Below are 72089 nucleotides of genomic sequence, written 5' to 3'. Positions count from 1 at the left end.
ATAACCAAAATAATTTTGTATTTAATATTCTTGTATATGTTCTATATGTGTACTTTTTTCATATTCTTTTTTATGTATAGAATTCTCTAATAATTATATTCTATATATTACACACCGCGGACAAGTTTTTTTGTCATTTTTCTTTGACATTCATAATAGCATCAACTAATTATAAATTTTTACATATCGCCTACGCACGGAAAACAAGTAATTAATTATTTTTCAATTGGTCTATATAAATTATGGTCGAATTAACTGATTACTATGTTAATTAATTCATATCCATAGTTAACATTCAAATATCAACTAAGTTGTTTTTTATACCATTATCTATATAACATGTCCAATTAAATTATTTAAAATAATTTTTAATCTACAATTTAATTTTATCGAGTGTGAATAACCGATACATATTTTAGTTTCTTTTTGTCTAAATTTTTGTTAGAATATTCTGAATTATTACTCTACTTGCGAGTTATTTATATTAATATTTTTTAGTCATAAAATAGATGAAGAAGAATACGGAGTTCTGGACATTAATAGGGCTAACAAGCGGTTATAAGCATGTTTCAAGTATTTTTTGTTTTATACTAAATACATGTATGATATTGTATAATACTCATCAAAATGCATTTTTGTTTTCTGTTTTATTATAAATATATGAAATTGAATATGACGAACCGATTTATATATATATATATATATATATATATATATATATATATATATATATATATATATATATATATATATATATATATATATATATATATATATATATATATATATATATATATATATATATATATATATATATATATATTAATTATAATTTTTAATGTAATAACAAAAAAAACACATATTTAGGTGTAAAAAATCTAATAAATATGCAGTTGAATGCTTCCCATAAAAATTGTAATGTATGTTTAAATTATCATCTTCACATTTACTATAAAGCAAAAAAAAATCTAATAAAAATTATAAAAAAAAAATTAAATATAAATATAAATATATATATATATATATATATATATATATATATATATATATATATATATATATATATATATATATATATATATATATATATATATATATATATATATATATATATAAAGGGTCCGCCAAATAACATTTTTTTTTTGAAAATGGGGCGCAAAACATCGAGTGTAGCTTCGGCTGTGTGGCACGTAGCGCCGTCCTGTTGAAATCAAATGTTGCCAATATCCTCTTCTTCAATTTTTGTGAACAAAAATCCGTTCAACATGGCCCGATAACGATCGCCATTGACTAACGGCCACTCCTTGCTCATTTTCAAAGAAAAATGGCCCAATTATGCCTCTGGACCAAAATCCGCACCAAACAGTGACTTGTTTTGGGTGTACCGGCTTTTCAATGTATGCGTGCGGGTTTTCTGTGCCCCAAATACGACAATTTTGCTTGTTTACATACCCGCCAAGATCAAAATGAGCTTCATCCGAAAAGATGATTTTTTTGGCAAAATCGGCATCTTCTGTAAGTCGAATGTCGCAATATTTCCCAGCGTTGTTCAAGCGTATACACAACCATATTCGCTCAGCGGAAAGATAAAACTAATTATCTGTCAAATCAGACATGAGCTAAGTGTTACCATTCACGAAATAAGCACTAGTTGAAAAAAAAACTTTAGATGGCGGACCCTATATATATATATATTTATTTTTTTATAATTTTTTTATTAGAATTTTTTTTTGCTTTATCGTAAATGTGAAGATGATAATTTAAACATACATTATAATTTTTATGGGAAGCATTCAACTGCATATTTATTAGTTTTTTTACACCCAAATATGTGTTTTTTTTTGTGATGACTAAGTACTAAAAAATGTCAGCGCATATTTTTACAGCGTTTATTTTTGAATCTCAAACTTGAATGTTACTCTAAAAGTCATATAATAAAAAATATTTTATTATTCAGAATATAACATATTCAAACAAAACCAAATCGACCAGTTTTTCAACAATGAATGTGAAATAGCAATTATTGCATTGGGAAACTTTGCGGCGCTGGGCTGCAAAGAAAACAGAGCTAAGTCAACATTTAAAAAATATAACTGTTTATGACATGCAGTCAAATACATAAAAGTATACGTATTTGACTGCATGTCAAAAGCAATTTTCATTTTATATAGTTTTATAGTGGCATAGAAAAGTCAGTGAAGGCGCATTATCGCAATTTTTGATAATGCGTATGGTAAAAATGAGAGGAAGACCGCGGAAAATATAGCATTATCAAGTTTTTCAAATACTTGAAAGTTGTCAAGTTAAGAGTCGGAATGATCTGCAGGTTTGCGTGAGGAGATGCATAAATGTACAAGAATCGATGTTTGTTTGCAAACACAGATTGGTGTGGCATTCTATTCTCTCTGCCTAGCCCTGCGGAGAGGAGGCATAATAAAAAGTTTACGTTTTAAAGTTTAAAAAAATATATAAGTAAACAGTACGTCCAATATCAGAGCATCCACATCAGGACCATGTGTAGATGAACATGACCCAAGGGCTACACTAACGGGACATAATACTGAAGACCTGTCTGAGATAGGTCGGTGGTAAATAGAGAAAGCTCTGAAACTTATGAAGAATCGGAAGGCACCCAGTGAAGACTAAATTCTGGTTGAGTACTTAAAATATGGGAGAAAACCAGTACTGCAGGCACTACAGATGCTATTTAACAAAGCTCTGTTTGAAGGAACGATACCGGAGTCATGGGAAAAAACGGAAGTTATACTGCTGCATAAAAAAGGAGACAAAACGCTCTTTTGCAAATATCGGCCTATTTAACTCCTTAACATGATGTATAAACTATTTACCAAGGTTATCACTCTGCGGCTTGCGTCCAATATAACCTTTAAAATTAAAGCAGAAATGCACAAAATATGACTTTGCCCGGTTTTCTGTGCAGCCATCCGATACAACATACACGCCTCTCTGCCAAGAATTCATCAGATTGCAATACAATACGGTACGAGCTCTAAAAAAATAATTGCATACACCCAGGGTAATTAATTTTTCATATTTTATTCGCTTTCTATGGGGCGGATTTAGTAGAATAACGTTTTAATTTGATTATTGTTTTTATTTTTTAATGTTGCATTGTTTGGGTGCATGAATGCCAGAGAATCGTGTGATTTATGTGTACATATATATGTTTTTTTTCTTATGTATACAAAGTTTATATGCAAAAGAGAGATTATAACATATTTTCTACAGTGTTACATATTCAAAACATATCGTCTAGGAAATGAATAAAAATGCATACCTGAAAGATATGAATGTAGATCTGTATGTAAAAAGTAGTAATTGGGGCAATTCGGGAATAGGTATATGTTTTGTATATTTGGTAAGTATGTTTTTTGGGGATGGAAAGATTGAAAGTCATATTGAACGGATATTGCATGCTGGGAACAGAGTAAGTGGTGCACTGAAATCTGTTATATCAAATATAAGCCTTTCAGCGAAAGCCAAATTGGCATAGCACAATGGATTTCTGGTTCCGACCCTTATGTATGGAAGTGAAGCGTGAAGTTAGCAAAAGAAGGATGAAAGTAGACTGAATGCAGTCGAAATGCGATCTCTCAGAGCGGCAAAACCATGTATGATAGATGTTCCAATGGTGATTTAAGGAAATAAGCAAGGCTGAGAAAAGGATTACTGATACAATTTTTAAAAAAAGGTGTGTTGAGATGGTTTGGGATGTCAAGTGAATATGTGATGAAAGAATGATTAAATAAATTTATGAGGCGAATATGGTTGGTTAGAAGCAGAGGAAGACCGTAAAAAAGCATGTCATGAACAATAAAACAAGTTTGTGAGGCGAATGTAGTTAGAAACAGTAACAGAGAATACCGAGAGAAACTTGGCATGATGAAGTACCTATTTTAAATGTTCGAAAGTGGTCAAGTCAGGAGTCGGAATAATCGGTGGGTATGTATGAGGAGATGCATGAATGTGGAAGAGGCTGAGATTGTTTGAAAAAAAAATAGAATGGTTTCGTGTTCTATTCTCTCTGCCTACCTCTGCTAGAAAGTGGCATAATGGTAAGTTAGTTAGCTGAAGCGACACCGAAATATTTACAGTATTTTTTACAAGTGACGTACGAGTATCTTCCATGTAAATGGGGGTTTGGTGCATTATATATATATTTAATATTTTAAGTATGTCAAAATACTTGTTCGCAAATCTTGATTATCTCCAATTATAGGAGTTATTTTTCTGATTCTGTTTAATACAAATATTTTTTCATCTCACCAACCAATGTCTCTAGTGGAATTCTAGTGATTCAAGCACAATGTTTCCAAATTTAACCATATATTGTATATTAAAGTTCTAAGAATTTGAGTAGTGTGGTTGTCAATCATGGATAGAATTGGTGAATGTTACGATTAAAGTGATTACTTAAACCAGCCTATAACGGTCGTAAGCCCCGTAAATGCCCAGACTTCCATATTTTTCTTTATCTATGTTATTATTATTTATATATAAATTGGTCGTATGTTTTGGTCCGCTATTGTACATATTAACTTTCTAGCTTATAGATGCTCTTTTATGGAGAACTACTCGTAGATTTGATTGTAACCGCATTCATAATGTAATTACGAATTATACCATTTCTTGTGCACTTGCTCAGATTAAAAGCATACTGTATTATGAATTCATTACTTGGAGAAATTTCATTGACTTGGAATAATTGTTAATTAGTTTTTGTATTATTTCGGCCTCTGCAGTGGTTAGCGCGTTTGGCTACCGTGCTAAGAGTTCAGGGTTTATTTTTTTCCAGGGGTTCCAGCGCTATCTATTGACCGTAACATTTTAACCGGGATATTCTTACAAAAAATATGGGCCAATGATTCCACCTGCCTATAAAGCACACCAAACAGTGATTTTTAATGGATGTAAGGGCGTCTCAACAAAGGCTTCTGGGTTTTTTTCCACTCCTAATTCAGCAAAACTGCTTATTTACATAGCCATTTAACCAAAAATGTGCCTCATTGGTGAACAAAATTTTATATTTTTATTTTATTTTGCTTTACATTTAAAAAGTGTATTATAAAAATAGTTACATAACAATTATAAACATTACATTACTAATATATTATTAGATTAAAACCAATATTTTTAGCTTTTCCACTTTATTTTTATTTGACCAGCGACCGGGTTTCGTCGTTACAGACATCATCAGACTGGTGACCAGTCTGATGATGTCTGTAACGACGAAACCCGGTCGCTGGTCAAATAAAAATAAAGTGGAAAAGCTAAAAATATTGGTTTTAATCTAATAATATATTAAAAATGCAATTCCATCACGAAGTGTCGGTGGATAATATAAATCTATTAAAAACATTACATTACATTAACAAAAATAGTTACATTAATAAAAATAAAGCCAATTAAACAATTCCACATCAATGTTATAATAACTGTTAAAACATTAAGAGATAAAAAAAGAAAAAAGAGAAGGAGTGTGTGTGTGAGGAAGGGAGTAAAAGGGTAGGGATATGGTATAAAAAATAGAATTTGCAGGAAGGAAAAGGAAAGGAGAGGAATTCATGAGAGTGGTTAAAGGATTTGTTGAAAAAGAAGATCAAGCTGAATATTATTTTCGGCCCATTCGCCGATCCTACGACGCGCATAATGGTCGTCCAGTCTATTCACGATGAAACGGCAAAACGTACTGACTTCAAATCAACTGTCGATTGTCAAATTGACAGTCTGTAGAAACAATGTTACCAGTTTAAAAACCATACCTCTAAAAAAATGACCCTATGTTAAAATATTAATAATTGTTGATAGATTATGATTGATATGAATTAATGACATTTACGATGTAACACTCTTGCATATATAACAAATTAACCTCGCGTCTAACACGACTGCTGTACTTACATACATATATGTAACTGTAAGTAGGTACCTAGGTAAATGCTAAATATCAAGGTGTCGGACAAGAAAATTAGACAACATACCCCGGAATAAATCAGTTGCTCTGTACGTACCAACCAACCAACCAGCGTCTAGCTAGTACTTAACAGTTATTACACTTATTAATAATAATAACAAGTTTACCTTTTAGCGAGTGCATATCGGAATGGTTCAAGGTCCTTCGGTGTGCCTATTAATTTGTTCTATTATACGCGAGTTATTATATTATATTATAATTCGTCCGCCCCCGTAGTGTGATGGTCAGCACGCTCGGCTACCGCACTGGAGGTCCCGGGTTCCATTCCCAGGAGGGGATAATATTTTTGTGTTGTAGTGACATCTATCCGCTACACAGCAACAAAAGACAATAAATTAGACGTTTTATGTATATTTTATGTACATGAAGTTGAAGTTAACCGAAACGGATAAAAATGTTCACACCGCCGCAACATAAGGTTTTTTAAAATGCATAAATATTTGCACACCGACATAACATAAGGTTTCTGTAACGCAGAAATACTATATGTACACCACCCCAACATAAGGCTTCTGAAACGCCAAAATATGTGCACACCACCGCAACATAAAGTCTTTGAAACGCCCCAATATATATATATACACCTTCGCAACATAAGATTTCTGAAACGCATAATAATGTTGACACCGCCGCAACGCAAGGTTTCTAAAATGCACAAATTTGTGCACGCTATAAACAATGTGTAAATACCGCTCAAGCAAAGTAGAATTCATCATGTGTGATCTTTGGAGAAGTTCCTTGTTGGCCCACACTAGATTATCCCTTATGTTTCTCAACACACATTCAAATTAAACATTTTTGAGTAAGAAGACAAAAAAAAATATTAAACAGTACGTTTAATTTATTTTTTTAAATTCAAACCCTTATCCACACCCCAATGGTGCATAGGGCACCGCATTAAATAAACGCAGTGGGATCTTGATCGTTAACACACGAAAGAAAGGTGATCAGCCCTCCTCCTCAGGTACCAGTCCAGGGTAATATTTAATAAATATTGGAGTGAAAAAAATCACTTATATTTATTTGACCCCCCCCTGGGAATCGAACCCGGGACCTCCAGAACGGCAGCCGAGCGTGCTGACCATCACACTACGGAGGCGGAGAAGATACAGTTTATAAGCAAGGTAAAAAATAAATGCGATTTCCATCTTTAAAAAAAATGGAGTTACTTCGAATTTTGCGAGCATCGACCCAATCTTGGTTCTGAATGCGTTAAAGTCTGCATCTACCTTTGTAATTGTTGAATGTTGACTTAATGCCTTTTGGCTCGAGGCTGTAATTAAATCAGACGTGAGCATGCGTAGTGCTAACTCTTACATGTGCAAACATTCCCGTACAACATGTCATTAGGTTCAGATTTTCAATTTAACCTCAGAGAATCCGACCGGCCGGACGATTTCACCATCACATCGCGTCGTTAATTAACAATGCGAGGAATACGTGTAATGGACTTCCAGGCTTCCATATTCTCTTGATATTTTACATTAGTTTGACTTGCGCGTCTCGCGCAGGGTTTAGTCGGTGGATGCTGCGATCGAATCGAATTTAAAAAAATACAAGTCAAAGACGATTCTAATGGTGGGGACTGACCGGAGTCATTTTGTCGTAATGTAACACGTTACGATGCGAGCACTTGCATAGACAGTACAGCGCTCGCCGCGAGCGACGTTACGACGTTAAGCTACGACGAAATGCTCGGGTCAGTCCCCACTTTTAGGGCATTTGTGCACTACACGGAATCACACTGAATTTTACCGTCCGGCACGTCAGTTAGCATATAAAACGGATGATTGGATTGGCTTATGCTTTTGTCCATCTTTCTTCGGATCGGTGCTCTTGATCGGTGCGTGAAAACGTTGCGCATAAATTCGATCACGTCAAATTGTCGTAGTCGTTTTCATTTTTCAAAACCGGACTGCCGAACTGTAAAATTCCGTGTAGTGCACAAATGCCCTTAGAGTCTACATTACATTACAAGAAAAAAAAATACAGCCAAAAACAACCATTAAATACGATATTAACATATAAAACTATAATTATTGGCCATTTATAGATTTATAATATATTTACTTCATAAAATAAAAGGAAACCGTTGTTTTTAACCACTTTTATTTTTGGTACTTTTTCTTAACGGTTTAGACAAGCACCTTGTCGTCTTCGGGGATGGATATGTACTAAAGTTAGGTAAGTAGGCTGGATAATGGAGTGGGTAATAAAGTGTGGTTTGAAATAATAGCGAAGCAGAATCATTGAATTTATTAAGAACACACGTATGTTTACGAGTGCTAGTTTCAAGATGTGGGTTTCGTTCTTCTCCGGCCGTTGATGTCCCTTAGGCCATTTATCCAGAATTCTCCAGTAACATTGTGAACAAGGATTGCAAGTGTTTTCGCTTACAATTTTCCACTCATTAATGAAATGAAATTAAAGTGACTTTAATTATTAAGAGTAAATCCACTCACCAGAAGGTATTGGTTATAAAATGTAAAGTTGAAGCCTAAGTAGGGCCATGAAAAGCGGTGTTGCATACATAAATTGTAATTTTATATATATATATATATATATATATATATATATATATATATATATATATTTATATATATATATATATATATATATATATATATATATATATATATATATATATAAATATATATATACATATATATATATATAAATATATATATATATATATATATATATATATATATATATATATATATATATATATATATATATATATATATATATATATATATATATATATATATATATATATATATATATATATATATATATATATATATATATATATATATATATATATATATATATATATATATATATATATATATATATATATATATATATATATAATACGTGGCGGTACTTCCCTAGAAGCCCAAAAGCCCGGCTTGCCTAACAACTCCAAATAATAATGACTAAATCCAGACCAAATGATTAAAAACACATAATTAATGTATGACTATTTTTTAAATTATCGCGCGCATACATGATTATTAAACACTATGCATGCCATTATATGGTGATGGTACTTATTGGTTATGGTTTATATCTGAGGAAGATATTTTATTATAGTGAACATTTTCTTTATTTCAAGGTGATGGCTATACCTTACAAAAGTTACATGTTAGCATATTTTTACAATGATTACAATACATTGTTTATATTTATAATACTTTCTGGGTGCTTACTATACTGGGATTGATATGAGGTAAAGAAATTAAAGGTACATCGTGTATTCACGAATGTGAAAAATAATGGGCTTGCCTTACTGGTAAACCCTAGGCACGCCACTGATATATATATATATCTAGCGTAATTTAACAATAAAAATGTTAAGATTTAATTGCCAATTTGTATGCATATTTTGCATAGGAATGAATCACGCTAAAATGTTTAATTTTACGACACCTCCTTATGAGCCTGTAAATATACATAAATTATCCAATAAAATATGAAATTATCATTGAAAATGTGGTTTTTAATTTAAATATGAGGAAATTTGTGGGTTTATTGGTCATAATGATAGAAAATTGGAAATAGGATATGCTTTGAGCGTATGCAAATGGCATTGCACTGGACTGCCTATTTACAAACGTATAAAAACATTTTGAATTTAAATTTTACTTGGTAAATATCACCGTTTCTTAAAATCTATTGTGATTCGTGTTTCGGTGCTTTCCACATAGTTTTCAAACACAAGTGTTTTATTTGAAGAAAAAGTGATATTTACCAGGTAAAACGGAATTCAAATAGGATAGATATTTACCACAAAGTGACTGCCGAATCTATTAATGAATTTATAAAAAGCAATTACAGTATACTAAAATAATTTCAAATAAATATGTGGGATGGGTTTCTTTGTTTTGAAAAATTAATTCAGTATATAAAATATTGTTATTTTGACATCTCAACATAGATGAAGAAGGATTTGGAAGTCTGGGTATTTACAGGGATGATGACCTATCATGGGCTGATTTAAGTGATAATTATGCTATGCATATTTTCAAAATGCCCAGAAAATGTACTATATCCCAACAAAAGCGGCATATTTTTTACTTAATATTTACCCGCTACAGGGCAGAAAGTGTTGTTTTTGCATTATGAAGAAAAGGTGTTGTTTAATTTTTTTTTTAAAAAATAAATTAAATATTATTCAAATGGAGAAAAAACATTCAGGCTTTACCAAAAAGATCTATCGCACAGTAAAAAGTTCAATAAATGGCTTTATATATATTTTTAATACATTTCATTAGATTTTTTAACTATAAACGTTCTCCTGAAAAATCAAGTTTTTTGTATTTATGACATCGTTAAGGAGTAAGCAATATGTAGAAGTTACGAAAATTTCAGTTGTGTGGTTGTCAATTACGGGTAGAATTGTGAATGTTTTATAAAGTGATCACTTGAACCGGCCTATGAGAATTGGTTTTTATACGTGATCCAAGAATCCAAACCAAGAACGTTAAAATTGCAGTTATCATAAAGTACTTATCCCATCACAGAAGGCTCCAAAAGGCCTTTAAAAAATCATTCAATACAAATTTACATACAAACATGTTAAGTTCGTGTGAAAAACTCGTAAATCCCCGAAATATCATACTGAGATATTACAATAAGAAATAAACAAGAATACAGCGAGATGTGTTCTCAAAATATGTGTTTTCCATAAATTTGTAGTGAATTTAGAGGACTGACTATGCGAAGTATTGAGGGCGTTTTTTAGCATATTTATTTTCTTGAGAACCGTACAACAAGGTCGAGTGGCTCGGTTTTTCAACATTCGTTGTTTAAATAATGTCTGTATTTTATATATTTAGTCTTCTTCTTTTTCTTCTTTGCGTGCTGTGTCAGGTCCTCCCGTTCGATTGATTCTTCTAAAATTAAATTTTAGACTTTTCGTCTTGTTCCTTACTCCATTCCAATTTATCGTCTTTGAGGGCTATTGGAATCAGCTGTCCTCGTCTTTAGGTTGTATGTCGTTCTATCCAACAACGTTACATAGGCCATGCAATTTTGGAGCCTTTTCATGTACGAACTCGTTTCCTCTGCTTCACTTTGCTTGTCCCTGGAATCCCGTAAGCTGGCCTTGACACATTGCCAGTCTCTGGATCACCGGGAGAAGAATCAACCTCACTGCCTGACAGGATAGTTTATTTTAGCGTGTGTTTTACATGAAGCTTTGGTTTGTTTGACTTTTATCCTTGAGTCGTCAGACGTGGAAGCAGGAAGGCCCAGCTAACTAGGGCTGTATCTTCATTAATTGATTCGGCAGTCACTTTGTGGTAAAATCTATCCATTTTTGATTAATGTTTTGCTTAGTAAATAACACTATTTCTTTAAATCTACTGTGACACGTGTATCAATGCATTCCGCATCGTTTTTAAACACCGTATGTCACATTCGGTATTTGAAAATGATGCAGAATGCATCGAAACACGTGTCACAGTAGATTTTAAGAAATAGTGGTATTTACTAAGTAAAACATTAATTAAACATAGGGCTTATCCGCTGTGATTGGACAAACGATGACTTATTATCGGATTAAACATGAGCCAAAAGTAGATTGTAACTGCATAAGTTGATAAATTTAAGGGTCGATTCCCACTGTGTATTTCTTGCACAACAATATTTTTAAACAATTTTCTTAGTTTTATCGATTATGCTTATCTCAGCCTTACATTATTTCTATATATCGCCATTCAAATATCTATTGTTCATCGTTTTGCCGAGTATAATTGTCTGAGTGATTCCTTAAACAAAAAATAAATTGAAAAACCGCGCCATATTCTCAATTTACCTCCACGTTTTTGTAGTAATTACATACTTGTGTGCATTAGTACGGCTATACATATTCAACAGAAAGCAAACGTCAGATCAAACTCGCGATTAAAGACGTGGCCACGAAAATGCGAATAAATCTCGCGTTTAACCGTCGTCGTTCAGATTTTGGTATAAATTTGAATGGCGTCATCCGCCGTTTAGAGTTAACCGGAAAGCCGACGAGCGGACACGAGAAACACGAATTGAACCTTTTGTATCGGCGCACGGGTTCAGTTTGAGGTTAGCAGTAATTAAAAAATGATTTCGCCCAGAAATGCCAGGGACATAGGTAATAGATTTTTTTGCCAAATGATGTGCTAACGACTTGATTTTTAAAATCGCGCATCATACTTGCATATGTGTCGGAAAATAATATATATATATATATATATATATATATATATATATATATATATATATATATATATATATATATATAAATATATATATATAAATAAATTAATATATATATATATATAAATATATATATATACATATATATATATATATATATATATATATATATATATATATATATATATATATATATATATATATATATATATATATATATATATATATATATATATATATATATATATATATATATATATATATATATATATTTAAATATATATACATATATATTTACATATATATATAAATATATTTATATATATATATATATATATATATATATATATATATATATGTATATATATATATATATATACATATATATATATATAAATATAAATGTATATATATATATATATATATATATTTATATATATATATGTATATATATATATATATATATATATATATATATATATATATATATATATATATATATATATATATATATATATATATATATATATATATATATATATATATATATATATATATATATATATATATATATATATATATATATATATATATATATATATATATATGTATATATATATATATATATATATATATATATATATATATATATATATATATATATATATATATATATATATATATATGTATATATATATATATATATATATATATATATATATATATATATATATATATATATATATATATATATATATATATATATATATATGTATATATATGTATATATATTATATATACAACATTTAAAGTGTGTCCAAATACTTGTTCATAAAATCTGGATTATCTCCAATTACAGGACTTTATTCATATTATTTTTTGACATCTCATCAAAGGTGAAGAAGAATATGGAAGTCTGGGCATTTACGGGGCTGACGACCGTCATAGGCTGGTTTAAGTGGTCACGTCACATACTAATATAAGAGTTTCTGCTTTATAAAAAGCTTTTTTACATCTCACCAATAGATGTGTCTAGTGAAGTTCTAGTGATTCAAGAACAAGGTTTCTAAATTGGTTCATAAATATATAGATTCCAAGAATTTGAGTAGTGTGGTTGTCAATAATGGGTAGAATTGGTAAATGTTACACGTGTGTAAAATGATCACTTAAACCAGCCTATGACGCTCGTCAGGCCCGTAAATGCCCAGACTTCCATATTCTTCTTCATCTTTGATGAGATGTCAAAAAATAATATAAATATATATCTCATAAAGTACACACTTATTTGTAAACTATTTTAATTTTCATCTTTTTGATTTTTGGTTTTCTGTTAAAATCAAATACATATTTGTATTTTATATTAACACTTTTTATCAGTTTAGATCCATTTCCAATGCCCTTTATTATAATCTAAAATAAAATGTATACCCTCTACCCACAGGCCATGCCTTCGTGAGATATTTTTTTACTAATATTTTTTTTTGACTTATGAAATGCAAAAAAAATCAATAAAAAATATTGGTAGCTTAAATTGAGATAGAAGATCCATATCTGAAAACCATCTACGAGTATAACACCTTCTTTGGGCAACTAGATACTCCTGAAATGCGAATGCTTAAATGGTTAACTGATATGGAGTGAAGACGTTTTGCAAAGGCAGATTTGTATGGCTTTCTAATCTCTCTGCCTACCCCTGCAGTAAAGAAGAAGATGGTAAATTAGTCAGTTAATCGCCTGAAAAGTGGTATTTTATTTTTAAATGATATTTTAATTATCATGTTATTCCATCAAGTTTATTTCAAATCATTAAATAAAACATAATATTGTAAATATATCACCATAAATCATGGTATCCTTGTTTTTGTCAACAAATATTACGCATGGGAACGTTGTTGTAAATCAAGAAAGCAATAAGCCTTTTGTTATTCCGCCGTTTCCATGTTAAAATATAAATTAATTCTTACATTAATTGATTCGGCAGTCACTTTGTGGTAAAATCTATCCATTTTTTCTATTTAAAGTTTGTTGAATTAATTCGCATACTAAATTAATTCGACTATTAAATGCCAAACCGATTCTTGGTTAATTTATGGTGAACTAGATATTTTTATGGTTTTATTGAACTGTTTGCATGAGTTTTTGATTCGTACTTTTATGCATAAACGTCAATAGTTTAATGTTGATCATTTCATTATGGGGTATAGGTGCTTATTTTATTTAAAACTTAATGGGAATATCTGTAGAAATGGCAATTAAAATACCATAAAAATACATACGTACATTAATTCCCTCATCTGCGTCTGTCAAACGTGATTTCGCAAATTGAAAATAATTAATGTATGATGGGTGTCTCGACAGTGATGATATCGTTTTTATACAAATCTATTATAAGCATTTCAGGGTTTAGGACCTAGCACACGGCTGGTTTGAGTGATCACTTAAACACGTTTTTTTTTTTTTTAATTACCTAACGTCCAAGTGACTCTGAAATCTAGCTGCGGCTTATGCAACACCGTTTATCATGTCCCTACTCAGGCTTCAACTTTAAAAGTTTCATGGCCTATGCCTACTTGTGAGTGGATTTACTCTTTATGTTTAAAGTTACTATAATTTCATGTAATTCATGAGTGAAAATTCTAGGCAAAAACACTCGCTCGTCACTTAAACACGATTGACAACCACACTATTTAAATTATTGGAATTTCTAGATGTATTGATTAAACTCAATACCCAGTTCTTGAACTCGATAAACTTCACTAGAGACATCTATGATGGGACGAGGCAAGCTTTTTATTTATAACTTAATTTTTGCATCATCAGCCCAGAAAAGATAACATGTGAACGAGAGCAAATGTTCATTAACATAATGTTAACATGATATAAATTTTGTTGCTTCTAAAACTAAAATTTAGCTTGTTAGATCATTTAAATTTAAATTTATGGCTGTTTCATTCGGAATCCCAATTAAATTTCTTTTTTTAAGCTACAATGCGTCATTACAGAATGTGTGGGTAATAATATAACGTTATTAATAGAGAAATTTCAAATTAATTAATTAATCTAAATGCATACGATTTCGATATTTTATTGAAAATACTTAAAAGCAGATTCAAACTGCATAAGTAAATCTGTTTCAGGATCTATTCCCAGTGTGTATTAATGTAATACTTTAGTAAAATGTCCGCCTCCGTAGTGTAATGGTCAGCATGCTCGGCTACCGTTCTGGAGGTCCCGGGTTCGATTCCCAGGGAAGGTCAAATAAATCAAAGTGATTTTTTCACTCTAATATTTATTCAATATTACCCTGGACTGGTACATGAAGCGGAGGGGTAATCACCTTTCCTTCATGTCTAAACGATCAAGATAACACTGCGTTCATATGAAGCAGTGCCCTATGCACCATTGGGGTGCAGACAAGGGTTTTGTTTATTATTATTAGTATAATTTATCGCTGTTCGGCTTTCAACGCGCTTTTCTGTTATCACCATTCGAACATTTATCATACATCGTTTTGCCGCACATTTCGTATTTCAACTGCAACTTGCAACTGATGTCGATCTTTCAACTAAATATTGATCTTCGAATACACTAGGGTTACTTAAGCTCCTAGCGCATTAAACGGAGGGTTGGAAGGAGAGAACAATATTTTATTCCTCTCCTCTTCTCTAAAAAGCAACGTTCCGCCAATTTTGGCAGGGAGGCGCCAGACTGAAAAGGATTGAGAAGCTGTGATATAGAGCCTGCGGTTTATATGTATATTACTGCTGATAAATCGTACGTAAGGATGAGAGCACCATTTGCAATGTTGTGTTGTGCGGTTGGGTGTCTAATAGGTGTTAGTTTGGACATAATTTAACCGGAACCACATTAATACAAGGATTATAAACAGGCCCAACCAGTTAATTGGGTAGGAAATAATCCCTTTAGAGTTGTATACATATATAATTAACATTTTAAGTCAGGGCCGGTATAACAGTATTATTTTAGTCATAATAATAATAAAAATAATAAAACCCTAATCCGCACCCCAATGGTGCATAGGGCACTGCTTCATATAAATGCAGTGTTATCTTGATCGTTTATACATGAAGGAAAGGTGATCAGCCTTCCGCTTCAGGTACCAGTCCAGGGTAATATTGAATAAATATTACAGTGAAAAAATCACTTATATTTATTTGACCCCCCTGGGAATCGAACCCGGGACCTCCAGAACGGTAGCCGAGCGTGCTGTCCATTGCACTACGGATGCGGACAATTAAACTAGTCATAAGAAATCAAAAATCATGTTTTCAGGCCATGTTTCTCAGCATGTAAAATAATTCAGGAAGGATCTTGCGTACATTTAAAAGGGTCTCTGCTAAATAAAAAGCTTACATGAATGTGAATGATCAAGAGTTAATTTTATGAAAATTGTAAAATGTTTGTATTCTTAATTTTTCTCTCTTTTTTGCGTGTACATTAGGTTAAAATCTGGTCAAATTATAAGCTTAATAATAAAAATGAAAATGGTATTTTCTGGCGTTTCTCAAGTGTGTGATTATAATCCGGGATTCGGATCTCACATACTAATATAAGAGTTTCTGCTTAATAAAAAGCTTCTTTACATCTCACCAATAGATGTCTCTAGTGAAGTTTTAGTGATTCATGAACAAGGTTTTCTAAATTGGTTCATATATATAGAACTTCCAAGAATTTGAGTAGTGTGGTTGTCAATAATGGGTAGAATTGGTGAATGTTACACGTGTGTAAAGTGATCACTCAAACCAGCCCATGACGGTCGTAAGCCCCGTAAATGCCCAGACTTCCATATTCTTCTTCATCTTTGATGAGATGTCAAAAATGATAGGTTAAAATCGTTAAAAACAATATAAATGTATTAAAAAGAACTCCACCGACAAGACCCACAAGGTGGCTTGGTGGGTCTCAGCAAAAAATTGTTCTTAAAATGTTAAATTGTGATTTATTTAAATATATACAATTTATGTAAATAAAAAAAAAATCTTTCTATAGACACTGAAGATCGGCACTACAAACATAGATAATTGATTCAGCAGTTAATTAGCGAAAATTCCTATCCATTTTCAATTTATATTTAACTTTGTAACAGATTAAGAAGAATATGGAAAACTGGGTATTTATAAGGCTTATAACCTGTCTTAGGCTAATTTAAATGAACACTTTATATACGTGTAATATTCACCATTCTACCCATGGTATGTACCATCTTTGGTGAATGTGTCATATTGTATGTGAATTATAAAAGATTATTATAGAATAAACTTTTACTGTCGTTTCTAATTACAAAGAAAAATTATATATATATATATATATATATATATATATATATATATATATATATATATATATATATATATATATATATATATATATATATATATATATATATATATATATATATATATATATATATATATATATATATATATATATATATATATATATATACCATCTGTATGTAGAGCTCGCTCCATTTGCTTACAATGACAATGACACCGCGCCGGATTACCCTAGCGTTCCCCTGCCAATAACTGGTCCGCTGCCAATAATCGGACGCGTCACCCATTCTTTGCGAATCGGCTTATCATAGGCGATAAACAAATATTTTTTTCTGCACACGAGTAATGAGTTAATCCTTGATAATTTGAAGTATGTGTGTCAGTTTCGGCGGCGCGTCGGATCGCGCCGGGTTTAATCCGAAATTGGTATTTTTTCCAAGGAATTTCCTCGGCGTAATCGGTCGGTTAATTTAACCGCAATTTAACGAACCGGGCAGAGCATGTAGGTCAGGCTGAAACTGGTTAGACCACTTCCATTTTGATAAATAATTACTCGCATAGCTACCATTATTGTACGAATGTTCCTGATGCTGCCGTCTCGTTCGCTCTTACGCTCTTCTTGGGAGCCCGAATGAGACGGGGATATTTACGTATTATCACGAGTTGCACGGATTTCAATTGGAAATATCTTTGGAAATATAATCGCGGTAATTATGTCCTTACGTTTCAAAAGCGGACACGTCCACATTGTAAAATAAACCGGAGAAAAATAGAAAAAAATATCTAGAAATGTTTTAAAAATTGGGACCGATTTACTGTTGTATATAACAATAAAAAAACATTAATTGATTCGGCAGTCACTTTGTGGTAAAATCTATCCATTTTTAATTAATGTATTACTTGGTAAATACTACTTTTTCTTAAAATACGGTGTTTGAAAATGATACAGATAGCATTGAAACACGTGTCACAGTAGATTTTAAGAAAATTTGGTATTTACTAAGTAATACATTAATTTAAAAAAAAAAACAGTCAATTAATTTATTTTTATATTTTTATCTTTCGCATATTTACAATAATGTGTCTTCTTTGGGTTTTCCCGTGCCGAGGGCATATTTTAGAAGAAAAAAAAAAAAAACAACAAACAAACAAAAGTATGAGGCTTATGTGGCTGGTAATAAAAACAGCGGAAAAGACCTAGGAAAACTAGGTATGATCAAGTATTTTAAATACTTGAAATTGGTCAGGTGTATGAGGAAATACAGAAATGCGGAAGATGTGAAGACTGTTTGAAAAGACACATTGGTGTGGCGTTCTTTTTTCTCTGCCTACTTCTGCGGCGAAGCGGCGTGATGATTATTTTTACCATAAATCTAAAAAATATATGTAAATATAGAAAAAATCTAAGCATCATGATTTGCTTTTTTTCTTCTTCTTACCCTCACCCGCAGTCAATGGTGCATAGGGCACTACACCGGACTGATGTAATGTTGAATTAATCTTTAATTATATGAAGGCAAGAATAACAGTTTTACGGCAAGAAAAAAAAACTGGTATTTACTTTGACCCCCCTGGGATTTGAATCTAGGATCTCTGGCATCATTGCCAAACGCGGTAACCACAACACTATGAAAGGGGTGAATATAAGATTTATGCGTATCTTTATATTTGTATTTAAATTGAATCAATATTTAAGTTTGTTATTAAACTATTTGACTACGTTATTTGACTACACAGCGAGAATAAAATCTATTCTAAGAACTTCAGAAATGAGGACATTGAGGTGCATAACCGGAAACACGTTAAGAGACCGAATAAGGAACACGGAAATTGGGAAAATGTGCAGTACGGAGGATATAGTCAGATGGGGAAGACGGGGAAGACGGCGAAGACGATTCTGGAATGCCCACGTCAATGGCCCATGTCAATGCACATGTCAATATAATTAAAATATTTTACTTAGTAAATACCACTATTTCTTATAATCTACTGTGACACGTCGGCTGTCCAAACTCAAAACACAGTAAGAGACATTTTTTTGTAGTACGTTTTTCTGCATTTTTTAGACTAAGTAGGTCAATGCACATGTCAATAGAATTGAAATATTTTACTTGGTAAATACCACTATTTCTTAAAATCTACTGTGACACGTCGGCTGTCCAAACTCAAAACACATTAAGAGACATTTTTTTGTAGTACGTTTTTCTGCATTTTTTAGACTAAGTAGATTCTTAGTCCAAAAATGCAAAAAAAACGTACCACAAAAAAATGTCTCTTACTGTGTTTTAAGTTTGGACAGCCGACGTGTTTCGATGCATTCCGCATCATTTTCAAACACCGTATGTGAAGCTAATCCTAAATTTTAGAGTTGGGTTTTTGGGACGTTGAAGGTTGAAGAGGGGGTAAGAGCTGTTTCTTATTTTTATTATTTTTATTTCTTATCAGTGGGAACATAGACAATAGGGGGGAAGCTTTAGTCCTTGTCATATTGTTGATTATGGGTTTATTGTTATTTATATTTTTATGAATTTCTGTTGTTTCAAAATTTTGCAGTTTATGTAGTAGATTTTAAAAAATAGTGGTATGTACTAAGTAAAACATTAATTAAAAATGGATAGATTTTACCACAAAGTGACTGCCGAATCAATTGATGAAGAAATAAAATAGACTGGCCCGAATTGCTCTTCAAGAGAATCCATACGGAAGAAGACCACCGGAAGACCTTTAGAGCGATGGCGACAGCTGCCAGTCCACGTCACAAGAGACTTATAACGGAACAGACAGATCCAAGAATCTGTAAGAAAGAAGAAGAAGAATTTACAACATTTTGAGTGTGTCCAAATACTTGTTTATAAGATCTGGATTATCTCCAATTACAGGAGTTATTGTCATATCCTTTTTAAAAAAAATAATATGGAAATAACTCGTGTAATTGGAGATAATCCAGATTTTGTGAACAAGGATTTGGACACACTCAAAATGTTGTAAATAAATTATCTGGTCAAATTATAAGCTTAAATAATAAAAATAAAAATTGAATTTTCTGGCGTTTCTCATGTGTGTTATTATAATCCAGGATTCGGACCTCACAAACTAATATAAGAGTTTCTGCTCAATAAAAAGCTTCTTTTCATCTCACCAATAGATGTGTCTAGTGAAGTTCTAGTGATTCAAGAACTATTTTTTAATAAATTGGTTCATATATATAGAACTTCCAAGAATTTGAGTAGTGTGGTTGTCAATAATGGGTAGAATTGTTTAATGTTACACGTGTGTAAAGTGATCACTTAAACCAGCCTATGACGGTCGTCAGCCCCGTAAATGCCCAGATTTCCATATTCTTCTTCATCTTTGATGAGATGTCAAAAAATGATAAGAATAATTTGTTTGAATTGTTAAAAAGGTTTCTAATTCATGCACAAACTTGATCAAAGACGTATGGCCCATGCGAAACTGGTATCTTTTTAAATAATGAATAGGTACCACTTTTCTTTGGAGGACGGAGATGGCATTTTCAGCGTTCGGGTTTTATTGCAATTAATATTAAGAGGTTGTTTCATGTTTCAGCGATTGTCAACCACCGGAAAATGAAGTGAATATTTGTGTTCACAGCATTTTGAGTGTGTCCGAATACTTAGTCACATATCGCTCACTCCTTTCAAGAACGTCATAAATAAATAATCGTCAAATTTCAAGTGTGCATGTTTTCGGAATGCCCAGAAAATGTACTATATCCCAGCAAAAGAGGCATATTTTTAACTTAATATATACCCGCCACAGGGCAGAAAGTGTTGTTTTTGCATTTTGAAGAAAAGGTATTGTTTACAATAATAAACATACTGAATATTTTTCAAATGGAGAAAAAACCTTCAGGTTTTACCTAAAAAGTTCTGTTGCACAATAAAAAGTTCAATAAGTGGCTTGATATTAATTTTTAATTCATTGTATTATATTTTTAAACTTTAAAAACGTTCTCCTGAAAAATCAAGTTTTTTTGATTTATTACGTTCTTGAAAGGAGTGAGCGATATCTGGGTTATCTCCACTTACATTTTTTGAGATCTCAACATAGGTGAAGAACAATATGGAAGTCTGGGTATTCACGGGTCTCACGACCTGTCATATGCTGGTTAAGTGGTCACTTTGCACACGTGCAATATTCACCAATTCTACCCATGATTGACAACTACACCACTCAAATTTTTGGAAATTCTATACATGTTTGATCCAATTTCGAAACATTGTACATGAATCACTAGAATTTTCACTAGAGACGTCTTTTGGTGAGATGTAGAAGCTTTTTTTATTCTGCTCAATACAAAAGCTTTTTTATCTCACCAATAGATGTCTCTAGTGAAAATTCTAATGATCCTCGTAAAGTGATCACTTAAACCAGCCCATGACGGTCGTAAGCCCTGGAAATGTCCAGACTTCCATATTCTTCTTCATCTTTGTTGAGATGTCAAAAAATAATATGAAAAATTATTCCTATAATTGTGAACAAGTACTTGGACACACTCAAAATGTTGTCAACATTGTATGGTTTGGATGCCAGGTATATCGCTCACTCCTTTCGACAACGTCATATATATAAAAAAAACTTGATTTTTCAGGAGATCGCTTTTAAAGTTTAAAAATATAATAAAATGTATTTTAAATAAATATTAAGCCGCTTATTGAACTTTTACTGTGCAACATATCTTTTTAGGTAAAACCCAAATGTTTTTTCTCCATTTGAAAAATATTTAGTATATTTAAAAAAATAATTAAACAATACCTTTTCTGCTCTGTAGCGGGTAAATATTAAGTTAAAAATATGCCGCTTTTGCTGGGATATAGTATATTTTCTAGGCATTCCGGAATCATGTACAACTGAAAATGGACGATTTTTGAAATATGACGTTGTTGAAAGGAGTGAGCGATATGTGTTTTCTCTGTTGCTACCTACTCGGCACTCGGGCCGCTGGTGGCGCGCCCCCGGCCAAACCTTTAACGCCTAAGTGACAAGCGCCTCCGACCTTGGCAATGACTCGTCGCGCGGATACCGGCTGTGACATTTTACTCCTGCCCGCCGATAGCTCTCTGCCGACACGTTTATCCGCGCATTGTGCCGCCGCCAGACGGGGGACAGTTGTTACGGCATAATGGCGGACACACAAAAACGCGCTCCTCGGTTTAGTGATCTTTAGAGAGGCTATTTTTAAATGGCTTAGTCCCAAAAGTGACCCGGAGTGACCGCCGCGCTGCGGGCTGTGAGTCACTCCATACACGGTTCTTGGGTGTTGTCGAATTTTACACTTTTCACGGATAATATTACGGGTTAATATTGTTTAGAAATACAGAGTGGTGTGGCATTCTATTCTCTCTGCCTACCCCTGCGGGGGGCGCAGTGAATGTTTATTCGTTATTTTGTCCATTTTAAATGTAGGTTTTACTTATTATTTTTTGACATCTCCTCAAAGATGAAGAAGACTATGAAAGTCTGGGCATTTACGGGGCTGACAACCGTCATAGGTTTGTTTAAGTGATCACTTTACACACGTGTTACATTCACCAATTCGTTGTCAGCCCCGTAAATGCCCAGACTTCCATATTTTTTTCATCTTTTATGAGATGTTAAAAAAGAATACATTGATAAACAGTTTGTATTTTCACCTGTTGATGAGAACACTTAAGTTCTCGAAACTAGTCATGTATACATTAATAGAAATGGCCTTATATAAGTTTTTTTTTACATATTCTCAATATTATTAATATTTTAAGCATTTACTTTGTGGTTAGTCATTTTTACTTATTTATTTTTTTACAAAAATGTTAGTAATATTAGTATATAACCACTCACCGAGATTCTTATGTCTACCGGTTTCGAGACTTACCCGTCTCTTCGTCAGGACAATCACTGCCACAGCATGCAAACAATACTACCCTTCACTACCATAGCACTATTAACACACTTAAAATTATACAAAATGTTTAACACATGCAATTTGTGGTCGACCCGAAGACCAACATGCACTAAAGGCTTTAGCACAAACATGCGTTACTATCCGAGGTTAAATCATGCACTTTTATTTTATTTTTATTTTTAAATCATGTTATACCACATGTTAATGCCAAATCAATGAGTAATATATTTATATTTTTTTCTCTTTTTTTACAGGTATCTACCACAACATATATGCAAAGGGTGTTTAAAAACTAGATTAAATATGTTTAACATATAACTTGCTATTGATTTTCTGATAGTGATAGTTTCACCAGTTTTACGCAAACTTAAAAGTTGATCAACTAGTGACATGTACAGACACGGTAAAGTTAAGTTATTTTAAAAGTTAATGTTTAGTTTTTACCGCAGTGTGTTGGTGTTTGAGTGCTGAGAAGGTTGCTTCTGCTCTTGATAAGGTAAGAATTTAAAAATACCAATAAAAAAATCAGCAAAAAGTTTGGTTTAATTACGTTTAGTTTATAAAGGCGATTCAGTTGGCTTGGCCATGTACTCCGCATGCCTCCCGAGAGCCGTCATCAAGCTTGCCTCTTTTACAAGGCATCAGGTTCCCGACCACTGCTGACAATTCGTCGGCAATTTTCTCAAAATTCTATATAATATTTGAAAAAAGAATAACAGTAATATTGTACATACATACAGTATATGTTTATTTTCCACATATCCATATTCCAGTCTCAATATACTTCATCATCTGTGCTGAGATATCAATTAAACATGGATATTTTCTCATTGTTCAAATATTAAAAAAAAAAATAACAGTAATATTTTTTTTTTATTGGCAAAACACCCAAAATTGAGTGATACATGAACAGTAATATTGTACATCCAGTAAATGTCTGTGTATGTTTATTTTCCACACATCCATATTCCAGTCTCGATATACTTCATCTGTGCTGAGATATCAATTAAACATTGATATCTTCTCAACATTTCAATATTTGAAAAAAGAACTGGACAACAAATGTCTATATAAATATTTATGTATATTTTCCAGCCTCCGCAGTGTAATGGTCAGCACGCTCGGCTACCGTTCTGGAGGTCCCGGGTTCGATTCCCAAGGGGGGTAAAATAAATATTAGTGATTTTTTCACTGTCATATTTATTCAATATTACCCTGGACTGGTACCTGAAGCGGAGGGCTGATCACCTTTCCTTCATGTGTAAACGATCAAGATAACACTGCGTTTATATGACGCAGTGCCCTATGCACCATTGGGGTGCGGATAAGGGTTTTATTATTATATTATTATATATTTTCCAGACATCCATATTTCCATCTCTGCGAATGTCTTCATTTGTGCTGAGATATCAATTAAACATTGATATCTTCTCAACATTCCAATATTTGAAAAAAAGTACTGTACAACAAATGTCTATATAAATATTTATGTATATTTTCCAGACATCCATATTTCCATCTCTGCGAATTTCTTCATTTGTGCTGAGATATCAATTAAGTATTAATATTTTTTCAACATCCTAAAAACTAACTAACTAACCATCACGCCGCTTCCTCGCAGGGGTAGGCAGAGAGAATAGAGCGCCACACCACTCTATCCTTGCAAACATTCTTCGCCTCTTCCACGTTCATGCATCTCCTCATACATACCCGCCGATTGTTACGACTCCTAACCTGACCACTTTCAAGTATTTGGCATACCTGATCGTGCCATGTTTTTCTCGGTCTTCCTCTGCTTCTTTTCCCGCTAACATTCGCCTCATAAATTTGTTTTACCGTTCTTTCATCACTCATTGGTTCTACATGTCCGAACCATCTCAACACACCCTTCTTAATTTTATGGATAATGCTTATCTCAGCTTTGCATTCCTTCCTCATTTCACTATTCGCACATCTATCATACATCGTTTTGTCGCACATTCTTCTGAGAGATCGCATTTCGACTGCATTCAGTCTACTTTCATCCTTCTTTTGCCAACTCCATGTTTCACTTCCATACATTAGAGTTGGAACCAGGACTCCGTTGTGCACTGCCTCAACATCCTAATATTTGAATACGGTATAACATATTGTGTAATGAATGTTTATACATGCATGTGTATAATTTATTTATCAGATATCCATATTCCAGTCTCGATATACACTTCTTCATCTGCGCCGAGGTATCAATTAAAAATTGATAATGGCATATAAAATTGGAGATATTAAATATCTTCCGATTGGCAACACGACATTTATATTCGATTGAATTTTTAATAGTTTTTCTTGCGCTTAAAAATTAAATAATGTAGGTTATTCGGTCGAAATTCTTTTACGACTTTTTGCCACACTCGTTAAATGAACATAACGAATAACGTTTTAAAGAAATTTTGCCGTATTTTGTTACATGGATGAATAAATTAATACTGTTTGATGAACACAAGATTATTTAAAATATGCCTAATCATAAAATAGTTATACGAATTTCAGCAACGTAGTATTTCCGTACATATTTTTTTTTACCAAATTTTCATTTTCGGAGAATGGAACCATCCAGACTCCCCCACATCGCACTGCACGGCCAACCTCGTGGTAGACGACTCCCGGACAGACCACCAAAGAGATGGGTCGATAGCTGGGAATCGACATTGCAGGAGGCTAATCCCTCGTAAAAACAGGCCTCAAGGCCGACACCAAGAAGAAGAAGAAGAAGAAGATAAATAAATAAATAAATATATATATATATATATATATATATATATATATATATATATATATATATATATATATATATATATATATATATATATATATATATATACATATATATATATATACATATATATATATATATATATATATATATATATTTATATATATATATATATATATATATATATATATATATATATATACTACTACTACTACTACCATCACACCGTTTCTCCGCAGGGGTAGGCATAGAGGATGGAACGCCACACTCTTCTGTCCTGACATACACACCTCGCCTCCTTCACATCCATACATCTAGTCATACATGCCCTCCGATTACGCAAACTTTTCACACCGCCAGATTTTAGGTTCTGATTGATCTGAGCGTGCCAAATCTTTTTCGGTCGTCCACGTTCTGTTTTCCCTCTCACATTATAAATATATATATATATATATATATATATATATATATATATATATATATATATATATATATATATATATATATATATATATATATATATATATATAAATTTACATGCACTTGAATTGTTTATCGAGTCTTTAGATCAAAATTGACTGAAAAGTTAATTTCTGATTGAAAATTTAAATACGCAAACTTTTCACACCGCCAGATTTTAGGTTCTGATTGATCTGAGCGTGCCAAATCTTTTTCGGTCGTCCACGTTCTGTTTTCCCTCTCACATTATATATATATATATATATATATATATATATATATATATATATATATATATATATATATATATATATATATATATATAAATTTACATGCACTTGAATTGTTAATCGAGTCTTTAGATCAAAATTGACGGAAAAGTTAATTTCTGATTGAGAATTAAAATACGTGAATATTTATAGAAATACGACGAAGGTCGGTAGAGAAAACACTCAAGTATGGCCAAGGAAGTGCCTTAGTAAATCCGTAATTAAATAGGAAATAAGCAACGAGGTATTAATATCCTTGAATTGTTATACCATATACAAATTTCGATTCATTGTTGGTCTTATCTGTGTATTGTAGGCATATGGCGATCGAATTGAAAAGCCGAATTCAATAACGATTTCTTTAAAATACGTCGTTATTTAGCTTCAATATTGTTGTTGATGTGGCGTTCTATTCTCTCTTTCTACCCCTGCGGTGAAGCGATGTGGTGTTGAGAGCTGGTTAGATAGCCTGGATGAAGAGTCCTGCGTTCTAGGCGTCTTTTATGTATTAATTTTAAATCAAACACAGATTTTTTGAGTCTACTAAGTTGTATTTTATTAACAAAAAACACATAAAAAATTATATTGTGACAATTGTTTCGCCTTGTTAGGGCATTATCAAACGAATGTGAAGATCAAATGGACTACGGTCCTTATGTAGCTATACAATTCTAAGTGACAGTTTTAACATGTGCAGCAATAATTTTTGGTGAATTTTTGGTCTTATTATTTTGTGAATTGTTTTTTTTGTTAACGTTTAAATTTGAATGTTTTTCATCAATTAGATGAGAATTCAATTCAATTATTTCGATTAATGTATTCTTTCTCTTCGAAATGAAAAAAAAAATGGTTAAATTTCGCAAAAAACTGAGGTTTCATTTGTATCTGTCATGATCATATCCCGACTGTGTACATATGTTAAGTATGTACGAAGATAAACACTTGTTCTAATAATGATGAAGTGTTATATTGCGCTTGGAGAATGCGCCTCATGTGAACGAAAACGAGTGTTGGCCGCATGCGATACGGCTGCAGCACGATACCGCCAGTGAAACTGCATAGAAAATGCAACAAGAAATGAAAACGTTAGTGATTTTTTTGAATAACGCAGTTTGCATACATCACGCCTAGTGAAACCGGCGCGGGTACCATCAATATTATCTGTAGAAGCAATTTTCTCTATGTTTTGTGAATGTAGGCACTCTTATCCCCGGGAATCATCAATATTTTCTGTTGAACACTCTCCTTATCATTCGTTGTTCGCTTTGTGTAATAAATACTACTTTAAAATATTATTGTAATAGATTTATATTATCTACTGACACTTCGTGATGGAATTGCATTTTTAATATATTATTAGATTAAAACCAATATTTTTAGCTTTTCCACTTTATTTTTATTTGACCAGCGACCGGGTTTCGTCGTTACCGACATCATCAGACTGGTCTGTCGTTACCGACATCATCAGACCAGTCTGATGATGTCGGTAACGACGAAACCCGGTCGCTGGTCAAATAAAAATAAAGTGGAAAAGCTAAAAATATTGGTTTTAATCTAATAATATATTATTATTGTAATATCACAAAGTGAACTATCAATTATAATAATAATTATAAAACCCTTATCCGCACCCCAATGGTGCATAGGGCACTGCTTCATATGAACACAGTGTTATCTTGATCGTTTACACACGAAGGAAAGGTGATCAGCCCTCCGCTTCAGGTACCAGTCCAGGGTAATATTGAATAAATATTACAGTGAAAAAGTCAATTAGAAAATATCAATTATAAGGAGAGTGTTATATAACCAAACCACAAAGTTAACAATGCTTTTAACTAGCTAACTAACTAACTAACCATCACGCCGCTTCCCCGCAGGGATGGGCAGAGAGAATAGAACGCCACATTGCTCTGTCCTTGCAAACATTCTTCGCCTCTTCCACGTTCATGCATCTCCTCATACATACCCGCCGATTGTTACAACTCCTAACCTGACCACTTTCAAGTATTTGGCATACCTGATCGTGCCATGTTTTTCTCGGTCTTCCTCTGCTTCTTTTTCCAATTACATTCGCCTCATAAATTTTTTTAATATGCTTTTAATATATAAAATACATATGTTATCTGTTGAAGCTATTTTCCTTATGTTTTGTGGATACACTGGTATCCTCGGGTTTCATCAATAGTGTCTGTCGAAGAAATTTTTCCTATGGGTTGTGAATGCATTCGTATATTCGGAATCATCAATATAATATGTTGAAGCAATTTTCCCTATGTTTTGTGAATGCTCTGATATCCTCGTGAGTCATCAGTGTTATCTGTTGAAGCAATTTTCCCTATGTTTTGTAAACGTACTTGTATCCTCGGGAATCATCAACATTAGCTGTTTAAGCAAATTTCCCTATGTTTTGTAAATGCTTTGATATCCTTGTGAGTCATCAGTGTTATCTGTTGAAGCAATTTTCCCTATGTTTTGTAAATGCTCTAATATCCTCGTGAGTCATCAGTGTTATCTGTTGAAGCAATTTTCTCTATGTTTTGTAAATGTACATGTATCCTCGGGAATCATCAACATTAGCTGTTTAAGCAAATTTCCCTATGTTTTGTAAATGCTCTGATATCCTCGTGAGTCATCAGTGTTATCTGTTGAAGCAATTTTCTCTATGTTTTGTAAATGTACATGTATCCTCGGAAATCATCAACATTAGCTGTTTAAGTAAATTTCCCTATGTTTCGTGAATGCTCTGACATCCTCGTGAGTGTTATCTGTTGAAGCAATTTTCTCTATGTTTTGTAAATGTACTTGTATCCTCGGGAATCATCAACATTAGCTGTTGAATCAATTCTCCCTATGTTTTGTAAATGTACATGTATCCTCGGGAATCATCAACATTAGCTGTTGAAGCAATTTTCCCTATGTTTTGTGAATGCTCTGATATCCTCGTGAGTCATCAGTGTTATCTGTTGAAGCAATTTTCCCTATGTTTTGTGAATGTACTCGTATCCTTTTCCATAAAGTAGTGGTAAGCGCGTTTGGCTACCATGCTGGAGGTCTCGGGCTCGATTCTTAGGGGGATCAAAATAGGGTGTTTTTTAAATCACCCATAAACGAGTGGAGGCTTGGTGAAAAATAAATGTAGTGCCCTATGCACCATTGGGTGCAGTTAAGGGTCAATAGTAGTGGTATTATAATAGACGTTAAATAAAATGTTTAAATTATTTTTCTAGTATTTTCAAAGATTTAAAAAAAGTTGTATGGCGAACTTTCTTTTAAGTAAAAAAAAAATATCGAAAATGATTGATTGATTGATTATGAATTCATAAAAAAATGTTAATGAAATTTCTAACCTAAGGCAACATCTATTTAGTATGCTACTCGTACCATACTAAAACAGAAGCAGTATCTACATACGTACTTACACTAACACCCACAACTTATTTTCTTTAAACCATACATATAACGAAATTTATTTTTTTGTTTAAACACCGTTTTTATACTGAAAAAAAGTTATTCTACGAAATAAATTTAAAAAAAAAGTTTTTGTAAACTAAAGGGTTAATAAATATTTTTTTTATTAAAAACGTATTCTAAAAAAATTTATTTCCAATGTAATATTGGTACATATTCCAAAAAAACTTGTTCGCAGTGTATATAAACAGAATTTGTCATGTTAGTAACGATTTCTTTTGATTTTGTATTGTCTCTTACGCGTTTAGACGATTTCACAAAAAAATCAGAATGTCACGGAAGGATAATGATTTGGCACATGATCCCCCATAGGAAACTTGCCACTTGAACTCCTAAGCAGGATTTGTTCCTTGAGCCCCATTCGTGAAAGTTTTCAGTTGAGCCTCAAAGCGGTATTATCACTTGAACCCCTTCGTTAAGTTTATCACTTGAAACCCTAAGCGGTATTTGTCACTTCAAGGTGACATTTGTCATTTAAACCCCTACTAAGCGGTAATTATCACTTAATTCCCCTCAAGGTGAAATTTGTCACTTAAACCCCTTTTTGAGATTTATCGCTTGAACCCCTTCAAATAAACTTTCATTCTCATTAGATGAAATCGAATAAAGTACCAGGCTCGCATAGATACCATACGGTTGATTTATCGCTTTTTTGACGTTATTACACACGGTAGCGCAATTCGGAAGAGTGTTGCATTTTGGGTTAACCGCTTGGGTGTCTCGGGTTCAACACCCGGGCCGGTTGGCGTCACTAGTGTAGTGGAACAGGCGGCGCGCCGTGTACGAGAGTAGCCGAAAATGCCGAGTACGGTTAATTAGTGCTGCCTGTGTTTACCGTGACGATTTGGGTAGAGAGGGGTCAATCGGGTCACCGCGTAGTAAAAAAAATAACAAAACAAACGAAATATGGTAGACGCAGTTATAATTTAAGAAATATCTTTCTCTACTCAGCCGATACGTGTAAAATGTAAAAACTAAGTGAAAAGGGATCCATGTTTAAAATGTTAAATTAAACACTGATTTTTTCAGTCTACTAAGTTTTATTTTATTGTAAAAAAAAACACATAAAAATCCATTTTTTAGGATTTTTTTTGCCTAATTATGGCATTTTCAAACGAATGACATTCGAAATGCGAATCTGGCGTCGCGGGTTTGATTCTCGCCAAATGCAAAATAAATTCAACAAAGATTTATTTTTAATTGGACTGTTATCAATAAAATATTGATATTTTTCTAATATTTGATACTGAGAATTACATACTTTTTGTAAAACAAATGTTTTTATAAGTATATTTTATTTTATAAAGTCAAACCGGTGATTTCAATGATAACAACATAAAATGGCTTAAATTATAAATAAAACACTTAAATTACAAAATAACACAAATAAAAGAAGCTACAGATGCTTCCATGGACGGGTTTGAATATGAACCCAGTTTATATTCAAACCAGTAGATGGGAGCATTATGATACTAGTTTTGGTAGCAAGATGGCTCCCAAAAGTAGTAAAAATCTAGTGTTTTATTTATAATTTAATAATTTCTTACAACAAAGTGATTACCGAAACAATAAATAACATAAAATGGAGTAGATTTATATTATCCACTGACACTTCGTGATGGAATTGCATTTTTAATTTATTATTAGATTAAAACCAATATTTTTAGCTTTTCCACTTTTTTATTTGACCAGCGACCGGGTTTCGTCGTTACCGACATCATCAGACTGGTGGTCGTTACCGACATCACCAGTCTGATGATGTCGGTAACGACGAAACCCGGTCGCTGGTCAAATAAAAAAGTGGAAAAGCTAAAAATATTGGTTTTAATCTAATAATAAATTAAAATGGAGTAATTTATATTTGAAAGCACTAACTTTGTGTTGTTCCACTTTAATATCAAAATGTAACTTTGTTTTAAAATCACCATAAATATTTTATTATAACTTAATTAAAATGTCTACCGGTTTCGAAACTAACCGCTTCTTTATCAAAACTGATTAATACTGAATAAGACTGATTAATCAGTCTTGATAAAGAAGCGGTTAGCTTCGAAATCGGTAGACATTATAATTAAGTTATAATAATATATTGATAGTAATTTAAAAAAAAAAGTTTCATTTTAATTTTAAACATAAAATAGTATTGTGTTGTGTTCAAACTCACCCCGAATTCCCCTGAGGTAATAAGAATCTCGTCCAACAAGTACATGGCATAGCCAGCATAGCGCTGATTCAACCAAGCAAATCCCTCCCCCTCTTAGCTCATATATATAATACATGAATCGTATTGTACATATATTTATTATTAAGTTATTACAGCTAAAATTATTACTTATCGATAAGAAATTTCCGTGAAATTTTTAATTATTGAATTCGGACATGATGTTTCAACATTTATCGTGTACATAGTTTCTTAATATGTATATATATATATATATATATATATATATATATATATATATGTATGTATATATATATATATATATATATATATATATATATATATATATATATATATATATATATATATATATATATATATATACACACAAAACAGTTAGTGATATTGATATTTAAAAAAAAATATAACCCTTATCCGCACCTAATGGTGCATAGGGCACTGCATCAAATTGACGCAGTGTTAACCTGATCATTACTTACATGAAGGCAAGGTGATCACTCTTGCGCTTCAGAAACCAGTCCAGGGTAATATTAAATATATATTACAGTGTTAAATCACTAATATTTATTTTCACCTCCCCCCCTGGGAATCGAACCCGGGACCTCCAGCATGGTAGCTAAACACGCTGACCATCACACCACGGAGGCGGACAAAAAACAGTTAGTGATATTGATAATACTTATAATTAATATCACTGTTTTAAAGTGTTTTGTTTAATCATTATTATGAGTTTAAGCGCCCTTGAGGTAGTATTTTATGAAAATGGCTCTAAATAATTATCCAAATCCATAATAATAATTATGCTTTAATAAAGTGAAGGTACTTTGTTATGACGAAAAGGAAATCTACGTACTTTATCGTGACGAAATAAAAATGGTGGTACATTATTATGATATATACCATAAGTATGATATATCGTATAAATATTTATACGATATATCATTATTATGATATATCGTATAAATATTTTTTATTATTTTTAAGAGCAGAGGAATACCGAAAAAATGTGGCATGATCAAGTGTTTTAAATGCTTAAGCGTGGTCAGGTCAGGAGTCGGAATAATCGGCGGGTAAATATGAGGAGATGCGTGAATGTGGATGAGGCGAAGATTGTTTGAAAATACAGAGTGTCGTGGCGTGCAGATTTCTCTGCCTTCTCTCAGTTAGTCTTATAAAATATTTCAAAGATACTTTAAATAATCTTCTTCTTCAAACCTTTATCCGCACCCCAATGGTGCATAGGGCACTGCATCATATAAACGCAGGGACCTCCAGAACGGTAGCCGAGCGCGCTGACCATTGCACTACGGAGGCGGACGAATAATAGCAATTATCAACCGTAGCACCGCGCACCGGTTCGATATCATCGATATTGCGTTTTAAAAATAGCGAAACGGATCTTTATGGCTTTGTAATGTTAGATGTACAATAAATTGTGGTATTAGCGCGATATAAAGATGGCATGATTGTGGGTATTTAAAAATTACATCGAAAGGTCACTTGATCCTTCGTGTAGTCCTGCTAGTGATAAAGTTATCCATTCTAATGAGAAGACCAGAAGACATCTCCGTATTGCTCTCTTTATTCACATCAACAAGCACAATACGAAACAGGGCCGAAATAGGGTAACTCATATATATGTATATATATACATATATATATATATATATATATATATATATATATATATATATATATATATATATATATATATATATATATATATATATATATATATATATATATATATATATATATATATATATATATATATATATATCACTTCAGTATTATATTCTTACGACTAATTTCGAAAGCTACAGACGCTTCCATCTACGGGATTAAACATAAGGTCTTCTTCTTCATATTGTTGTAGGCCTTGTGGCCGTTTTTAAGAGGGATTAGCCTCCTGCGATGTCGATTCCCAGCTATCGACTCATCTCTTTGGTGGTCTGCCCGGGTGTCGTCTACCATGGGGTTGGCCGTGTGATGTGGGGGATAATAAATAAAATGTGATATATACAATACTTTCAGTGAAAAGATACTTAAGTTTATCTAGTTTTTCTTAAAACTGTTTTATCTGCAACTTTTTAAATGAAAAAATGAGGAATTCATTTCTTGCAGTTTTCGAGTATTTGACATACTGGATCATGTCAAATTTTCCAAGGTCTTCTTCTGCTCCTATTTCCAGCCACGTTCGCTTCATAATTTTATTTTACCGTTGATTTCTCGGTCATTCGTTCCACATGCCCAAACCATGTCAACGCGCCTTCCTTAATTCATTTATGGATTTATATATTTTCTCATTTGTATCCTTTAAACATGCTTCTTATCTTATGTTTTTTTATCCCTTTTTACTATACCCGTATATTGTTTTGTATTTTGCAAAGTTTTTTTTTTTTAATGATTTTTTAATTATTTTCTTTATTGTGTTTCAGTCTTGTTAACCTTAATCCCAAAATGGGTAATGGCAATTACTCATCGGAAACATGATAAATATGACTTGTGTATGTAACATGTTTTTAAAAATAAATAAAGCGAAATAAATAAATACAGCTCGTCTTTAAGGCGTTCATTTTACGAACAATAAAACAAGGCAGGCGCCGTGGCGTAGTTGGGTAGACGCTCGACTGCGAAACTGGCGTCGCGGGTTCCCGCCAATTGCAAAATGAATTCAAGAAAGATTTATTTTCAATTGGTCTGAGTGTTTGTGATGTGTTTTTCACATTTACCTTCCCTATCCTTACTCACCTACCTGCAGAAAAGCCTCATCATAAAAAAGACGCTTTGCGGGTTATTCGTTAAAAAAAATGCAAAATCAAATTAATATTTTTCTCTTAGTAATGAGTAAATTTTTATACTTTCACTTAAAAAATCAAAAGTGAACATTAAGAAATAAAAACAAATCCTTTTGTTTTAAACCATATATATTTTTTACAAATTAACATAGAAGAATATTTTATTTATTGTTTCGGCATTAACTTTGTGGTAAGACATGTTACAATAATTAAAGAAAACACTTCGTTTTTTACCCCTTGAGTTTTATTATAGACTACATGTTTCAGAAGTTAAACTTCCATCATTCAGGTCTGTATAATAACTAAAATATAAAATATAATTTTTTTCTATATTATATTATATTTTTCTAACCCCTTCCCCTTACTTTTCCCCTCTCCTTATTTATAGAAAAATTTTATATTTTATATTTTAGTTACTATACAGACCTGAATGATGGAAGTTTAACTTCTGGTAAAAAACGAAGTGTTTTCTTTAATTATTGTAACATAGAAGAATATGATTTAAAAATAAAAAGATGGTATTTGCTGCTTCTGGCCCTGTGCGATGGTATCTGACGGTAATAGTGGTCCCGCAGAGCCATGTATCTCCACGTGACAGCGTGAGGCATGGCCTACATACGAGAGCCGTGTTAGAGACCGGCAAACACGTGAATCGTGACCGTTCTTATATTGCGTTACCATCTCAGGCTCCCCGGTTACATCTGCAATAGTAATTAATAACTATTTTTATCAATCGAGGGAATTTGTAATTGCTGTATTATATACATACATGTCCGCCTGCAATGAAGCCTATTGGGTTGCTAACTGACTACTTACTATCACGTCGATTCACCGCAGAGGTAGGCAGAGAGAATAGGACGCCATGCCAATATGTCTTTGCAAACAATCTTCGCTTCACAACATTTTGAGTGTGTCCAAGTACTTGTTCACAAAATCTGGATTATCTCCAATTACAGGAAATAGATTCATATCATTTTTTGACATCTCATCAAAGATGAAGAAGAATGTGGAAGTCTGTAAATGCCCAGACATCCATATTCTTCTTCATCTTTGATGAGATGTCAAAAAATAATAATTCGCTTCACCCATATTTGTGTTTCTCCTCATACATATCCGTCGATAATTCCAACTTTTGACCTGACCATTTTCAAGTATTTGGGATACTTAATCATGCCAAGTTTTCTTCGGTCTTCTTCTGCTTCAATTACCAACCACATTCGCCTTGTAAATTTGTTTTACTATCCTTTCTTCGGGTTCGATTCCCAGAGGAAGGTCCGTCGGTGGTTGCTTCTCGTTGGGACAAGGTAGAAAGTGAATTAATTAAAGTCCAGATGTAATTATTTGATTGTTAAACTTTTACACTGTAAATTGTTATTGTATCTTTTGTATGTGATGTAAATAATCTTATTATAAAAAAAAAAACAAATAATAAGAAATAAAAAAATTGTATAAGTATTGTATAAGAATTAAAAACGACGATATAAGAAAGGAATGTAAGGCTGAACGAGGAATAATTGAAAAGATTAGGAAGAGTTCTTTACGGTGGTATGGACATGTGCAGCGAATGGATAGCGAGAGAATGACTAAGAAAATATATGTGTCGAATGTGAGAGGGAAAACAGAATGTGGACGACCGAAAAAGACTTGGCACGATCAGATCAATCAGAACTTAAAATCTGGCGGTGTCATAAGTCTGCGTAATCGGAGGGCATGTATGACTAGATGTATGGATGTGAAGGAGGCGAGGAGTGTATGTCAGGACAGAAGAGTGTGGCGTTCCATCCTCTCTGCCTACCCCTGCGGGGAAACGGCGTGATGGTAGTAGTAGTAGTAGTATAAGTATTTCGGCTCAACACAGGTCATGGCTAAAGAGCCTTAATACGAAAAAATGAAAATGTATATATCTATGAAATAAATATAAAAAATAAAAATCACAATCTTGTATAAAGGGGATACTCGCAAACATACAATTCAGTAAGCGACCGGCTCTGCGAATTTTTAGAATTTATATCGGAATTTGGACAAAAAACTTTTTAATCATTTTTTGAACTCACCTTTCAATAACTCTTTTCTTTTCAAAACCGTATATTTATGTCCAAGAAAAACTTATTTTTTCAATACATAAACGGTATTTTACGCAAAAAAATTAATTACGTAAAATGTTTTAAAGAAAATTAAGTTGAGGGCTATCGAATATCCCGCTTTGATAGTAAAAGAGGACTACTTTTTCCTATCAAACGCATACAAAAAAAACTGTTTTCATAGAGTCAAATTGAATTTCACCTGGCTTTATTTAAATTAAACGCATTTCTGCGTTTATTGTACCTAAGCGACTACAAAGAACGCAATTTCAGGTATCAATTCACGCACGTTTTAATTTTATTTTATTAAATACGTTAATTTTAAATAGATGTCACCAGCTTTCTACACGTCAATTATGGCAATATAGGACCCGATGATTAGAAATGAAAAAAAGCATGCAAACTAAACAAAATTCTTGTTGGATATTTTTTTTCGTTTTAACTGGTCGGCCTACATATATGTATTTAATACATGCGTATGATATTTTTTATGCATTTTTTCTTATCATGGCCGTCACTTTGTGGGAATATCTATCCATTTTTGAGGATGAGATGTTAATTTTATAGGTGTTGTCAACTTGACATAAAACGATTATTTTTTAACATCTCATCAAAGATGAAGAAGAATATGGAAGTCTGGGCATTTACGTGTGTAAAGTGATCACTTAAACCAGCCTATGACGGTCGTCAGCCCCGTAAATGCCCAGACTTCCATATTCTTCTTCATCTTTGATTAGATGTAAAAATAATATGTAAATAACTCCTGTAATTGGAGATAATCCAGATTTTGTGAACAAGTATTACAAGTAGTACACAATGTTGTTGATATAAAACATCTATCATTCCTCTTTATTTGAATGAAGATTTGCTGAAAGTCTGAGCATCCCAGGGCTCACGACCTGGCATTTGACTGGTTTAAGCGATCACTTTAGAATGAAGATGATCATCTTAATTCATACAAAAAGATATTTTTATGATAATATATAGTTTCATATCAATTTGAGACACACACCTATAAGAATTGATAGTAATAGATTTGTATATATCTAAAGAAAACACATTTTTACTTCGATCAATAAACACTTCATGATGAGATCTTTTCTCATACATGAAGGAAATTTAAATAAATTATAATTTACAACATTTTGAGTGTGTCCAAATACTTGTTCACAAAATCTGGATTATCTCCAATTACAGGAGTTATTTTCATATTATTTTTGTGTGAATGTTACACGTGTGTAAAGTGATCACTTAAACCAGCCTACGACGGTCGTCAGCCCCGTAAATGCCCAGACTTCCATATTCTTCTTCATGAGATGTCAAAAATAATATGAAATTATAATTTTTTTAAAACAAAGATATGAGAATATTACTTGAGAAGGATAAATATAAGAATGTAGTACCCATAACAATTCATTCAAACCCTTATCCGCACCCCAATGGTGCATAGGGCACTGCATCATGTAAACGCAGTGTTATCTTGATCGTTAACACATGAAGGACAGATGATCAGCCCCCCGCTTCCGGTACCAGTCCAAAGTAATATTGAATAAATATAAGAGTGAAAAAAACACTTATATTTATTTAACCCCCCCCTGGGAATCGAACCCGGGACCTCCAGTGCGGTAGCCGAGCGTGCTGACCATTACACTACGGAGGCGGACAACCCATAAAAAGAGACATATATAATATGCTTATCTTTATATATATTGAACGAAAAATTACCTCAATATTTTAAGGATAAAGTAGTTTTCAATAAAAAAAATCATATAGTACTAGAAATAAGAATGCCATTTAAAAAAAAAACAGAGTCGTAAAACTGTATAATGTACAATATAAAGGTTTAAAAATACCTTCATGATGAGATGCCTGAATGTATGAAGAATGAAGAGTCTGAAAGAATTTTAAAATAAATGTTTTGTTTACTGTACGAATTTGTAAATATGATGTAAATTAAGTGTAAAAAATAGTTTTTATGAAATGTAATATAAGCTAACTAAAGAAATAAAATTTAAAAAAAATATATGTATATATATACAAACCAAGCGGATTTTGTCTCGTATAACAGAAAAAGAACAAAACTAAAGTTGTCCTCGCTTTAATACAAAATGTACTTTGTTTTCGAACGGATACCGTTATCTTCGACACGAAACGATATCCAATGTCGCTTCATGCGCCGGAGATTCGATACCACGTAATGAAAGAGAAGAAATTGATATGACGATACGTAAAAAAACCTGGTTTTTGTTGACAGTCGTTGCTCCAGTTTCGGACAATGGCGTCCGACTGACAAAATTGATTCACCGGACAGCCCATACAATCGTTTTATGGCTGTCTCTCATCACCCCATACGAATTTCGATTGATTTTTTCAAGGTTTTTGCGGACGTCGCGGTGTTTCGCTATTGAACCTAATTTTGTCACCCAATGTTCGTCACTCGAACGCGCTTATGCGTTTTTTTTCGTTCGAGTTTCATTTTTACTTTTTTACTCTAAACCAGAGGTTCCCAAACTCTTTTATCTCGTAGACCCCTTGCCTTACCTGATATTGATTTTTATCAAATTCATCAACTTCAAATGTATTTTTGACACCCGATATATGTAGTGTTACTCACTTTGAACCACACATGTTAAGTTTTATATATTTATATTTTAAATTCAAATTAAAACATAGACCCCTTGCAAGTTGTCATAGACCCCTGGGGGTCGATATAGACCACTTTGGGAATCACTGCTCTAAACGATACTTTGTTGTTGTTTGTCTTGTTTTACAAGTTTAGAATCAATTTCACGCATTTTGGCGTGAGAAAATACGTCTTAAATGTTTTTTTTAATGAAATAATTAATCTTGCAGTAGTTTCAAAGCGTTATTTTTTCCCGAATGCGTTTTTAGTGCATTGCCTTTATGCCGTTAGTATATTTTGAGCGATGTGCATTATGTTCGTTAAAAGACATTCCGACTAATTCTTATCACAACATTTTGAGTGTGTCCAAATACTGTATTTTTTATAAATACACACCCTAGATGTTGTGAATAAGAATAGCCGGTCAAATTAAAAGCTATGTAAAAAATAGAAAATTCCAGTTTCAGGCGTTTCCCAGTATGTAAAAATAATGCGGGGTTCGGACGTTGTACATATATGAAAAAAAGGGTCTCTGCTAAATAAAAGCTTTTCTCGATCTAACATAGATGGCTGTTGTGAACGTATTATGTACTGTGCCATGAGATTGATCTATATGTTATATCTAGGAGTTCTGAAAAATTTAGTAGTTTGGTTGTCAATCATGGGTACAATGGTGAATGCTGCACGCGTGTAAAGTGATCACTTAACCAGCCTATGATAGGCCATAAGCCTTATACATACCCAGACTTCTATATTCTTCTTCATCTTTGTTAAGATGTCAAAAAATAATATGAAAAATAACTCCTATAATTGGAGATAATCCAGATTTGCAAACAAGTATTTGGACACACTCAAAATGTTAGTGAGATGTATGAATCGATAAAAAATGCTACTGGCTCACTCGCGATCAAACTGCGTGGAAGCCGCCCCACCCTCCGGTTTCTGACCGACGCACGTCGAAAAAATGGTTTTCTCATTTGCGAAATCTCTCAATCACAATCGAGACACATTGTGCTGTGCTTGTCTCAACACTCGGCTTGATTTACGGCCCGCGAGCGTCATTTCCCATCGCCGGAACAATGTGTCGGTGTATCATGTCATCTCCCATTGTATTCTAATGGGAAGAGGTACCGTGGCGCTCTATTCGCGAGAGGAAAGCGTGCCGGCGCACCTGACATATCGCTCACTCCTTTCAACAACGTCATATATCAAAAATCGTCCATTTTCAGTTGTGCATGTTTTCAGAATGCCCCAAAAATGTACTATATCCCAGCGAAAGCAGCATATTTTTAACTTAATATTTACCCGCTACAGGGAAGACAGTGTTGTTTTTGCATTTTGAAGAAAAGGTATTGTTTCATTATTTTTTTTAAGTATCCTAAATATTTTTTAACAGAAAACATTCAGGTTTTACCTAAAAAGATATGTTGCACAGTGAAAAGTTCAATAAGTGGCTTGATATTTATTTTTAATACATTTTATTATATTTTTAAACTTTAAAAACGATTTCATGAAAAATCAAGTTTTTTTTAAATATATATGACGTTGCTGAAAGGAGTGAGCGATATGTATATATGCGGTGCACAAACGGTAGTGCACAAGTAGCAGTGCACTACTGGCAGTACACAACTGACAGTGCACAGCTGGTAGAACATATCTGGCAATGCACGACTAGCAGTGCAAGCCTGGCAGTATACAAAAAGCAGTATACAACAGTGCACAAGGCCATTGTACAACTAGCGGTGCACAAATGGCAGTCCACTACAGGCAGTGCACAACTGGTAGTCCACTACTGGTATCGTTCACCTAGCAGTGCACAGTGGACATCTAGCAGTGCACGACTGGCACTGCACAACTGGTAGTGCCTGACTGGGAGTTCACAATTAGCAGTGCATAACTGGCAGTGCACAATGGAGTACTGGATCTCTAGCCCTACTTTATAAAAGTGAAGCGTGGTGCTCGAAAAAGAATGATGAAAGACTGAAGTGGATGCACGAACGTAGAAGAGGTGAAGATTATTTGCTTATGCATATTGGTGTGGCGTTTTATTATCTCTGCCTACACTGCACGGAAGTTTTATTTATTTTTTTCTCTTCCACTTTTTTGCACCCTTCTTATAAATGGAAGGTCATGCTACGGGTAAGTTCTTATACTTTTACTTTTACTATAATGCTTTTGATTTATTATTAGATTAAAACCAATATTTTTAGCTTTTCCACTTTTTTATTTGACCAGCGACCGGGTTTCGTCGTTACCGACATCATCAGACTGGTGATGTCGGTAACGACGAAACCCGGTCGCTGGTCAAATAAAAAAGTGGAAAAGCTAAAAAAATTGGTTTTAATCTAATAATAAATTAAAAATGCAATTCCATCACGAAGTGTCAGTGGATAATATAAATCTATTATAATGCTTTTGGATTCTTACACTTTTACTATAGTGCTTTTCAGTATGCATTATGTGGGAGAAAAAAAAGAGGGTAGAGCAGCGTTCAGCCGCTCCACTCCACTGCTCTTTAGCTCCGTAAATATTGGTCATAGTTGTTCTATAATTCCCGGGTCCGACGTTTATGCTCCTTCATTGTAGTTTTTCATCTCCACAACTGTACTTTCCAGGTAGTCCATGTACAACTTGGTGACGACTCCGCTTCTTAGCATCTCGTGCGGTGCAATGGTTAGTTAGTTAGTTTCAACAAGACAGGACCAACCATCAAGCAGAAAAAGCTGATATACTTCGGACACGTCATGAAAAATGAAAAATATCGTCTTCTCCACCTAATTATACAAGGAAAGATTGAGGGGTGAAGAACTCAAGGACGCCGAAGGACATCATGGCTGAAAAACCTACGACAGTGGTTTGGCAGAAGCACCAAATCTCTGTTCCGAGCTGCAGCATCAAAATTGAAGATAGCCATGATGATCGCCGATCTTCGTTAGAAGTGGCACAGAAAGAAGAACAAGATAGGATTTAATGCAAACCCTTGAGGGACCCCCATGCTTACTTGACACAATTATTTTTTGCCTCGTTTTTTTAATCTAGTGGAAATGTTTCAAGTCCAGGTTTCACAGCTCACGGACCTGATTAGAAATTGAAACTCAATAAACCGGTTCCTATTGATAAATTATTATTGACTTTTTTTTGTATCTAAAATCTCTAGGACAGCGGTTTTGAGTCAAGTGAAATGATTTTTTGCCGACTATCAAACAACCCGTCAATCAAACATTTAGCCGGCCGTACAGGATGATTAAAAAGTATTTGATTATCGAGATTTTTATAGGGAATAAATGTACATGGGTGGGTTTATCGCTGAGAAGTCTTATCTACCGACCAACCAAAAACAGACTAGTATACAGGTCAAGATTTATTTCTTAAATTAGTGGGCAGATTTAGTGCTTGTACTTATTTATGTAATTGAAAGCGAAACTAAATAGAAACTATGATAAGTTACAATATGATACTAATAATAACTGTTCTTCCTGGTTCCATCCCAACTTATTGTATTTTTAGACTGTTAGGGTCAGCTCTCCTCGTCCTCAGGTTGTAGGTTCTTCTGTCATGGGAACATGAGGACGTTGTAGAAGGGTAATCTCTCTTAAAAACTGATTACAAAGCCTACACCAAGAAGAAGAAGAAGTATTGTAGAAATTCTTATTTTATTTAAGTGAAATGCACTGCCGACAATTTCAGTATTCTGGTTTCTAGAAATTGCTACTTTGCGACAAGCCCACATATGTATCTTTTTCTTCTTACTCTCTAGCCTTCTGTTGTCTATTGCTGAATATAGACCTCTTCCGTATCGTTCCACTTCCTTCGGTCGGTTGCTATTTGCAGCCAATTTCTACCTCCCACAGCGATTATGTTATTCGACTATCTTTTTTGAGGTCTTCCGATGCCTCTCTTATTTTCCCAAGGTCCGAATTTTTGGGATCCATCTCGTGGGATCCTGTCTTGTAATGTATCCCACCCATGGCTCATATTGCTACATGGGCCTTGCCACGCAATCCATGATATCCTCTATTTTGATTGTACATATGTATAAGAAATTTAATAAATAAATAAATCCATCAATCAATTCAATGATGTTTTTTGTGTTATTTTTTGACATCTCATCAAAGATGAAGAAGAATATGGAAGTTCTGGGCATTTATGGGGCTGACGACCGTCATAGGCTGGTTTAAGTGATCACTTTACACACGTGTAACATTCACCACTTCTATCCATTATTCTTGAATCACCAGAACTTCACTAGAGACATCTATTTTATATTTTATATTTTTTGTGTTAAGTTTGATTTGAGTCAGCCTGTAGAGGTTGTTGTGTCGCCGAACACTTGACATTTTACCGGACAAGCGTGTTATTATTACCGTAGGCGTCGGGAAATGGGTTCTTTCATAAAATGTGTTCCTATTATACGCGCGCTATTAAACGTCCATATTATACATTGTACTACATTAATGCATTCAATCGTTATTAAATATAACCATATTAATAGCTTGTTCATGGTAAATCATGCGGAGTTGGAGTCGAGAATCGAAGGAGCTCAGAAATGATGAAAAAAAGACCCATGTCGATAGTCTTGTACATACTTTGTAGCTATAGAATTTTAATCAAGACGTTCATGGAATTCATTCGTTCATTCTTGAAATTCAAACCAAAATCAAAACGTTCCCCTAATAAAAATTACCATCTCTCTACCTCCTTGCTAGCGCTGTTTTCCTGGTAATGGAGTCAATATTGGACACCAGGAACTCAGAAATAAACAAGAGCCTATGTCCATAGTCTTGCCTAGTAAATTATTTCGTATTCATGGAATTCTAATAAACGCCTCATTCGCAAGAGCAAAAGCAAAATCTCTCTATACCTCCTTGCTACTGCTCTTCTCCTGATAATGGAGTCGAGATTGAATGAAGAACCTATGTCGATAGTATTGCCTGGTAAATTACTATATCGACGTGCCCTACGAAAAGTGCTCTAACTACATTTTTGTCAATTTTGAGATATTTGGTGTATGTTATGTTATCAACTGAACGTTATCTACAAATATAAACAAACAAAAAATAAATATAAAATAAATTACGCCTAGTTTTTAGGCGTAATTTATACTTTACGTAGGGGCCGTCGATATATCCGTGAAATTCTTTTCCAGGCTCCAAAATCAAAACAATCCTTTGAAAAAAATCTCTTTTTCCCTCTTACCTCCTCGCTACTATTGCTGTCCTGATAATAGAGTCGATAATTGGACCATGAGCTCAGAAACGAACAAGAGCTTATATCGATACTCTTGCCTGGTGAATTACTATGTATACGTATATAATGGAGTTATGGACTAGAAATACTAAATGGAAAACCTTTGTGTATTGATCAGTTTTAAAAGTATGTTTTTACAATATTCTCTTAGTAAACATTCAAAATCCTTTTTTTTATCATAAAAACTGGAAAATATTGTAATTGAATGCCTTGCATTAATACATTATTATTTTATTCAGAAATTAAAAAATAAAAAATAAAATGGCTTTTTGTTGAATAAAATATTCATTGAAACTCATCAGTCGAAGGGTTATAAAAAACCTCTATATCTCTTTCTCTCCTCACTACTGCTACTCTCCTGATAATTCACCGTTTCTTCTTCTTCTGACGCCCGACAACGATCAGTTTTGGCAAATTTGTACAATATTTCTCTGTCCATTTTGAATGTTGCACTCATTATTCATTCCCTCGAGTGGTAATGCATTTGTTTCGCTGCGGGCGAATCGAGGGTTCAACCCACCGGAAGATCCTCTTGATTAACAACTCAATTTGTATCAAGTTAATCACATTTTCGTTTACTTTTCACACAGATAATAATATGAATATGGTACTTTAAAAAAAAACAACGTATCGAGGTCAGTTTATCTCGCACGACAGTAATTGGAAAATAAACGATATCAAAATTGGGAGGAATGAATTATTACTTTATCCACAGAAATTTGACGCCCACTTTTAAAAAATAAATCATCCTTCTGCTACTTTTGATACCAAATCTTGCAAAAAATGAATTTAAGAAACACACCTTGTTTTGGCTTTCCAAATCGCTTTCACGCTCGAACAGGCAAAGGTCTCTTTTATTTTTTGACATCTCATCAAAAACGAAGAAGAATATGGAAGTCTAGGCATTTACGGGGCTGACGACCGTCAAAGGCTGGTTTTATTGATCACTTTACACACGTGTAACATCCACCAATTCTACCCGTTAATGACAACCACATTACAAAAAAGCTTCTTTTCATCTCACCAATAGATGTCTCTAGTAAGTTCTAGTGATTCAAAAACAATATTTCAAAATTGTTTCATATATATATATAGAACGGTGATATATAGATAGACATTCGAGTGGTGAAATTAGGAAATAATGTAAGGTTGAGATAAGTACAAAATAAATATAGGTTTGTTGAGATGGTTTGGGCGTGTAAATCAAACAATTAATGATTTAAAAGTATATATATATATGTATATATATATATATATATATATATATATATATATATATATATATATATATATATATATATATATATATATATATATATATATATATATATATGCGTTCGCCAAAATCGCCAAGGTCACCTACGGTTTTTCCACTTTTTTATACTTTATTTCCATATTATAATAATAATTTATTTTTTGTCATAATGTCATGTTAATAATGTAAATTTTTTATGCCTCTCTAAACCTCATATTGAAGACAATAAACAGTTCAGAAGGAATGCTGTGGGAGGATTATGATTAAAAAAACACTAATGTATGTTTTTTAATATGCATTCGCGTTTGTTAATATAATTTCTTTATTTTGGCAAAAAAAATATATTTATCACTTTTTATAATGTAATATCCGGACAAAATGTATTTTGAATTGAAATTTTACTTTAATAAATTTACGTAAATTCTGATATGGATTAAAATCATTTACAAATACCGTATGTGGTTGAAAATCACGCGGAATGCATCGAAACGCGTATCTTAATAGATTTTAAGAAATAGTGGTATTTACCAAGTAAAAATTAAATTAAAATGGATAGATATTACAACAAAGTTTCTACCAAATTTATTTTTCAAAATTTGAAAAATAGTATGTTTATTTTATATTTGGTATAAGAATCCGCCCATTTTGAAATAAAAAGATTTGAATAGTCCGCAGGTGTAATACTTTTACAAAAAGTCATAGAAAATCGACAAAAAAAAACAGAATCTAATGACTATTGGCACGTCGTGTCTATTTTCTATGGGAAATTACCATTGACTCGAATTCGCTGTACACGGTGTAGCGCAAATTCCAATGCATATTTGGGCATCGAACGTAGCAAGCCAAATACAGCAGAAGTTCGGATATCCAAACCCCGAAAATCCGAAAATCCAAATTCCACCCAAAAAAAACTTTGAATATAAAAATTTCTAGGAAAACATTTAAAAGATATGCTCATTTTTACATAAAATTATTACATGTTTATAGCCGAATTTGAACACTCTCCCTATCATTCATCGTTCACTTTTAGTTTTGAAAGTGGTATTAAACTAAAAGTGAACGATGAATGATAAGGAGAGTGTTATATTGCCATATCGCAAAGCTAACAATGCTTTTAATATACAAAATATAACCTAATTTTGTTTAAAAATAATTGAAAAGTTCACAATGCTTAAAGTACTGTACCCGTTTTGCTAGTCATGTACTGTTATATTAGATTTTCATGTAAAAAGTGAAATGTTAAAGGCGCGAACAACGTAGTGTAAAGTACTACGTATGTACTATATTACAAATTTCTAGGTTAATCTGAACTTTTCCAATATTTGAGGCACAAACCTTATGATTTAAATATATACAAATAAAACACCCGTACCACCTTTAATTTTGGTGGAAAATAAATTAAAATGAGTATCTACATAAAAAGTAACTAATAATATTATAAACTTTTAGTAATATTTTATGGTCATTTACATGAGGATAATAAACGTTTTTTCACTTTAATTAAATTTAAACATATTTTAAAAGTTGTACTACGAGTGTTGTGACACCGTGTATACGTCATATTCGGTATGTAGGTAAGTACCGAAGTCATTAAGAGCCTCTTCTCTGTAAGATATGGAAACGCCTTAACATCTTATTTTTTTGCGGCAATGCGAAAAGGTATAAAGAAGCAATCTGAATGACTGGATGGGTAAAAAATAATGAAAATTTAATTAATATCACCGAAAAATACTTTCTTAAGATATACACACACACACACACACACACACACACACACACACACACACACACACACACACACACACACACACACACACACACACACACACACACACACACACACACACACACACACACACACACACACACACACACACACACACACACACACACACACACACACAAATGTATGGAAATAAATGCAGAAAAAGGGCGAGGAAAACTTGGCAAGATCATCTTGGTATTTCAAATACTTAAACGATCAAGATAACACTGCGTTTATATGACCCAGTACCCTATGCACCATTCGGGAGTGGATAAGGGTTTTATCATATTATATATATATATATATATATATATATATATATATATATATATATATATATATATATATATATATATATATATATATATATATATATATATATATATATATATATATATATATATATATATATATATATATGGCGAGGAAAACTTGGCAAGATCATCTTGGTATTTCAAATACTTAAACGATCAAGATAACACTGCGTTTATATGACCCAGTACCCTATGCACCATTCGGGAGTGGATAAGGGTTTTATCATATTATATATATATATATATATATATATATATATATATATATATATATATATATATATATATATATATATATATATATATATATATATATATATATATATATATATATATATATATATATATATATATATATATATATATATATATATATATATATATATATATATATATATATATATATATATATATATATATATATATATATATATATATATATATATATATATATATATATATATATATATATATATATATATATATATATATATATATATATATATATATATATATATATATATATATATATACGCCACTGTGATCGCATTTTTTATCCACCGTGTCCATAATAAAGCACAAAAATTTTGGGGTAGCCGGTATTATTATGTTATAAATCTTTATCGCAACCAGTTGTTTATTTAGCACGAGTTCAGGGCGGGAAGTGAACCCGTGACCTCACGATCGGACCGATTTCTCCTCAACCACTGGGCCACCGTCCGAGCGAGATGCAATCGGATTATAACGCTTTATTATGCACGCGTTATATATTACATGTATATGGAGGTTCGATTTCATCACACGCATTAAATTAAACGACTTGTCAACTTGACAGCTCTTACGGCTTTATCGGATATTCAAATCTATGCTGTATAATATGTATAAATAAGAATGTCAATGTTGGTTTCTACAAAATCTTAAATCTCCTGAAGTGACCTCGGGACTACAGCCCTACTTTGTCGGCTCGATTCGATGCAGTGCCTTATGGGCCATCAAATGCAAATGCTACACAACAAAAAACTCGAATATGTAAATATTGCGATTCACCAATTGATTACTTTACTCAGCGCTTACTCCTTTCAACGTCATACATATATCAAAAATCGTCAATTTCCATTGATCAGTCCAAGTTTTTCTCGGTCTTCCTCTGCTCCTTTTTCCAATTACATTCTCTTCACAAATTTTGTTTTACCGTTCTTTCCACACTCATTCCTACATGTCCAAACCATCTCAACACACCTTTCTTAATTTTATCGATAATGCTTGTCTCAGCTTTCCTTCTTTATTTCATACATCTATATCATACATCGTTTTGTCGCACATTCTTCTGAGAGATCGCATTCCGACTGTATTCAGTCTACTTTCACCCTTCTTTTGCCAACTCCATGTTTCACTTCCACACATTAGGGTCGGAACCTGGACACCGTTGTGTACTGCCAGTTAAGCTTTCGCTAATAGGTTTTTATTTGCCATAACCGATTTCAGTGCACCATTCACTTGGTTCTCAGCATTTTTTGTTTTGATTAATAATTTCAAAAAAGTGGTCTTTTACAAGTGTTTTTATACATAAATCATCGTGTTATTCCGCATAGTTAATGCCAAATCAATAGATTTATAATATCCATTGACACTTCGTGATGGAATTGCATTTTTAATATATTCTTCCAGTTCCAGTCTGATGATGTCGGTAACGACGAAACCCGGTCGCTGGTCAAATAAAAAAAGTGGAAAAGCTAAAAATATTGGTTTTAATCTAATAATATACCAAATCAATAAATAATGCATTTAAAAAGTTTTAAAAAAAAACACATTTTTCTTTTTCCTTTTTATACCTTTCTCATATTATAATATAATAAAACCCTTATCCGCACCCCAATGGTGCATAGGGCACTGCATCATATAAACGCAGTGTTATCTTGATCGTTTACACGTGAAGGAAAGGTGATCAGCCCTCCGCTTCAGGTACCAGTCCAGGGTAATATTGAATAAATATGACAGTGAAAAATCACTTATATTTATTTTACCCCCCTTGGGAATCGAACCCGGGACCTCCAGAACGGTAGCCGAGCGTGCTGACCATTACACTACGGAGGCGGACAAGGTATATTAGGCAGCTTATTTGTTAATAGAACAAGACACCCGCAAAAAAATATCTCGAAATTTCATCTGCCAGTATAATTTAAAAGTAATTATGCTCAGAAATGGTTTGATTTTATCACTAGAACGATGCACAGAAATAAATAATTATGTAAAACATATACGTGAGTTTTTTTTTAAATTTTATTTTAATTTTAAAGATTCTTGACTTAACCCAGAATACTGCTCGCAACCGGTTTCTTAAAACCGTATCTATTTCTAGCCATAATTATCATTTAATACATTTGCAAGAAAGTTTTGTTTAAGGGGATAGTACGACTTTGGAAAATAGTCATTACAATTTTCACGCATTTAAAAAAAAGTGTTTTTATTATGAACACAAATATTTGATTTTCATATATCGCTCGCTCCTTTCAAGAATGTCATAAATCAAAAATCGTCCATTTTCAGTTGTGCATGTTTTCGGAATGCCCAAAAAATGTACTATATCCCAGCAAAAGAGGCATATTTTAAACTTAATATTTACCCGCTAAGTGTTGTTTTAGTATTTTGAAGAAAAGAAATTGTTTAATTATTATTATTTTTAAATATACTAAATATTTTTCAAATGGAGAAAAAACCTTGTTGCAAAGATCTGTTGCACAGTAAAATGTTCAATAAGCGGCTTGATAATAATTTTTAATACATTGTGTCATTCATATTTTTAAACTTTAAAAACGTTCTCCTGAAAAATCAAGTTTTTTGATAAATGACGTTGTTGAAAGGAGTGAACGATATGATTTAAGAATATGGTTGATAATAATAGCAGAGCAATACCCCACACTCGTCTCTTCTGACATACGCATCTAGCTTCCCTCATATCCATACCTCTAGCCACACACGCCCTCCGATTGCATGCGTGATTCCAAATAACTCGTCATAACTACTATTTTTCCGATATTTCCATTTCTAAGCCGATGCTTGATGCCGAATGCGTTCCGCGACCGGTCTCTTAAGTGCTTCTACGGCATTTTTATGCGTCTTTTTCTTTACATTATTTCGTATCCACAACTGGTTCTCTGTTTTGCCGGCCGATCGGCGGATTAGTGACTCGCTTTTAATTACAATTTTCGTGTGAACAGAAATTTGAAAGCTGAATTGACGTAAAAAAAATCGTCTTATTTTTAAATGAATCGAATTGAAAAACGTTAATTGCTACGTTCGAGACTTGCAAAAAAACGTTTATTTATTCGTTTTTTTTTTAACGTGCGTGGTAATGTGCTCACGTCAAATTATTCATTAAGATAATCCATATATATTTTTTTAACTTGTTTTTTTAATTTTATTTTAGTTCAGAAATTACGTTCGCTGTTATTTATTCATGTTAACTTTATGTACAGATAAAAATATGTACATTAATGGGCTTATTGTTAAGACGCAATATCTTCGATAATTCATAAGAACAATTTTAAACCTGGTATTTTAATTTAATTTTAGTTCAGAAATCACTTTAACTGTGGAATATTTGATTTTTTTTTTAACTTCATATACAGAAAAATATATTTACAACATTTTGAGTGTGTCCAAATACTTGTTCACAAAATCTGGATTATCTCCAATTACAGGAGTTATTTTCATATTATTTTTTGACATCTCATCAAAGATGAAGAAGAATATGGAAGTCTGGGCATTTACGGGGCTTACGACCGTCATAGGCTGGTTTAAGTGATATATAGAACTTATATATAGAACTTCCAAGAATTTGAGTAGTGTGGTGTCAATAATGGGTAGAATTGGTGAATGTTACACGTGTGTAAAGTGATCACTTAAACCAGCCTATGACGGTCGTAAGCCCCGTAAATGCCCAGACTTCCATATTCTTCTTCATCTTTGATGAGATGTCAAAAAATAACAGAAAAATATACATTGGCAGGCTTATAGCTAAGAAGCAATATCTTCCTACCAACCAAAAACAGATATGTGATATTGGTCAAAACGTTTGATACCTTATATAGCTGTTTGCAATCAGAGGGTGGATGGTGCTCGAACATAAAGTTTAAATGAGTAAGAAATAAAAAATCTTAAATTACAATTTACTGCAGTATTAATGAAGAAACTACTTTAAATTAAGTATGTATGAAAATTACAAGTTGATTCTTATAAGGAAGGCAAAGGAAGAAGGGAGTTTAGGAAAAGAGGTAGAGGAAAAGCTAAGGGATGAGGTTTGATGGACAGTTAGGATTCTTATGATAGATGTAATGTCTCAGACGTTTCTTAAAAGTAATCAGAGAAGGTGCATTTTTCACAAGGAGAGGAAATTCATTCCATAGTCTGGCCGCTTGGACAGAGAAGCATTTACTGAAGAATAGTTTGAATATTATTGCCCATGGAAATTTCAGTCTTATTTTACCATTGTTTGATTCATAATGCTGCTGAATATCGTATGAATCATCACAGTGTAAAAAGTATGTCAACTCAAAGTAAAGCAGAAAACCCAACTGTTTTCAGATATCAAAAAAAAAAAAATAAAAAAAAATATATATATATATATATATATATATATATATATATATATATATGTTTATATATATATATATATATAAATATATATATATATATATATATATATATATATATATATATATATATATATATATATATATATATATATATATATATATATATATATATAAATATATATATATACAACATTTTCAGTGTGTCCAAATACTTGTTCACAAATCTGGATTATCTCCAATTATAGGAGCTATTTTTCATATTATTTTTTGACATATCAGTAAAGATGAACCATTAAACCACCCTGTGAGGGTAGTCACCCTCGTAAATGCCCAGACTTCCATATTCTTCTTCATCTTTGATGAGATGTCAAAAAAAATGTTAACATTTTTACTTGCTCATCGATTACTTAGTGTATTTTGCCAGTTTGTAGAACGTTGAAAACTTTTTAATACTCCATCATTAGTAAAAATTGCATATTTTCGAGTTAACGTTTTTTGCCAGTACACCTATGATATATTCTAAAAAAACTGTTTGCTGCCGTGCATCTCTCTCCATATGTATGTCACTCGATTTAAGAGTTGATATGCAAATTTATATTTACCGAGATTCAAAATAAGAAAAGATTGATCGTGTCCAATTAAAGCCAAAATGAAAAAAATATTTATTCGAGGAACTGGCATTTTTCAACCTTGAATGAACACCAATTTAGCTCGAAATCTGTACCGTCTGAAATGAGGAGTATATGAAGGAAACGATTAGATTTCTAAAAACGTGACTTACCTATTTATTTGGCAAGTGCACACATGTGGGACACTCGAATATTAAGGTTTTACTTCCATTTGGTGCACTGAATTCCTTCACAAATGCTTCATTTGCTCCACTTACATCAAGATTTTTCCATTAAATGATTCGGCAGTCACTTTGTGGTAATATCTGTCCATTTTTAATTTAAGTTTTACTTTGTAGATACAACTATTCCTTAAATGACGCGGAATGCACTGGAATGTGCTACAATATATTTTAAGAAATAGTAGTTTACCAAGTAAAACTTACGTTAAAAATCAAGATTTTTCTTAGATTTAGGTTTTGTATTTACTGACATTTCTTGGTGAAATTACATTTTATATAATAAAAAATAACCATACTTTTAGTTTTTTCCATATTTATTTTATTTTATTATTTTGTTTTACCAGAAATTATAACCGAGTTTCGTCGTTACCGACATCATCAGACCGGTGAAAAAAGTTGAGAAAAACTGCGAAAAAACTTGATAAAATCAAATACAATAATGAGCCCTGTAAAAACGTTGAAATAATAAAATAACAGATAACATACCGTTTTTTCACATTTATTTTATTTTCCCAGTCGCCGGGTTTCTCCGTTCAACAGATTGTGATGCCAATATCTACTGTAAAAAAACTCTTTAAAAAATATGTATTTCTTGTCTCAAATAAAAACAGTTTAAGATTTTGAACAAATTGAAAAATGTTATTATTCATATACGAGTACGAGTCGTATACTACAAAATTTTTAGCTAGTTTTTCAAAAAAGTGTATTTTTTTCCAGTCGCGTTTATTTGAACGCAACGTTTTGTCGAAATTTCAAGGCAAGCTGTGAACAAGTTTAGAGAATTTGATATTTTGAACAAACTGACATTTATATAATTTTTTGACATCTCATCAAAGATGAAGAAGAATATGGAAGTCTGGGCATTTACGGGGCTGACGACCGTCATAGGCTGGTTTAAGTGATCACTTTACACACGTGTAACATTCACCAATTCTACCCATTATTGACAACCACACTACTCAAATTCTAGGAAGTTCTATATATATGAACCAATTTAGAAATTAATATTAAATTAAAAGAAATCCTTGTTCTTGAATCACTAGAACTTCACTAGAGACATCTATTCTTCTTCATCTTTGATGAGATGTCAAAAAATAATATGAAAATAACTTCTGTAATTGGAGATAATCCAGATTTTATGAACAAGTATTTGGACACACTCAAAATGTTGTAAACTGACATTTACATTTTACATACCTCCAGTTACCTACGGAGGCGTTTAAAACAACGGACGAGCTGTTAATAGCTCAGTTTATCTTTTTGGCGCAATTGTCATCTACGACGAATTTGTGCTAACAAGACATTTATAAGGTATGCAATAACGAGCCAAGCCGCTTAAGTATTAATTATGTCAAACACGCCATGCCTACATTTAATATTGTAAATTATAAAAGTACGAGATCCGTCGCCTATGTTAAAGCCCTTGGGCAGTCCATGGCATGGTAACTATGTAGAATTTACTAATTGGCAAAAATCTATTTCTCCACGCTAAGTACCCGACCCATAAAAAGACCCGTAATATTTGTTTTGAGAGTTGAAATTTGAAATAATTTGAGTGCGCGCTTACAAACGCAATAGGGTGATTAAGGCAGATCGCAACGTTATATACCTATACATATTTTTTTGTACAAAATCTTTATATGTATATTTTAATATGTACTTAATATATATGCTGCAAAACGATGTATGATGGGTGTTTAAATGAAGTAAGGAAATTTATTGGGTTATATATTGCTCACTCCTTTCAACAACGTCATATATCAAAAAACTTGATTTTTCAGGAGATCGTTTCTAAAGTTTAAAAATATAATGAAATCTTTTAAAAATAAATATCAAGCCACTTATTGAATTTTTTACTGTGCAACAAATCTTTTTATCCTCCGCTTTTTATAACCGCTCATTATGTGGAGTCCACAAATTGTATCCAAACTTTTCTGTCGGATGCCAGCTTCTTTGCATCCTCCGTCAGTCAGATCCAAGTCAGATCCGCGACCCGAAGTTCTGACGAGAACTGCCGACGAACTTTCAGCAGTGGCCGTCCTGGGTAGCGTGAATCCTTGTAAAAGAGGCAAGCTTGATGGCGGCTCTCGGGAGGCATGCGGAGTACATGGCCAAACCAAACGAATCGCCTTTTCTTGACGACAGTTGTGACTAAGATTTGCTGCGTCCTACGCCTTATCTCTTCATTCCTCACAAAAAATGTTGAAAGCTATATAAATGCTGTTTTATTACATAAAATGCAGTCACACCGAGAAATTTTAGTTGCGCTTAAATCTAGAATTGCGAAATCTTCATTTATTGAAAATTTCAACTGTGCAATGAAAAGTCGGTCAAATTTATAATGCACTATAAAAATACCGAAAAATACTCATACGTTGTAAGTTTCTCCAACTCTATAAATGCATTTCATTCCTGTCTCGTTTTGCAAGCAGTTCAAAGGTAAACGGACACGTAACCCTTTCCTACATGAAACCCTCATATGAGGTCCTAAAAATGCCTAGGTAAAAGTGTTTTTTAAATTACTCGTCTTACAAGTTTGTGTACAGTGAATTACTTTAAGACTTGTTTGATCAAAATATCACCATAGCGGCTATAGGGGGATAAAAGGAATAAACATTGTGCCCAGAGTTTTCTATTCACGCATATAAAATCCGTTTATTTCTAATAAATAGTATTATCATTTGTTCAGTAAATTATAACATCGTTCAAATTCAATAATTCTAGAAATTTATCTACATATGCATAAAATAATCCTTTGTTAATATATGTATGAATAACTAACATATCATCACGCCGCTTTTTTGGAGGGTTAGGCAGGGAAAATAGAACGCTTCACCAATCTTTCTTTTTCAAATAAATTTTGTCTCTTCTATTTAAATATATATATATATATATATATATATATATATATATATATATATATATATATATATATATATATATATATATATATATATATATATATATATATATATATATATATATATATATATATATATATATATATAATATACATGCATACATTTTTAAATATATACTTTCATGCTTACTGCAATGTTATTTATATTTTTATTTAAAGTATCCACAGGACAACTTTTTAACATTATCTTTAGAAAGTATTATTCAGTGATATTAAAATCTTTTTTTTATACATCTCGGCAGGCTATCAGATTGCTTTTGCATACCTTTTCGCATTGTTTCTGCGTCTAATCGATTGCCGAATATATACTTATGGATGGTAATTAAAAGATGTGCGAGAGGGTTAAGGAAAAGTTTCACCGAGTATTTCCAGCCTTGCCCAACTCCACTCGCAACGGGCGTTATTTGTAACTGCCCGCTCGGAACTTGAACTCATTAATCACGTGGATCAAATATGCGTGTAACTGTACACTCTTGTACAGAAAAATACCTTAAAGTAAAGGTCAAGAAACGTTTGCCAATCAAAATGACTCTTTTTATGAGATGGGAATTTTTGGTTGTGTACCTTAAATACATATATATACACAACCAAAAATTATGAGTACACGCATTTTTAATTTAAGTATTACTTAGTACCTTAATACCTTTATTTCTAAATATTGATTTTACCAGGTAAAACTTAAAAAAAAAAATATTTTACCAAAAAGTGACTGCCGAATCAATTAATGAAATTATATATAAGTATATGCAGTCGAGAGTCAAAGCTAAACTGGCAGTACAAAGCGGAGTCCTTAATGTATGGAAGTGAAGCGTAGAGTCGGCAAAAGAGGGATGAAAGTAGACTGAATGCAGTCAACTAATAATAACTATTAATAATTTGAAAATGCCATAACACGGCGAAATATAATAAAATATTTTTTTTTATCTATTTTCAACAATTAAATACAATTATATACATTATAAAAATTAGTGTTTGATTTTAACATTTAATGACGTAAAATTTAAATAGTACTCTACAAATTAAACGCCAAATCTATAAATATTATTGATAAAGAAAGATATGTATGTTGAGCTGTTTTGGGCATGTGGATGTATATATATATATATATATATATATATATATATATATATATATATATATATATATATAACATATATATAAATACATATGTAAATATATATATATATACATATATATATATATATATATATATATATATATATATATATATATATATATATATATATATATATATATATATATATATATATTTACATATATATGTTTAAAATATTCACGATTATTATGTAATTAACAAAGGTTGACATTAGCCTATAAAAACAATTCTATTTTTAATGTTTCACAATTTTTTTCAACAGTATTTTTGTCTCGGCAGCATTTATAAATGGACAGTTCCGCTTGTCGCAATAACATATTATTAATAAAGTTATTTATGTATCGGGCATGTTATCGGGGTATAATATCTGTCATAATTATTTGTCGTACGAAATAGTTATAGATATATAAATATATTTACGACAAAAAAAAGGCACCACGCCGCGGTCGCGTTCTGAATTCGCCAGCATAAAAAATATAATCACTGTGGCCTGCTATTCTTGGAACGCATTCCGAACGAATGGCAAATACAAAAATATCATAGCTTTTTTTTCTTTGTGTTTTTAACTTACTATATTCATTATTATTTTTATTTATTTATTTTAATTTACATGTCGCTCACTCCTTTCAAGAACGTCATAAATCAAAAATCGTCAATTTTCAGTTGTGCATGTTTTCGGAATGCCCAGAAAATGTACTATATCCCAGCAAAAGCGGCATATTTAAAACATAATAATTACCCGCTACAGGGCAGAAAGTGTTGTTTTTGCATTTTGAAGAAAAGGTATTGTTTAATTATTTTTCTAAATATAATAAATATTTTTCAAATGGAGAAAAAACCTTCAGGTTTCATCTCAAAAGATCTGTTGCACAGTAAAAAGTTTAATAAGTAGCTTGATATTTATTTTTAATACATTGCATTATATTTTTAAACTTGGAAAACGTTCTCCTGAAAAATCAAGTTTTTTGATTTATGACGTTCTTGAAAGGAGTGAGCGATGTACATGAAAACAAAGTTAATTACAAAGTAGGTACATACATTCACATATATATTTTGTTAAGAAATTCACAAAAGAAAATAACATGAAGTTTTAAAGAAATCATACAAAAAGTACCGTAGAACTACTAGTGGAGCTACTTGAACTTTGATGCGTTACTTGAGCCCAGTACAAAAAAATATTTATCGTGGTATCGATCGATGTATCGTGACAATAAGTGTCACCTGTCAGGAAAACAATGAATCATGTCGATACGTTCATTTTTGTAGATCTAATACAGATTTTTTTGTAATAGGCTCAAGTAACACATCAAAGTTCAAGTAGCCCCGTTTTACGGTAACAAAACTAATTTACCAATAAACATCATGTTATATAATCCGATATATTTCATATTACTCATATTTTTTTCTTTAAATCCCTATATGCACCCTGATGGTGCAAAGGGCACTGCATCATATAAATTCAGTGATATCTTGATTGTTAACACACGAAGGAAAGTTGATCAGCCTTCCACTCAAGGTAATATTGAATAAATATTAATGTGAAAAATTCCTAACCCATATCCGCACCCAATGGTGCATTGGACGTTGCATCGTATAGAAGCAGTGTTATCTTGATCATTAAATATACGAAGGAAAGGTGATCAGCCTTCCGCCTCAGGTACCAGTTTAGGGTCATATTAAATAAATATTAGACTGAAAAATCACTAACATTTATTTTGACCCTCTTGGGTATCGAACCCGGGACCTCCAGCATGGTAGTCTGGCGTGCTGACCATTACACTACGTAGGCGGACGTAATGTGAAAAATTTACTTTTATTTAATTGGCCCTGCCCCCTGGGAATCGAACCCGAGACCTGTAGTACGGTAGCTGAGCGAGCTGACCATTGCACTACGGAGGTGGACTTATATGTGGAATAAACCAAAGTCAAAGAACTTGCAATCTTTTACTGATAATCTTCCACAACTTAACCACACAAAATAAATTAATTCATTAGAAAAACCCGAATGACGCTCTCAAATTAATTCAATTTGTTTTGAAATAATTTAATTATTAGTATATATATTAAATATTTTACATGCAGTCGAAAAATTAATATATGAATAATGTAGATTCGAGCATTTCATCAAGATAGCGCTTGTGGATGTAAGAATGCGAGAACATAATTTAATTAATCCTCGTATAATTCTCATCTTGCACTCATTTTGCATTTTTTTTAAAATCACATTTAATTTATGCGAATGAAGGCGATGGCCGTAAATTCTCTTTTGAAAATGCAATGGCATTAAGTGAGAGTCGCATTCGTGTAGATTTATTTTATTTATTCATTTAATTTTAATCGTATTCATATTTTTTCATAATTAAAATGTAACGTTGTTTTAAAATCACTATAAATATTCGTCCGCCTCCGTAGTGTAATGGTCAGCACGCTCGGCTACCGTTCTGGAGGTCCCGGGTTCGATTCCCAGGAAGGTCAAATAAATAAAAGTGATTTTTTTCACTCAATTATTTATTCCATATTACCCTGGACTGGTACCTGAAGCGGAAGGCTGATCACCTTTCCTTCGTGTGTTAACGATCAAGACAACACTGCGATTATATGATGCAGTGCCCTATGCACCATTGGGGTGCGGATAAGGGTTTTAATAAAATAAATAAAAATAAATATTTTATTATAACTTAATTATAATGTCTACCGGTTTCGAAGCTAACCGCTTCATTATCAAGACAGATTAATACCAACAAAATTCTTAACAAAATTGAAAATATTTTGACAAACTACATTTTTGTCAATTTTGATATATTTGGTGTATGTTATCAAATGACCATTATCTACAAATATAAACAAATAAAAATATATATAAAATAAATTACGCCTAGTTTTTAGGCGTATAAGACGCTATATACATGGAATTTTCGAAATGAACTGAACTCCTAAAACGCTTACTACTTAATTTTGACAAAGCGTAATGTTTTTAAACGATTTTTTTTTAATTATTATATTTTTTTTATTATTATTATTTTTATTTATATACATTTATTTAAATCACAATTTATACATATTTAGAGCTTTTTTATTGCAGAGACCCACCAAGCCACCTTGTGTGTCTTGTCGGTGGAGTTATTTTTTAATACATTTTTTATTGTTTTTAACGACTTTAACCTAATATACACACATTTTACAATTTTCATAAAATTAACTCTTGATCATTTACCCATTCCTTTATTTTGCCTTTGTTCCATATTTTATTTTGACCTCTAACATCCGTCGGCAACAAATTAAAAATGTTCGGAACGATATATTGCAGTGTTGGACTCCCATATTTACTGTTAATTCTTGGGACTATCAAACCTTCGTTGTATGTAAATTGTGTATCATGGTTGTGTGCTAAAAGATTTCGATATTTTTGTCTTGTTTGTTGTTCAACGATGATACTCATCCACAATATTCCACGTACCGGCAGTAATTTTAAATGTTTATATATTTATATTTAATTCATTATTTTATCGTGTTTTTGAATGAACAATACTTAATTTTAATAATCCAGATAATCCAGATTTTGTGAACAAGTATTTGGACACACTTAAAATGTTGTAAATAAATTATCTGGTCAAATTATAAGCTTAATAAATAAAAATGAAAATGATATTTTCTGGCATTTCTCATGTGTGTGATCATAATCCAGGATTCGGACCTCACATACTAATATAAGAGTTTCTGCTTAGTAAAAAAGCTTCTTTACATCTCACCAATAGATGTCTCTAGTGAAGTTCTAGTGATTCAATAACAAGGTTTGTAAATTGGTTCATATATATATATAGAACTTCCAAGAATTTGAGTAGTGTGGTTGTCAATAATGGGTAGAATTGGTGAATGTTACACATGTGTAAAGTGATCACTTAAACCAGCCTATGACAGTCGTCAGCCCCGTAAATGCCCAGACCTCCATATTCTTCTTCATGTTTGATGAAATGTCAAAAAATTATATGAATAATACTAGTTTAGAATTTCACATAGAACCGTTAATTAATAAAAAAGAATACGTTGAAAAAATATTCTAAGCTCTCTCCTGTAAAGTGACCGATTTGCAGGTACTTTACGTAGGGGCCGTCGATTTCACCTCAGATTTTTGGGTTTTGGGATCAAGGTTTTTTTTTTCAAAATGCCGTGAAAAAAAAAACAGTTAGAATGAGTTGTCATATCAAATGAATGAAAGAATCGTGAAAAATAAAACAAATTAAGGATTTTAAATGTAGACCGCATGCATGTATAAATATATTTTTTATTAATAATACCGAGTCACGTGAAAAACAATAAAAAGCTTTTCGGTGCTAAAACAGAACACCGCATTGTCTTGCAGAGTAATTATGTACCGAATGTACGCTCGTTTCAGCGTGAGAACAAAAAATGAAACTAATTTCATCCTCTGTGTCAGGGATGCCCGAAACCGCGACTGCGGTCGACCAGCCGACATAGCGTATTCATATTCAGATTGTAAACTGCGCTGTGTGTTCAGAAGAAGCCTTTCAGTAAAAGATTGTAAGTTTGTAAAATTTAGTTTATTTTTTATTTAAGTTCCTAGGAGGGACTGGTTTTTAGGAAATACTAATCTGGAATGACGCTTGCCAGACTACGTCGGTATTCACATGGTAGCGAGATGTTGCTGTCACCAATATACCCACATTCCTTATATAAACATATCGCCCGTATAGTTCAAAGTTTGGCAGTCCCTGCTCTATAGAAAAGTAGGATGAAGAAAGTATGTAGCGATCGGTTTCGTTTTGCGTCTATGGTAATATTTAGACGGATTTTTCAGACGCTATTCAGTAGTAGTAGTATGGTAATAACTGCCATATCGCTCACTCCTTTCAACAACGGCACAAATCAAAAAATTGATTTTTCAGGAGATCGTCTTTAAAGTATAAGAATATAATAAAATGAATTAAAAATAAATACTAAGCCACTTATTGAACTTTTCACTGTGCAACAAATCTTTTTAGGTAATACCTGAATGTTTTTTCTCCATTTGAAAAACATTTAGTATATTTAAAAAAATAAACAAAACCTTTTCTTCAAAATGCAAAAACAACACTTTCTGCCCTGTAGCGGGTAAATATTAAGTTAAAAATATGCCGCTTTTGCTGGGATATAGTACATTTTCTGGGCATCCCGAAAATATGCATAACTGAAAATTGACGATTTTTGATTTATGACGTTGTTGAAAGGAGTGAGCGATATGGACATTTTATAATTAACCCTTTGACATCTCAGTATAGTTGAAGAAGAATGGGGATGTCTTGGTATTTGCAGGGCTTATAGTCTGTCATAGACTGATTTAAGTGATCAGTTTATACGCGTGGAACGTTCAAAATTCTCCCTATGACTGACAACCACACTACTCAAATTTTCAGAACTCCCAGATAGATATATTGATCATTTATTTATTTATGGCATTACTGCTTTTACAAAAAATTATAAAGAACGTGTTTTTAACAGATGTAGTAATTAATACAAATAATATAGGTAAAAATATAAAAATTTTACATAGAAAATAATAATGAATCACATATAATAAAAATAAACATGACACAATACAATCGAGTTCACTACAACCTTATATGTTGGACTGAGAATGCTTTTTATTTAGAAGAGATTTTTTTTGTATGCAAATTCTGAACCCAGATTATTTTTACATGTTAGGAAAGTCTTAAAACTACATCGTTTAAACATGTAATAATAACCTGAAAAATCATTTGTAAAAAGTGGCTAATATTGTTATTTAATGCCGTGCAATAATGCAATTTTTCATTTTCAGAAAAAGTACCCTTTTTTCTACAAAAAAAAAAAATATTGAAGGGTTGAAGTTAAGTCTTAAATTAAATATTAGTCTGGAGAAGAGTCATTGCTTCCACAAGGGTCATAACCCTCAGTAATGAGGAGTAAGACGGAGAAGAAAATTAAACACTTATCTCGGAAATTTTAATACTATTGTATATTTTAGTACAATCAAATTAATATTTATAAAATTATGTATTTAGGAAGTATGCATGTCCAAAAAAACTATTCTTTTAATTCGCTCAGAGCGGACAAATTTGCATTTAAATCCAATAAATGCACAAAAAATTGCCGGCAAATCTAATATCTCATTCGCTCTCGTACGAAACGTCTCTAGAACGAGGGAGATGACATTATCGGCATTGTAGAATGGGGCTATTTTGTATTTTTATGAATATTGTAACTTTTAGAGCGGCTAATAATAATACGGTGCTGAATATTTAAATTAATTATTATATTGCGCACTTAACGAGAGAAAATGGCACATAAAGCGATTCGCTCATTTCAGTATTCCGCAAAATTTTAGTATATTTTACCGACGAATTATTTTGATCGTCTGAATTCAAATACCAAAATGTTTGAATTATGTTTTGGGCTTTGATTATTGGGCTTTACAACATTTCGAGTGTGTCAAAATACTCGAAAAATATGAACCATATATTTCAAACTATCCCCACAAAAGTAGCCTTTTCTGGATTCGTAATACTCCACATTCTGCGTCAATCCGACTTAACTTTCTTCGCTTAAAAATCAGTCGTTAAAAGTGATTTAAGAATAAAAGCCATTGATTTTAAATAATACGCAAATTTTAAATAATTCGAAGGGGTTTCTAAGACAACCCAAAATCATTAATTGCTTTCAATTCTATATGTGCGTCACGAGAATATTAAAAAGCAAAATTTCAAAGGTAACCTATTTTGTATCCTACCATTTTTTAGTAAAATGCACTGCAGGCAATTTCTATCACCGGTAATAAATATTAATTTTTCCTATTAACGGTTTTTTTTTGGATTAGGGTTTAGTGAGCACATAAAGCTAGATTGGATCGCCATGAGCCCAGGGGCGGAGCTCTATAAAATAATACCTCGACGCTGTGAAATTGAATTGGCTCCACACATTTTTACGGGCAAGAAATCATCTCTTTCAGAAAGTTGATAATGAATTCAAACAATGCTTTTCTCAGATATTCAATACTAGCGCCCGGAGAAATTTGCTATACCACGACGCGCCGGACCAATTTTGCATATAGTGTTTTAGAAGCACCGAATTATTTAGATATACGAAATAAAACACTGGTATAAGATCACCTTTTCGAGTTTATTCATGTAAACACAAGTTTTGAGAACTACAGATGTTCTCATAAATATTTTTTTATTTTTATAAAACCCTTATCCGCACCCAATGGTGCATAGGGCACTGCGTCATATAAACGCAGTGTTACTTTGATCGTTTACACATGAAGGAAAGGGGATCAGCCCTCCGCTTCAGGTACCAGTCCAGGGTAATATTAAATAAATATTACAGTGAAAAAATCACTTATATTTATTTTACCCCCCTTGGGAATCGAACCCGGGACCTCCAGAACGGTAGCCGAGCGTGCTGACCATTACACTACGGAGGCGGACGAAATAAATAGATGATTTTTTTTCAAAACACATTACATACATAAGTCATACATATATGTAATATTCCCGATGAGTAATTTGTATTTCTCATTTTGGGACATGGGATTTAGGTTGATAAGACTGGAACACAAATAATAAAGTTTAAAAAAAAGTTTTTTTTGAAATAACCAAAACTAATACATGGCAAAATATAAAAACAATAAACAGCTATAATAAATGGGCATAAGAAGCATATTTAAAATAAACAAATGAGAAAAAAATATAAAAAATGATAAAATATAACAAATGAGAAAATATAAAAAAAACATAAGGTAAAAACAAAATTTAAAAATATGACTTATCACTACATATATATCTTTCCTTAAAGTATTTTTTCAGATAATTTATTTTGGATCCCCGAATAGGTTCTATTTTATATATGTCAGGCACCTGGTTAGTATATATAGGCAATATATTTTAAGGAGCTTACTCCAAATTTAGTAGTGTTTATCGGTTCCACATGTATTTTGTTATGTCCTCGTGTATTTTGTTACGTAATACACCAAACTTATCGGTTAGATCGGATCGACGTAAGATGTGGGGTTATTACAAATTCGGAAAAGACGAGACTAATTTTAAATTTAAGTTTTACTTGGTAATTACCACCATTTCTTAAAATCTATTGTGACGCGTGTTTCGCTGCATTCCGCATCATTTGCAAACGCTGTACGATCTGGGATGCAATGAAACACGTGTCACGATAGATTTTAAGAGATAGTGGTATTTTATAAGTAAAATTTTAATTAAAAATGGATAGGTTTCACCTCAAAGTGACTGCCGCATCAATTGATGAGAAAATATAACTCTTTACGTTTGTATTTAAACTGATTAGTGAGAACTTCCGTGGATCTCGAAACAAGTCGAGTTTACAGCAACTCAAAAGTGATATTTTACAAAAAACTTTATAAAAAGTAATAGTGGTATTTACCAATTTAAAATAATTATAACTTAAAAGAAAAATGCATAGGTATTATCAGAAAGTGACTGCAGAATAAGTTAATGAAACTGTATTATTGTTTTTTAGTAACCAAGCCATATATATTGTTGAGTCGAAACTCGACATAGTAAAAACCGTGTCGAGACACATTCGGTGTAGGAGTGATAACGGTCATTGGATTCCTGGCACTGGGTATGTAGCGACCGTAATATAATATATATATATATATATATATATATATATATATATATATATATATATATATATATATATATATATATATATATATATATATATATATATATATATATATATATATATATATTATATATATATATATATATATATATATTTATATATATATAAATATATATATATATATATATATATATATATATATATATATATATATATATATATATATATATATATATATATATATATATATATATATATATATATTTATATATATAAAAATATATATATTTATATACACATATATATATTATATATTGTGTAAACAATATGAATAATTTTGCATTTTTTATACACCCTGTGTGTAATATAAATGTAACGTAGGTTCTACAAGATGTAGAACAAGAAACATTAATAATAATATCCTTTATTATATCCTGTTTGGTGAGTTGATTATTAATTGTTTAAAGTTCACGATACTGTAATGCAGTGTCCCGCAAAGTGTGTGCCGCGGCACACTGGTGTACCGTGTTGATTAGTTGGTGTGCCGCGGAAAAAATCTACTTTTTTGAAGTTAACATCCTTATAAACAATTGCTTCAAATTTTGATCGCCTACGCTCAGTTAAACAGGCTCACGTTTCGCATTAAACATGATATGTTTTATATGTTTTCGCTTTATATTAATTTTTCTAATAAATCAATATTAAATAATTTCAAAAATATATCATTTAAATGAAATATTGTTTTAAAATCACTTTAAATAAAATTAATATGTATAGTGATTTTAAAAAAAGGTTACATTTTAATTATGAAATGGAAAATCGCAAAGTTAGTACTTCAAAAATAAATTATATAAATAAATAAAATGTTTGGTGTACTTCATAAATTTCTTGATTTGGCGGCAGGTGTACCTTGAACAAATAATAATATATTTTTCTTATTAACATGTATGTATTTCGGCTCAACACAGGCCATGCCTAAAGAGCAGTAATACACATAGTAAAAAAAATTATGGATCAATGAAAAAATAAAATAAAATGAAAATTGCTGTAGTTACCCCCGTAAATGAGATCAGTGCAGTGATCATGAAACGTCATGGCACTGACATCTCGAGGCTTGCTCGGGTATGGTCTGATTTCGCAACACTTTGATTAGTCATACACTCGAAATGAATTATCGCATCAAATGAGTGTTTTTTTTTACAACATTTTATCTGGTCAAATTATAAGCTTAAATAATAAAAATGAAAATGGTATTTTCTGGCGTTTCTCATGTGTGTGATTATAATTCAGGATTCGGACTTCACATACTAATATAAGAGTTTCTGCTTAGTAAAAAGCTTATTTACATCTCACCAATAGATGTCTTTAGTGAAGTTCTAGTGATTCAAGAACAAGGTTTCTAAATTGGTTAATATATATATAGAACTTCCAAGAATTTGAGTAGTGTGGTTGTCAATAATGGGTAGAAATGGTGAATGTTACACGTGTGTAAAGTGATCACTAAAACCAGCCTATGACGGTCGTCAGCCCCGTAAATGCCCAGACTTCCATATTCTTCTTCATCTTTGATGAGATGTCAAAAAATAATATAAAATAAATTTGACTTACTGTCATGCCGATTCCCCGCGGGAAAACTCACTCGTCTGCCTGGGAATGTTTAAATGTTATAATCCCATACTTAATTAATGAGGGTTGTGACCCGTGTCGAAGCAATGACTCTTCTCCAGTTATCCCTTGACTGCGTTGCACGTAGCACTCCAACCACCATAACTTGATCGGTCCATCGTGTGGGGATCTTCCTCTCGCTTTCTTCCCCTCCAGGCTGCCGATCACAACCAGTCGTTCCAGGCTATCCTCATTACCACGCGCAACGTGTCCAAAGAACTGAAGAATCCATCGTGTGTAGACATTGGCCAGAGTCAAGCCATCCGAGTGTAGTTCCTGCCAAATGGAGTCGTTAATACGTCTAGCTGTCCATGGAATTTGGAGCATCCACCTCCAACACATTTCAAAAACGTAAATTTTTCTCCTTTCGGCTGCTTTTATGGTCCATGTTTCAGCAGCATAGAGAAAAGTGGAGTGGACCAAACTCCTGACAAGCTTCATCTTGGTGTTGTTACACACACCCCTGTGTTTCCAAGTTTTGTCTAGTTTAGACATGGCACTTTTGGCGATGGTGATACGTTGTCTGATCTCTCCTTCGCAAGTTCCTTCATTGTTGATTTGCTATTGAAACCTACTTTAATCTGAGCCTATGTACCCAAGCTATTAATTTATTCACCAAAAGGTCGATAACTCCGTAACCTTGTATTGTATAATTAACAACGCTATTATTATAAATGGTCTACAAATGTCCACGTCTATACCAATTCACATCCGGTAGCGAATCGAGCATTAAAAAATTCTCGGAACTTTATAAAAAAAGTAACCTTTATATTGAACAACGTATTATCTGGCACTGGAAGTAATTCTTTATCCATTTAAGAGCAAAAAAGCGTTAATATAATCAAATCGATTAAACTAGCAAATAAATTAGTAATAAAAAAGTCTGTTTCAATCTCATTGGAACTACTGCTTAACACAGGCCGCTTATTCGTAGGGGCTGTCAGAGAGTACAGAACGCCACACCGATCTGTCTTTGCAAACAATCCGATCATTATTAATAATCCGCCGATAATTTCGACTCCCGACCTGACCACGCTCAAGTATTTGAAATACTCTATCAAGCCAAGTTGTCCTCGGTTTTCCTCTACTTCGTCAAATAATAATTCTGTGTTAATTGAATACATGTTGAGGTCCCCTTCAAAAAGTTACATTTTGCACAAAAAAATCTTTAAATGCAAATCTGTTCTGTTTACTGTATTCCATCGAAATCTTAATTAAAATTGTGACAAAACGTGACCAATCCTGTGTTAAAGCAAGAATTCCTGATTACTTTAAATCATTTATAATGGAAATGTAACGTTTTGGTGAGGACCTCCACAAATAATGATGTAAAGATGTCGCTCACTCCTTTCAAGAACGTCTTAAATCAAAAATCGTCAATTCTCAGTTGTGCATATTTTCAGAATGCCCAGAAAATGTACTTTATCCCAGGAAAAGAGCCATATTTTTAACATAATATTTACCCGCTACAGGGCAGAAAGTGTTGTTTTTGCATTTTAAAGAAAAGGTGTTGTTTAATTATTTTTATAAAAACACTAAATATTTTTCAAATGGGGGAAAAAACCTTCAGGTTTTACCTAAATAGACCTGTTTCACAATAAAAAATGGCTTTATATTTATTTTTAATACATTGTATTATATTTTTAAACTTTAAAAACGTTCTCCTGAAAAATCAAGTTTTTTGATTTATGACGTTCTTGAAAGGAGTGAGCGATGTGTATGTTTATCGGGTACAGTGCTACCATCCTCGCGTCACCGCTCCACACGTGTGTCTAGCCTCCGTGAGCCTGTGTGGGTTCGTGCGAGATGGTGGTGGCGTCTTCCTTGTGTGTGTGGTGGGCTCGGACGCCGCCAGAGCGACCGGCGGCCGGCGTCATCTCGGCTCGGCGCGCGTACCGTTGCCTGCCGAGAGCTCGTACCGTTACGCGAGCGTCCTTGGCGCAAGGAACGGGGAACGGTCGTGCTGTTGCACTACGTGGGCAGGTTCGTATTGGGACCGGTGAATAATGAGACCGCCGGCCGGGCAGGGTTGCCACGTACCTTCATTATTTCAGGCCACGAATGACTTGATATTTTCAATCTTATCGGGGAATTTAACAGGAGGAATTTAACCGGGCAGGGGTGCTACATTCTTTCATAATTTCAGGCCCCGAATGACTTGATATTTTGTAATCTTATTGGGGAATTTAACAGGGGGAATTTAACCGGACAGGGCTGCCACATACCTTCATAATTTCAGGACACGAATGACTTGATATTTTATTTTTTATTAGGGAATTTAACAGGGGAATTTAACCGAACAGAGGTGTCACATTCCTTCATAAGTACAAGATACGAATCACATGAATTTTATAATTTTATTAGGGAATTTAAGCGCCCTTGAGGTAGTATTTTACGAAAGTGGCGCTATATGAGTTATCCAAATAAATTATTATTATTATTAACCGGGCAGGGCTTCCACATACCTTCATAATTACAGGACACGAATTACATAGTATTTAATTTTTTAGGGAATTTAACTGGGGGAATTTAACCGGGCAGGGCTGCTACATTCCTTCATGATTACAGGCCATGAATGACTTGATATTTTATTTTTTTTAATTGAATTTAATCGGGAAGGTCTGTCACATACCTTTATAATTCAAGGACAAGAAAGACTTAATGCTTTTAATTTTATTGAGGAATTTAACAGGGAGAATTCAACTGGGAAGGGCTGTCACATACCTTTATAATTCAAGGACACAAATGACTTAATGCTTTTAATTTTACTAGTGAATTTAACAGAACAGTTACATCATGTTATTAACGTGCTCTTCTCGGTCTTACTCCTTATTACTGAGGGCTGTAACTCTTTATTTTTTTATTATCAATATTATTAATATTTAAAGCATTTACATTGTGCTTAGTCATTTTTACATTTATATATTATTTTTCAAAAATATTAGTTTTATTAGTATATGGAGATATACAGGAGATGCTTGAACGTGGAAGAGGCGACGTGGCGTGATGGTTTTTAAGTTGGTGAATTTTGCTTTATTCAAATTTCAATTTGTATTCAATTCCCACGACTTGTATCGAGGATATCAAAATCAGTACACATTTCAAGTATGCATATATTACATATATGTAAATCTCAAATAAATTACTCACTTCAAATCAGATCCGATTTCATATTTGTTATTTGTATTGTGGATTTGTTTATTTTTGCAAATGTATGAGAATCATAAATTTATCAGATTGTTTGAACAAATTGAGGATTATATTTCAGCGGTGACAAAGTGTATTGAATTATTAATACAAAACATGCCATTTGAACTGAATAAGTAAATATTGAGGCACACTGTGTTAATGGCAAGTTTCAAATGCCCTGAGTCACGACTGTGGTGTATTATCTCGTCAGGTCTGCGCTCAGGGTCGGGCCGAAAGGGGCTCGCGAGCCCCCTGTACAAATTGAGGATAATTTCAAAGATCATTGTCAAATTATAAAAAGAGAAAATTCAAGCGCATATATAAAATTTCCTAGTCGAAATTTCTCGTTAAACATATTATACTTGTACATTTCACAACTGCACGATTTTATTTATGCTTTTTGGTAAAATATGTATTATTTAAAAATACTGTTTAGTAAAAAAATTATTAACATGTACATATATATAAGAGTATAGATCCTGTTATAGGCTGAATTAAGTGATACTCT

This window comes from Brachycentrus maculatus, unplaced genomic scaffold (genome assembly GCF_059751285.1).
Source record: "Brachycentrus maculatus isolate JH-2025_06_01 unplaced genomic scaffold, ASM5975128v1 h1tg000064l, whole genome shotgun sequence".
Lineage (NCBI taxonomy): Eukaryota > Metazoa > Arthropoda > Insecta > Trichoptera > Brachycentridae > Brachycentrus > Brachycentrus maculatus.
This window is presented reverse-complemented; position numbering follows the sequence as displayed.